Genomic DNA, 72,089 nt, shown 5'->3' on the forward strand with positions numbered 1-72,089 from the left:
TAATAAATATTTGTTGAAAGAATGGATGGATTGATGGATAAACGCATTCCCCTATTATGTGACATTTAGTTAAGGGTAAATATTTTCAAAGGAAACAACACTAAGTAATTAAGTGGCAGAGGACATGGGTCAAAGCAAAAGGAGTTGGGGAAAACTGCTAACTTGACTGTTAAACAAAATTTTTTGAGAATTCTGAATTCCATATTTTCCCTTTTCTTTTTTCCAAATGAGTAGGCTTTGGTTTGCCAAGAGTTTGTTCACAACTATTAACATCCCCATTTTACAGGCAAGGAAAACTAAGCCTTAGAGAGGTAAAATATCTTCCTAAGGTTACAGAGCCAGTATATAGCACAGTCGGGCTTCCAGTCTAGGCCTGTGAGCATGCTTAGCTTTGTTCCTTTACTACATCACCACAAGGGATAGTGGTCATGAGTTTGTACTTCAGGTAGAGCTATTTTAGAAGGAGAGAAACTTCAGTTACTGTAGCCCATTGGATTGGATTGGGCAGGCAGCCTTTATAGGACCCCCTCCCCACACACAAAATCTCATTCAGCAGGGGAAAAAAAAGAAACCCATTGAGACCATCACAAAAGCTAGTGGTATATATGCTCAGGGGAAGAGGTAAGGCAGAGATTTCAATAACCAGAGCCTGAAACTGGACATTTCTAGATGTCAGACTTGTTTGGCTTGGATGACTGGGTATTTGTACAGCAGAAATTGGTAAAAGAGCAGGTCTGGTGAATATTTGTTGACTCTGATTGCTTTTAGAAAACAGAGAAATTGGAAATGATTTAGAAATTGGTATAAAGGCAGAGAGGTACCATGTTTCCCGGAAAGGAAGGGAAATGAGTGGAAACCCTTTAAACTCTGACTACAGCTCTGCTTGACTAAGAATTGCATGGTGAAGTACAGACGATTTTTCCATTTTATGCACCCCTTTTGCTGCATTAATGCTAATATCAGTGGTTAGCAAAGCAAATGTAATAACTGCTCTCCCCAAAGGACCTTTGATTGCAGCTTCCACTCCTCAAGCCTGCAATCGAGCTGTTGGAAGAGAATTTTTCATATTCCTTTCTACCTCCTCACTAGCATTTTATCGACAGAGCCCCATTTTCCCAGTAGAGAAAAACAAGGCACAGAGTCAGGTTTGTACAACTGCCAATGGAGAACTGGGTGAGAAATTAAGATGAGGCTGAACAGGTATAGAAAAGGAAATTTCTCTCAGAAGCCCTTCTTGCCCCAAATGGTCCATCCCTGGTGGCTGCTTCTACCCCAGGATTTGGGGGTGGGACTAGTTTACTAGCACCAGGGGCTCCCAAACACTGAACCTATTATGGTATGTGCCCCCATACGCATTTACAATTTAAAAAACCAAAGCCATAAAGGAAGTGCAATGAAATCTAACACAGTACCACCCCCCATTGAAATATCAAATATCGAATTCTTTCTAAAAATAAATGTTGGTGCCCCTCCTATGTCAGTGCCCTGAGCAAAAGCGTAGGCGGTGGAATCCGTAAGTTAGCGGCAACTGATGGACACCCCATATTCATACACACTTGATGCCATGTTCTTTTGTCTCGGTTGGGGACCAACCCCCTCAAAACTAACAATCCCAGACAGGAAAGCATCTCCCACTTGCCCGAGGGATCCACAGGGCAGGAACAGTAAAAGTACTCTCAACTTTGGGGCTCCCACATTCTTGGTCCTGGAGAACAGAGCTGTGACATCACAAATCAGATCCGGAGTTATTCACGGCTGAGGTGATGCCTCCTCTAAGACAAGGGGGTCCCCAGGGGCGGAGGCCAGGCCTCCCCATCCTGTTCAGGGCTCCTAAGGCAGACACCACTTCCCGCCTAGACTGGGCCTCCTCCCAAAGGCGGCGATGATGTGTCCGCTAAAACTTGGGGGTTTTCGGGCTGGGATACAATCTTACCCTCAGATCTGAGCTCCCAGAGGCAGGTGCACTATCTGGCCCTCAAATACCAGCTTCTGGGGGACAGGCTCGCTTTTACGCACCCGACTGGGGCTTCTGGGGGCAAGGCCTCCCTTCCCTCTCAGCTTCGGGGCTCACCAGGGCTGAGATGGCGTCTCCCCTCAGACTCGGGGCTCCCCGGGATAGGGGCAGGGTCCTGCCCTCAGAGCCGGGGCTTCCCGGGACAGGAGCTGGATATCGGCCTCCCTCCGCGTGGGGGAAGGGGCTGTGGGATCAGCCGCCTCTCCTCCGGCGGGAGGGGGGCTCCCCTGAGGCCCTGCCCCTTTCGTGACAGGCCCGAGGTGTCCGGTGACCGAGACACTCTTCGCTGGGTGCAGGGTGCGGCTCAGGGCGTGGTCACCGGGGGCTACTTAGGGCCGCCGGCGCGGGGGCTGGCGCGGACGCCGGCTGCGAGGCTGCGGCGCCGAGCGCGGGCCATGGCGTGGATGCTGGACTGCCTTTTCGCGTCGGCCTTCGAGCCCCGCCCCCGCCGTGGTGAGTGGGGCCCGCCGAGTCGGGGGTCTGGGGTCCTCGGCCGGGGGCTGCCGGCGGCTGCCGCCCCGGCCGGGCGCCCTGGGGCTTGGATCGCCGCCCCTTCGCCTCCCTTCCCGAGGGCTTTTAGCTAATTGTTCCTGGCTCAAGGACTGCCCCGTCGAGGCCCCGCATAAATCACCGGCTTTGCCGGGAACAGCGAGCAATCGCGCTAATGGCTCGGCGGGACGCGGGTCGAGCGCGGGGGCGGAGTCGCTGGCTCAGCCGTCCTCGGGGACAGCTAGAGCGTCGGGGCCAGACACTTAGGACCAAGAGTCCCGAAACCTAAGGGCCATACAGGCCCCAGGATGAATGCCCCCGGCCTGGCAGCTCGGGCCCGGGAACCCTGAAGATGGATTGGGGGAGCGGGGATCCTTTTGCCTTGAAGCCTGTCCCCCATGTGCCAATCTCAACTACAGAATATCGACAGGGGCCCCTTAGGATCATCAAATTCAGCCCCTTTATTTAAGAGATGGTGACACTGAAGGCCAGAGATGGCAAAGGCCTGCCCAAGGTCACACAAGGAGTTGGCAGCCAATCTGTTTCTGCAGAGGCTCTGTCAACTGTCCACTGCTCCAAACTGCCCAATGGCAGAGGCCTGGGGTCTTTAGCCTGGGTCTTCCCATGGATACTTTGAGATCAATGCTGTTTTCCCTATCCCTGTGGAGTTGAGGGCATAGGTGTACAAAAGATCCCAGGGCTAGTGTGCTATGTGGGTGGTCTTTCCTGGGAACTGCTTCTATAAAGTACATTTTGGAAACTCATTTATTTTTTCTCCTCCTTAAGTTTCAGGAGACTTATATTTTCTGTTTGAGATTTCCCAGGACCCCCACTCACACTGTCCTTCACTCTCCCTTGGTAGGCCCCACCCCCTCTAGGCTGCCACCTGCCCCCACTGCCACCTGTTTTTCCATAGTCTCCACCTCCAAAATCTATATTGGTGAGAGTGCGTCATTGGTCACCAGCCATAGACCAAACCTGGGGTTGTCTCCTCTTTCCTCTGCCCCCTCACAGGGAGGGGAGGGGCCTAGGCAGTTTAATTCTGCAGAAACTGTTTTTAGTCCTTGCCAGCCAGAGCACCCTGCTGAGAACCATCCCAGAACTCTGACCTACTACTAGGGGGCTGCAGCATGCTTAGCAAGTTCAAGTGCAGTCTCTGGCAGGCCACACGTTCTCTGAGAAAGAAAGAAAGATCTGCATACACACGGAGAGTTTCATTTTTTGTTCTGTATATTTTTTTTTCTAGTTTATGTGATCCTGGTATATAGAAGACAAAAATAATTATAAGGGAGTTTTATAAGATGCCTTTTAAGGCCTTTCAGCTCAAACACCCTACCTTTGAAAAGGGGATGGAATGAACCATTCCACCCCTGCCTGGCTTGAAAGCTGTGACTCCAATGAGATCAAGAATATGAAGTCTCCTTTATGAATAACCCCATTGGGAAGAGGGTCAGTATCACACAAGTAGCCCATTCCCAACTAAAGACAGTCATTTCTATTAGAATTAGAAGGTTTTTCCTTAAGCTGAACCCAAATCTCTTTTTCTGGCTCTAGTGCTGACCTTCATGATCCTTCCAAGAGAACAGTGCCAACCCTCTCCGTTCCCCACCCCCACTCACCCCTATTTTCATCCAGGCCAAACCTCCCCAGTTCCTTCATCCATTTAACACGTGACACGGCTACAAGGCTCTTTACCCACATCTAGCTGCTCTTCTTTGAACGTGCTCCAAGTTGTGAATGCCCAATGACCTGGCCAAAAGAGGATTTCCAGCTGTGTCCCTGTAAATATAGTCCTGGATGGTTGACTCTCCCTCTGTTGGAAGACCAGGTTCGCACTCACGGTACACAGACACGTAGCCATAAACACACACACATGTACACATTCCCACCTACAATGTCACCAGTGCACACATACTTCACATGCATCACATACTTTTCACACACAATATAACATCACACATGCACATGCCACACACAAATCCCTTGTACATGCCACATAGTTCACACAAATTGCTAATTTATATTGGAAGTACTTTCTTCACCTGAAGAAAAAAGTAAACTCAAGCTCTTTTCAGAGTCTGTATTCTATAGTTGTTTGACATATATTTGCTACTGCATTTCCAATCTGGTGAGACCTGTCCCCCTACATATGTCAGTGGGGTACACCACTGCCTACACCAGTTCTATTACTTGTACAGAGCAGCTAATATATGTGAAGTACTACCCAGATGCTGGGTCCCAGCCTCAGTCCTTTACATATGTGATCTCACTTAAGTCATAGAACATCATTTTGAAATAAGTCATTGGTTTGGGGGTACAGTTTTTTGACCAGGTAAGAACTCACTCACATCAATGTAACTTTGTGGTAACTACTGATATTCTGTAGGGCTCCAGCTGCCCTTGGTGCCTCCTCTCAAATGCCTTCCAGAAATCCTCAGGAGTCACAGGGAGGGAGCAGCTGACTGATGATTGGGAAGACTAGGGGAAGCATTCTCAATGTTCCTTTACCCACCCAACCACCTCTTGCTTGGGACATTGTTGGTATGTCAGAGCAATCTTTTGAGGGTGGCAACGGGCAATCGATGACCATATGAAGACATCTGGGAGAAGCATCAATTAGGTATGGAAAGAATGGGGACCCAGAAAGGGCTTCTTTCCCAGGGAAAGGGACAGCACAATTGACCCACTTGAAATTCTGTCCCCAGTTCACTCCTGGCATTGGATTTAGCCTCAGACAATTGGACTTCTGTAAAGCAGCCAAAACTCTAAAGCTAAAGGGACCCTAGGGCCCACTTTACATACAAATTTGATCTTTTCTTGGGGATGGGACCCAATCGTTGCACTGAGACCAGGTCTGGTGGCACTGCACAGGATTACTTCCCAGAGCTGGGGCAAGTTTGCCAATGAGACACCCTGCTTCCCTGATCATGGCATTGGACTAGCACCCCCATCCACCAATTGCAAGACTTTCTGAAGTGCCTTTGAAAATCATTTGTTTGTCAAATGACATTTGTTTGTCAAAAGACATTTCTCCAAAGGAAAAAAAAGTGACACTCCAGAGCTTAGGTTCCTAGGTTAGGCCACACTTAACCCATCATAGTATAAAATGCAGCATCTGTGTGATGAAAACTGGCAGAAAATGATACTCTTGCAAGTGTATCTCAGGCTCCAGCAGTAGAGCTGACATTCATCAAGCTTAAATATCAAATGACAGAAAGCATATTGGGCATTGATGGAGCAGGATACCAGGTCCCTGAGGGTGATGATGGCAACAGTGAAAGCAACGTCATTCCTTTTTTCAACTTATCAACCAAGACAGCCTAAATGTCCAACTGTAGGGGAATGGTTAAATAAAATATATGACATCTCCACTTGTTAGACTAGTCTACACCCATAAAAATGCTGTTTATGACAAAGATGTAGCAACATGGAAAATGGTATGATTTATGTGTCAAATATGCATTTTTTAAAAGACTGGAAGAAAATTCAGCAACAAGGTCAAGTAAGAGACCCTATTAGGTTGATAGGATAATAGTTATTTTTTCTGTTTCCCAAAATTTTTATCGAGTTTGTGCTTAAATTACTCTTATATTTTAAAAAGAATTTTTTTTTGAGGAGCATAACTTCTTTATTTATATTTTTTACTTTACAATATTGTATTGGTTTTGCCATACATCAACATGAATTCGCCACGGGTGTACACGTGTTCCCCATCCTGAACCCCCCCCCTCTTCCCTCCCCATTCCATCCCTCTGGGTCATCCCAGTGCACCAGCCCCGAGCATCCTGTATCATGCATCGAACCTGGACTAAAGAGATTCTTAAAATGCTAGTTGAATGCAAATAGTCCATACAATAGTCCATATAATATAGTCCGTACAATAGTCCATATAATAATTATAATTATCTAGAATCCCACTATACGTAGTTTAAGGGATACTCTTCAAATTCTAGTTTAAATGTAATGACTAAATCAGGTCAGCCAAATGTGATCTTCCCAATGATCATGAAATGTCCCCTAATACTGGGTGGGAAAAGGCAGAATGGGCTTGAATTCCAGACCTGCTTTCACAGTCTTAAAATGAGCAAGTGTCTTAACCTCTCTTAAAGTAATGTAATAATGCCTACATTTTCAAGTTATAAATAATAATAATTATTTTTAATAACTTTTAGTAGTAGTTGTATTATTGTTATTGGCGATATCATTATTAAGTGCCTTCTATGGTTCAGGTATCAAAAGATGTGTTTTATTCCTTCTCCGAATATTTGCTGTGTACCAGTCATCTTACACAAATGATCCCATTTAACTTTTGTAACAACTCTTTGAAGTATTATCATCTTCACTGTAAAACAAAAACTCAGAGAGGTTTAGTAACTTGCTCACTGCCACACAATAGCTGAGCAAGGACCACAACCCCTTTTGGTCTGATTTCAAAGCCTGCATGAGATTAAAAGAAATAACATTTGCAAAGCTTCCATTACTATGCTGGTACAGAAGCAGACATTTACTAGGTGGTCAATACGATGATGATGTTTCCTTGCCCAGAGTCCAAATTCTGGTCTTTGATCTGCTTGATTACTTATAGATTGCTTTCTTTGAAAAGGTGCACATTTCAACTGGAAAGATGCAATGCAAACACCACCTGTGTTCTTATTGCTGGGGCTCTGAGTCACTAGGAAACGATTTCTGTTTCCTTCTGGCAGTATCATCTGTTCTCACATGTATCAGCAGAAGTAGGTAGATGGCGTGTTTGATGAGCCTTGGCAGCTACTGTCATGTCTCAGATACAGTTCTTGAAAAACCACACAGCTTCCTCGGGACAGGCACCTGCTACCCAGTAACTGGGAGGTCCCTGCACTCAGTGATGCTTATTAAATGGCCGGGGCCTCTCTCCTGATCCAGCAGTTCTCTGTATGGTGTAGCTGACCCCTGTTACCCCTCCCACTTTCCTCTTCAAAGCAGGGGCTACAGGACCTCCTCAGAAGCACACAGGGATAGGAAATAGAGAAAAGCTTAAATTCTTAAATCCTCAGAGGGACTCACTAATAGATTATCTCACATGGTGGAGTCTAGGGTCTGGGAGGGGGTAGTAGGGTCTGGGAGGGTAGGTAGCAGGATGAATACGAGAGGTAAAGAAGAGGGAGGAATTGAAGGCATCTTCCAGAGACTGAGAGCACCTGGAGCCTGGCCGCTCAGAGCTTTTCTGCCATAAATCTCAATACTCTGTAGCCTCTTTATCACTCCATGGGATTATATCCAGCCCCTCCCCTCAACTTCTTAACCTGCACTCCTACCTCCACCCCGACTCTACCCAAATGCAGCTTCAGCTTGTAGTGACTTGTTTTTGTCTCTAGAGGGAGGCAATAGCATCAGAGAGGAAAGGGCACCGATTGGGGTCTTCTCTTATACTTTACCAAAGGGTAGGTTTATTTTCCTTTGACTGCGAACAGTTAGAAAACAACTAATTGGAACAGTATTTTAGGTGTTGCAAAGTATATTTCAGAGAAACATCATCTCTCCCCTCATCTACTCCCCGCCCCCCGCAATGTTGGTGGCTGCTAGAAAAAGGGTGGCCTTGGGAGCCTCTCCTAATTTCTAGGTTAGAGTTCAGAAAACAAAAGAAAAAACATAACGGAAGTCGTGGGGGCAGTTTAGCCAGGGAATATTCACCCTGTCTTTCTCTGGGGTACAATGGCACACATTTAAGAGATGGGGTCAAGACTGGCTCTGATGTGAGGGCTGGGGAGTGCAGTCCATAGCTGGAATGGGAGGAAGTCTAGATGCTGAGCAGGTAGTTGGAAACTTTCCTATATGGAATATTACATCTGAAACCTTGGTCTCATTAACACTGCCAGGAGAAACTGCAGAGTGAGAATTGGACTTAGGGTCCAATTCTTCCGGGCTGCATTAGGCTGATCACAACATCACCCTAAAAGAAGAGGGGCTATTTCAAGAGTGTCAGACACACCAGTAATGAGGAAAATTGGCAGCTTAGTCAGTCAGCTTCAGTCCCTGAACACCCCAGTTAGGACACTTTGGGCTATGTGGGTGGCGGGCGACTTAAGCAAGAGAGGGAATTATCCTTTTCTTGAACATTTACTAGATGTGTTAGACATCTGGCTGACACTTTCCATATTTTACCTCCTTCAGTCATCTGAGCATGTCTAAGGCAGGTGTTAACATCTCCAAACTACAGATGAGAAAACTGAGGTTCAGAGAGATGAAGTAACCTTCCCAAGATCACACAGCAAGTAAGTGATGGAGCTGGGATACAAACTCAAAAGCTGTCTGAAGGTCCTTATCTTTAAAGGTTTTACTCACATTTTCTTGGGAAAACCAAGATCTTTCTTTTTTGATAAAATTCCCGTTTTGGTGCCTTGCCCGTATGGGTTGTTTTTAGGGTGAAAACAAGCAAATTTCTGTTTACATTTGGCAGTAATGGAGTTTGTTAAAGCATTTTTTCCACCTTTACAATTCCCTGTATAATCCTCCTGTTATGAACTCCAGAGAGAGAGAGACTTTTTTATAGTGGGGATTTTAAGCTCCAAGGGAAGTGTGTGTGCATGCGTACATGTGTGTGTGTGTGTGTGTGTGTGTGTGTGTCTACCCCATGGTGGTGGCAATGTTGACAAGGGTCCTGGTAGCCCCTCCTAACCCACCATTTATGTGGGTTATGCAGCCTAGAAGTGCATCTTTGGAGTTAGAGTCTTGGAGCTTTCGGCTTCTTCAAAGGTGAAGTTTGTCCCCCATTTCACAGGTAAGAGTACTGGACTGGAGTGAATCAGACAGTCTTCACGAATTCAGGTGGGACTCAGACAACAGAATTTACATAGGTGGTCCCGTGCTTGAGTGGTCTGTATGTAGAGGTGGGAGGCAGAAGCCTCGCAGGATGGCAGTGAGGAAGTGGAAGTGGACTTGCTATATTCAGAGGAGGGTGAGGAGGGATCAGACTGGCCCCCGCAGCAGCAGGAAAGTCACCTGCCTGAGACCAGATGCTGGAAGACACCAAAGTTTGCATGAACTTCCTGGACAGACTTCAGCAAGGGGCTTCAGCTAGTCTGTGCCCTGTGTGACTTTGACTTCTCTAGAACCACTTTCCCCACTGCACTTAAAAACAAAAACAAAACACAACACTTTCTGGCTACGTAGTAGTTTAGGCAATGCTTCTCTTGCCCACCCAGGATGAGGTGCTGACCCAGGCCCAGCTGGCGGGGAAGCTTTATGGATGTTACAGCTGCTTCTCGTCTGCACACCAGGCTCATTTGTGCCAGTTGAAAGGGCACAATAATAACAGTGGCAATTTAAATCGTGCTTCTTGCTTTCTGCTTTCCCCCCTGAAAAGTGGCAAAGTGACTCACCACTGTTGAATTGTCCCTCTCTATCCACCCCCTGACCTCTCTGCGACAGTCTAGGCTGGTTCCCTGGGGGGCTGAGCTGGAAATCAGTTCTTCCAGCAGCCCTTTAGCTGTGATGGAGCCAACCCCCCTCTCCCCCCAATAAATGTGTTCCAAAAAAAAAAAAAATGCGATGTATTGTTTTAATTTGAAATTCTCAGATGAGGCTGCTTGGAAGGCATCAGAGCAGCAGAAACCCCACTAGGTAGGCACAGTGCTCCCCCCAAACATGAATAATACAAAAGGGGGTTCATTCAAAAATCTACTGGGGGGCTCTGCTTGTTTTTCTGTGTGTAGTTTGATGTGGCGATGACTGGTCTGCTTGAAATTTACTACATATAAATTTCTGGTGGTAGTGCCATAAAAATGGGTCAGGGGGGAGCTGTGAAATCATTCACTTACTCCATCCTGACCCCTCACTTCCATTCCCATCCATGCTCAATTCCCCTGACCCTATGGCTAGAAAGTGCTCCTTCTCTGCTCTTTCTTTCAGCACCAGCCTAAGGAGAGCTCCCAGAACTGGAGTCTGTGAGCTGCTTATGAGCCTAGAGTAATTAAAGATTTTGAGGTGTCAACAAAGCAAGTATGGTGGAGAAGCTATCAGCTGTCTCAGAGACAAAGAAAATAATCATGCTGAGCACTCTTGGTGCTGTCAGTAAGCTCAAAAGAAAAATTTGTTGGGAAGTGATACTGTTTGATAGAGACCTCAGTGCCTAGCAGAAATGAGGGATTCTTGGTGAGGCTGCTTGGAAAAGAAGAAAGGTTTAGGGAGCTTGGCAAACCTGGATTCAAATACTACCTCTACCTCCCACTGGCTGTGTGACCCTGGAGAAGTTACTTAACTACTCAGAGTTTGATGTGTGATGTGCAAAAAAGTGATAAGTCATAGCTCTAATTACCTCATGAGGTCATTGTGAAGACTCCAGACAATGCACTAGCACAATCCCTGGTATACAATAAGTACTTAATAAATGGTAACATAATGATCATGATGACTATTATTATTTGTACCATATACCAGGCATTTACTATAGGAGCCCAAAGTTTAAAAGGAGAGACAAATAATTGCAGTTATGTATGATGATATCATGAGAAGTATGAAGAGAGCAACTATGATGGCTCAAAGGAAAGAGCCCTCAACTGGGAGGGAGGGCTACAGTAAAGCAGAGAAAGTTTTGTGACTCCTAAGTGAGTTCTTAAAAAATAAGTAGGAGTCTGTCACAAGGCCCAGGGGGAAAGGGATTCCAGGCAACCGTATGTGCCCACACAAAGCCAAAGAACTGTGAAACAGCCAGGCCTTGAGCAAATAGCTGGGCTTTGCTGGGCAGGAACTGGGATCTCCTGGGGGATGGGGGAGGGGATCAGTGACCAAGAATCTTTCCAGTTTATTCCCACCAGCCCCTGAACAGCGCCTTAGGCGCCCTACCTGGCCAGTCACGGGCGACGCCCTCCTCTTCTTTCCTCTAGGCAGTCAGGTAAGCTCACACCCAGCCCCCCGGGGGGCCTGGTGCACACAGCGTGGGGGTCGTCGGACCCAGACCCAGCAATTCCGGGCACGAGGCGACTCTGCCGAAGTCGCGGGCCCCTAGCTCCTTCTTCGTCCCAGTCCTGGAGCAAAGTCCCCCTCCACCCCCAATTAAAAAAAAAAAAAAAAACCACCAAGCACACAGTCACTTGGGCTCTTTAGACAACCCCATGCTCTCACACACTACACCTGTAAAACCACACGGCGACCCCCCTCCAAGACACACACACCGGGTTTTCAGCCCTCCACCCTAGCACAGACCTTGGCTGCATGCGTCCCCACCACACACAAGAGCACATCACACTCAAACACACACACACAGTGCAACCTGACACAAACCTTTGGACACACACGCCTTAAGTAAGCTCACATATAAAGACACCTTGCTCACGAACACACACTACACACCACAACAATCACCGTCTGTAAACCCATCTTGACCTAACACAGCTAAGGGTAAACACACACCAAACAAACATACACACAAGCTTCTACGGGCACACAAACATACACACACTGCATACACATATACACTACAGCACGACCACAGACCCCGGCAGAAGCATACATCGAACACACCCACATCCAGACCGCACCCACACAGTCACACTACAACCAGGCAGAAACGTACAACCTACAAACGTGCACACACAAACACATGCTCCACATCCGAGCTCAAACCAAATCCACTTCACACTCAGCACTCGAACTAAAGCATGCAACACACACCCCACACCCAGCCACACACGGAACTCACATACAGGCGAGCCGCACTTGCGCGCGCACACACACGCGTACATGCATACATACATACACATACAGCCCGCCCCCTCCTTCCCTCCGGGCGGAAGAGAAGGGGGCGAGGATGGGAGGAGGGGGAAGGAAGGAGGGGGGATGGGCGGCCGAGGCGCTGCAGGCACAGACGCTCTTTTCCCTTTGACCTGGGTGTTGTTCCCATTAACCCGCCTGCTCCCCATCCCCAAGCAAAGGGAGTGAGTGAGTTGGGTCCAGATGGGGTCCAGTCGGAACCCGGGAAAACTGGAGGGCCCGGGGAATCCGCCGGCTGGCGGAGGGCACGTGAGCTCCGCGGAGACCCTGATTCTGCGTTGGTCGACCCTGCCGGAGGCTCCTCCCCGCAGCAGCCCCCCTCCCAGATCCCATCGCTGCTTAGACCCCAGCTCCTCGCGACTGGGGGTGGAGGTGGGGGTGGGGATGGGGTCGAGGAAGGCGGGGGTGCTGCTTCCTCTCCCTCCAGGGAGAGTGAGCAACTGTTGGGGGTGGAAAGCTTTATTGGTTTCAAGAAGTAAGGAGTTTGGACCTGCAGACAAGCTTTTTGCGAAATTCGTTCTAATCTAGTTTGAAGACGTCTTTTAATAGAGACCTCACTATTTTGCAAAGCCACTAATTTTCACATAAAAGGCGATGGCTATTAGGAATCACCGACACCGCGTTGGACACATAGTAGGGCGTCTTTTGTCACCAAATTTGGCAGGGCTGTCTGCAGCCCAGCACCAGCGTCGACCCCTCTTGGGCAGGCGGTGAGCTTTTTTCTGGCACACAAGCCCTCCCAAGGACAGCCGCCTCGGCCCGGGAGCTACCGGCGGCAGGGGGCGGTAGAGTCGCCGAGGGTGCTTTGCCCTTCGGGCAGCATAGCCATCGCGGGAAACTGAGGTTCCCTCCCACTGTAGCGAACTACAAAGGTCACTCCAGAATGTTCCGCGGCCAGATAACCATCTGGCTCCTATCCTCCGCCTGCCTGCTTTCTGTAGAGACGGACCGCGGGTGTCGGCGAGGAGGAGGAAGAGGACTTCCGCCTGAGGCGGCGCATTGTGTAAAGCGCCTGGCGGTGCAAAGTGCACAAGCTTCAGAGTCTGTATCGGTTCGAATCCCCACTCTGCCACTTTGCAGTTGATTACCTGGCTTAGGCTACAGGCTGATTGTGAAATTTAAAGGAGGAAATACATGCAAAATGCTTATTCCAGTTAAGATCCTAAGGATGTCCATTCCCTCTCCCTCACCCTCACTAGAGATAAAGATTTGGGAGATTAGGGAAGAGGGGGATCAGAGGCTGGAGATACGGCCACCAGATAATGCCTCTAAGTCAGAGGCTGGACAGGGGTTCAATTAGCATTCAAGTACTTAAGCAACGTGCTTTGTTGAAGGGAAACACCCACAGCAGTGATTTTAGTGGTGTCATACACTAGGCACAAGACATTTCAATTCACCACCACTCTGCCCATCACCTCACCTCTCAAAGGAACTTCCTGATTCATTCCCACCCCACCCTGAATTCTTTTCCCCCTTTCCAAGTTGCCACATTATTTTATTTTTTTAACCGTAGTGAACACACACTGGATGCCAGGGACAACTTCTCTTAACTTACGCCTTGCCAGTGCCTAGCACAGTGCCAGCTACAGCACAGGCTGTATACATGTGGCAAATGAGGCCCTGGGTGGAATCCCTCGGAAACACCGAGACTTAAGGGTACACAGGATCCTTAAGGGTCTAGAGAGACGATTCCAATAGCAGCACCCCAGGCACTGTGGGGGTGGAGAGCAGTGGCTTTTAAATAGAGTGCTATTCCACTCCTCAAATCCCTCCAGCCCTCAGATTCTCCGGAAAGGGGGGTTGTCTCACTTGTGGCTGAGGCTTCTGCAGTCCATTAAGAAGAAAGCTTCTTTCCTGGAGGTCAGAGGCCCTGGCCAGCTGAAAGGTGAGTCACTGTCTCAGAGTTGGGCAGCAGAGGTGGCGCTAAAGTGGCGATGAATTAGTCCAAGATGGAAAAGGGATGTTACCTGAGTGATGATCAGGAGGGTAAAAGCAGAAAGGTGAACCCTTGAAGCTGGGACTCAGTGGTAGAATGTCTGTACATTAAGCATCCTCCAAGTCCAAGTGAAGTCTCTGAGTCGTGTCCAACTCTTTGTGACCCCATGGACTGTAGCCTCCTCCATCCATGGGATTTTCCAGGCAAGAGTACTGGAGTGGATTGCCATTTCCTTCTCCAGAGGATCTTCCTGACCCAGGGATTGAACCTGGGTCTTCTGCATTGTAGGCAGACGCTTTACTGTCTGAGCCACAAGGGAAGTCCAGCTCCTAACTGCCACACTTCCCTCCCCCTCCCCCCAGTCCGAAAGATGGCCAGGCAGCTTCTTAGAGGACAAAGTGGAGTGGAAAGCATCCTTTCTGGGGAATGTTTGGGAGACCTGGTTTCCAATTTTGACTCAGTTACCTGCTGTGTGACCTTGAGCAAGTCCTTTTCCTTCCTGTTCTCAACACCAGAAGGAAGTTAAGGGGGAAAGGGGCTCTGCTTGAGGCCCTGTGCTAAGTATCTTGCCGATGTTATTTCCACACACTCTTTTCTCCATAGTGCTCTAAGGTGAGCATTTATCCCATTTTGCAGTTGAGAAAACTAAGGCTGGGTGATACTCAATCATCTGCTTTCTAATATATCATGCCATCTTTATGTATTTATGTTACCAAGGCAATCACGGTAACTCAAGCCAATTATTTGTCAGCCCTCTGCCTGAATTGGCGTCTTATGCACTCAGGTTCAGATTATGTCTCCCAGCTGCCCCTAATGCCAAAGTGTGTTGCTTTACAGGCAGTTGGTTACCTGGGTGGGTTTCTCTTTTCATCTCCTATGACACCCACCTACCCCCAACTCGGATCTTTCCCTGGCGTATCAGCATGAGATCCCACAAGAGAAAGTAAGCATCACCCTCAAGTTGCACCCCAGTATCCGTCCCTTATCCTGAGGGTGGGGGATCTGGCTGCGGGATGCAGTAGTGAGGAAGGGGAGCAGAGCTGCCAGGGCCAGAAGGAGGGGCTGCAGAAAAAGACCAAGAGAAGAAAGAGGATGCCAAGGACAAATTGGACCAGCTCCAAACTGCCGCTCCCTCCCTTTCTCCCCCTCTCCTCATCTGGTGCTCTAGAATGTATAAAGGGGCAGCACCCAGCCCATTTTCAGCAGGAGAGGGAGAGATCCTCTCCTTCCAGGGAAAGGAAAACCACCCTGAGCAGTCAAATTACACTGCTGTGTTGGGTAAGATTGATTTAATTCCTGAGGGGGAAGGGGTAAGAAAGAGTAGCAGGGGAAGAGGGCGCCTTTTTGGTATTGCTGGTGCTGAGGTGGTACTTGAAAAGAGTGCCACCAAGGCTGCTTCGAGAGCCAGAAGCTCTCTTCCTTTGCTAGGGCTTAAAAGAGACTTGCCACTGGGTTTCTGGATCTCATTTCCAATCCAAATCCAAAAGCCACAACTCCGAGCCTTTGGGGAATAAGTTCATGTCTTCCAGAGCTGCCCCAGCACCTACAGATGTTTATCCTCTCCCCTCCCCTTCCTCCTCCTCTCCTTTGCCTATACTCTGCTCTGCCTCCTTCCCTCTTGCTGGGCTCATCCAGTCTCTGGCATTCTTGATTCTCTTCTCCTCTTTATTGTCCATCCAGTCCCTCTGTCAACAACACTCTCCATCCATTTGCTTCATCCAGGAGAGGAGAAAATTCAACTGGGAGGGGGTGTAATTGTGTATTTGAAATTCTCCCCATTTGAGATCTTGCCTTTATAACCCCATATTGCCCTTGTTGCGTCAGATGAGAATATTTAGTGCTTGTGAATAATACATTTTTGCTTGGCTGAATATGATTTGAATATATGTTTGTTGGACTGCAGATTAGAACAAGGCATTTTTGGAAGTAATATTAGAAGGTAAGATGGTTTGGGCAGGTGTGAATGGCCTTCTGACTGCACCAGATGCCAAGAAGATAGAAAGACAAAGACTCTGTGTGTGTTGAGAAGGGGATTACTTAAACCACTCTCATCCAGATGGGTGGAAGAATTCTGCTTGCTCTTGCTGTTTATTCATTTATTTTTCTTGCTGTTTATTGAACTCTGAACAAAATGATCTTTTTTGTCTCTGAGTTTGGAAGAGCAGAGGCTCTGGAGGAGATGGCAAACAAGGAGTCAGAAGAGTGAGGCAAGGAGGCTCTGGGGGTTGTTCTTGTGCAGTCCTTGTGTCCAAAGGGATACCACTTGCCCTTCAATGCCATAGAAGTCAGGGCAGAGGGGAAGTGGAAGTGATGAGGGGTAATAAGACGCGTTCTGAGCTGGGTTCCAGGAATTCTGGGCCTTCCTCTTAGCTCAGCCACCAAATAGCTCAACGGCCTTTGGTAAGTTTCTTAGCCATCTGAACCTCCACTTCTGCCTCAATGTCCCCTATAATGTGAGACAGTGTGCCACGGCCAGGGGAAGAGAAAGGGAGCCCTCAGAGGAAGGGACTCTTAGGCTGAATCTTGACAGGGAAATCAGCTTTGAATAACGTGAGAGATGATTGAGGGGAACGATGAGAAAGAGTGGGAGTAGCCCAGAGAATTTAGCCAACAGGTATGCGTAAGGCACTGAGTTGGCTGCTGCGTAGAAAATTGCTATGAATCAGCCCCTGCCCCACCGCGGGAGCTTCAGAGAGCGTGCGGGGGAAGCTGAGCCATAGAGCTGAGCTCTCCGCCGAGCCTGCAGCTTGTCCCAGGACGAGTCGTAGTCGCGCCGGAGGACTGACCAGCGGGTCACGCAGCCCTTTATTCCGTGGCCGGACCAGGAGAGTCGCCAAGAGGTAGTGCAGGGGCAGGGCTCCAGGGTCCTGAGTGCAGCCCACATGAGGGGCTGAGTGGGGGGTGAGGACACTCCAAGCGGAGCTCCGGACGTGCGGGAGGGAGAGGAAGCCTGCGGGTGCTGAACAAGGTGCCCACCGTTTCGCGTTCAGTGGCTCAAACGTTAAAAACGCAAGGAAGATTGCATTTTTCAAATTCTCGGCAGCGGCAAGCAGCGAGAGTGATTTTTGCGCGCGATGGGGCTTTGTTTAACTTTGCAGGTTCTGCGCGCTCTTGAGCCACTTAGGGGCGAGACGCGCGGGGCGCAATCCCGCCTGACCGCGCGCTGCAGCGACAACCTGTAGCCCGGGACATCCCTTCGAGGGGAGGGCGCAAGGTCATGGCCGGCCGGTTCCTTTCTCTCTCCCCGTCACCCGGTCTCCACCCCACCCCACCCCTCCATCCGCGGTCACCTAGCTCTGGGTCAGGGGCTGATTGCAGGACTGCGACTCCATTAGGGAGGGAAAGGGAGACCCGCTTCTATCCCCTCCCTACTCTGGTGCAAAAAAACCTGCAGAGGGGCAGGGGTTCTCTCTCCAGCTATGGACAACGCCAGCGTGACTATCTGTCCTGGAGGCGGCTGAGTCCTGTAGAAGAATCAAGGACATGGCAGACGTGAGGACTGTGTATCCACCGTGTTCTCTGATAAGCCAGATAATAATAAATAAATGGCACTGCTTGTGTTTGGGGCTTGGGGATGCTCACAGACTTGCCCAAGGCCACTCAGCTGCTTTGGTAACTAGGCAGACCGCCTGACTGCTGGTCTAAGGGTTTTTCTCACTGCATCATAGGCCAAGACAGTGGTCTAATTTTTGAAGGAGGATAGATACAGGCAGTCAGACAGACAGATATTTTTTAAAATACGATTATCTAAGTGTAGTTTTAAAATACCATTCCTATCATGAAAACTATCAGAAAAATATCTCCCACAGCCCCAGTTCCCTATGACAGCCACTCAGGATTTTGAAAAACAAAACTGCAGAAAATTGAATGCTTCTTGGGGGAGATACAAAGGAGGAGGGAAGCAGGTGGGGGTGGGGAACAAAGGTGGAAGAGAGAGAGTTCTCAGCACCTATTTGGAGAACAACTTTATTATAAGGTTTCCTTGACAGCTCTCTCTGTCCAGATGGTTTGAGGAATTGTCCCCATGTTCTTGCCTCTCTCGTGTCCACTGGTGGGAGCCCCAGCTGTGGTCTAGAGGGGCAAATGTTGGATGGTTCTCTCTTTAATTCAGAATCTCATTTTCCTCCTTCCTTCTGTTGTAGCAAATACACTGGGGAAGTCTATCCTGTGTGTGTGTGTGTGTGTGTGTGTGTGTGTAGATGCATTGTGAGAACACATGAGGATGTGTGTGTATGTATGGAGGTTTGTGAGAGGGAATGTGTGTGTCTGAAAGGGAATATGTCTTAAAGAAGGGGGCTTGGGGCCAGGGGAGTTGAGAAGATGGGAAAAATGAATCAGAGTTTACTGAATGCACACTAACAACCTACAGCTGAAAGAGTCTGGCCACTGCTGGTGGACCTGGAGAAATGGTCAATTCTTAATACTCCTTAAGGAATAAAGGGGAGGAAATGTATTTCAATAGGGCAGGGAAGGAAGGTGTTAGACCCATGGACTTTGCTTGATAGTCTTGCAGACTTTTGATTGTATGTGACCTGCAGCTAGGCTGTAAGATCCCAAAGGCAAGAACTGAGACTTTCCAGTCCAGATGGCTCCCCCTTTCCCCCCACCATCTCTAGCATGGATGGCTTACACACTGTGCTGAGGGAACAAAAGGTATGGACTGAATCCCTTTTGTGAGCCAGTTAACTTTCTTCTATGTTTCAGAGCCTAGACTGATTCCCAACCCCCACAGTTAGCTACCTTACATTTCTGATCACGCAAGACCCAGTGAAGAAACAGTTGAACTCATCCCCTGTGAAAGTGAGCTATCTGTTGACAGGGTATGGTACCCACTGGCACCCCACAATGGACGGTACAAGGGCATTCTTCAGGGGGGACACTGCTTCATCCCATAGAGCAGCACTTCTGTTCATCTTCCTTTCAAATTTGATTCACAGGTATTTGTGGGCGGTGCTGTTCCCTACCTTGGTTCAGCACTGACCCTTTGGAGGATTCTTGCATTTCATCCTGTCTTTTATTTAATCTTTACCACAGGCACACCTCATAGGTACCGTGATTTTTGTTTTGTAAGGTGATGGAACTGAGGCTCATAAAAGTTTGAAAATTAGCTCCGGGTCACTTGGTTGGTGAGTGTGCAAACTGACATGTGGTAAGGCTGGAATTTGAGCCTGAGTTCTAGCCCATATCGTAAGACCTTTTCAGGATTTCATGCTGTCAGTTTGGGGAGTGGGCTGAGGCAAGAGATGTGATGGGTGTAATACAAAGCACTTTTGATGCCTTTCTCTCTAGTAATTCTTTTGGTCTATCTTTCATAATAGTGTTTTTCAAAACCATATATCTCTATCATCATTTATCTCTATTTATCCTGTCTATCAATCACCTTCTTTCATTACCATTTCCCAATAATAGTGTGTATAAAGAAAGACCTCAAAATCTAGCCATCTCTTTAGGAAAGGAAATCTTCTTGACTCAGGTCATTCCAGTTCCAAGCAGCAAATGTTGGTGATGTAAACCAAGAAATGCCGTGTTTTGGTGGGGAGGGCAAGACCAGGTCTGGGGATAGGCTAGTTCCCAGATCATATCCCTCCATGGTATGTTAGTGCAACTTCAGGGAAGTTACAACCTCTCCAGAGTCCTAGTTTGTTGTTATCTGTAAAATGGGAAGCATAATACCAAACCTACCTCCTTCCCACGGTTTGTTGTGAGAATAAAATGGCATGATTCATTTACCCATGAGTCACGAATAGCAGTTTTAATTACAAGATGTTTATGTTCTCTCAAAACTGTCAGAATTTATAATCCTGTGATTCACCCAACAAACACATTGAACACCTACTGTGTGCTAGGGTCTGAAAATAACAGACACATGGAAAGCTTTTGAGAATGTGAAAAGCACAAGAAAAATTAGACATTAGAAAAAATTACCTCCTGTTGATGGAACATCAGATTTTCTTTTTTTACTTTTTCTACCACAACATAATAGAAGCAGCAACCAAAAGGGAAAAAAAGATAAAGGGTGACACAGCTTGTGATACTAGCAGTGTTATGCACTCTGACACATACTGCAGATAACAGGGAGAATATCTATATATAATACAACTATATCTTGTTGTATTTGATGTCGCATCACCTGGTCTACACTATTGTTTGGGATGTTTATAGCACGAAGATTGCCTTTCACCATCCTGAGCTTGAGTTCTTTAGTCAATAAAATTTTAAAAGGGCATCCCACGTTCTATACAATGACACCTGTCCTTATTTTACAAAGAGGTTGTATTTTGTGGTGGCTGTCTGCCTTTGGATATGACCTCCCTTATTTGATCGAATCAGGCTTTGATTATGTATTCATTCTTTTGATTTCATTATTTAGCTAATTATTTTGTAGCTATTAAGAACGAAGGTGGATGAGACAGTGGAAAGAGCCCTAGGTCTGAGAAGAACTGGGTTCTTGCCTAGATTTTGTGTCAGATTGCTGTGTGGCCTTGGGCAAACTCCTGTCTCTGACCCTCATTTTTTTGAACTATAGTATGAAAGCTTTGGACTAGGTGATGGCTAGAGTCCCTTCTACCTCTGATCCATTCTAATATTCTAATAAGTTCTGGAAACATTTTTTGATGCCAGAGCTTTTCTGAATGCAGTACTACCTTCAGTTTATGAGTGTCTGCTCTGGAGTGATGGGCTGACTCACGTATTGAATGCTGCCCCCGAATTAATTATCTTGGGGCAGTACACCGCATAGGGTAAAATGAGCCATTTTGTTCATCACGACTGCAGCCTTTGCTGAAATGGAGGTTATGGAATAACAACTTAAAGGCTAACTCATTAATGCTCAGGGACGAATGAGGTAATGTGCCAGCAGACCAAATTGGTGCCCGAATGTTTTCATCTAGAGACCTGTATCTCTCTCTCATGTTGTGATATATTAATGGGGATGTTTTTATTCATTGTTACTGCCTGTAGATATTTGAATACTGTAGATGCAATATCTTCTGGGTACTCAGCCTTGCACACTATCAGTTTCTCAAACTTCAAAGATCTCTTAGTGGCTAGAAGCAAAATTCTGATGGTGCCATAGAATGCCTAATTTATTAGGATTCTAACAACAGCATCAGAGCAGTCTTTTTTTTTTTTTTTTTCCTGAGGTGTTTACTAGTGAGCACTGTACCACCCTTAACTATTTGATGGGGACAATGGAGTAAATTAGTCCTCCAAATTGTGAAGGCTGTGGATTTATGCTTAGCTGAAACATTTCTGTCCTCACAATGTCGAAGCGGGGTGACCTTTCTGACGTTAATTTGTTTCTCCATCTGTGCCGTGCATTTCAGGAGGATGTGAGGAACAAGCTTGATGCCACTCGTGTGTTTCCTCTCTTCATATTACTGGAGAGTTGACTGGGTTCTATCTCTGCTCTTTGTTCAAACTCTGTCTCTCAGTATCTGCTAATATCCTAGCCCCTTTACTGATAGAAATGAAATTATATGTTCTTTTGCTAGTGACAATGTGAAATTAGATGGTTTAAAAGATAGATTAATTTTGAGACTTACAAGCATTTTACTAATCTGAATAGTAGCATTTGAAAATTTGACCTATGCAATTAGTTTTTCTAAATTTTATAAATTTTTTAAATACTTGACCCTGATGTCATTGGAGATTGAAGAAGAAAGATCTATTTGCAACAATCTCCCAAGATCTTTTTGCCTGTTTTAATTTAATTCAAATTTTGTAAAGATTGAACTAAGTAGGATGGATGCATTGATACACATGCTAATTTTATGCAATTACTTTTGAAAACTGATACTTTCTGGTAAAGTCAGGCCCTCAGTAAAGAACCTTGAATTTCAATGTGTTTATTAAAAACCAATGCTAAATATCACATATATATTATTCAATTCTTATACAATTGCTGAAATGGATACTTTACCATTTCCCCATTTTATAGAGGAAGCCACTGAGGTTCAGAGAATTCAACAAACTTTCCTAAGGTCACACAGCTAAGAAGTAATAAAGTCTGGCTTTGAACTCAGTTCTATTTAGCTCTGACCCCAGGGGCCTTTACAGATATTTTTCTAAGGATATTGTTTTTGCAAATGTGTTGAATTCTAGGCTGAAATTGAGAGGGCTAGCTTTCATCTTCCTTCTTCCTTTTTGATGTTATGGTCACTTCTGGCCAGTGCCAGAGCATGCTGAATGGGAAGGGGAAGACACTTTGGAGCAAGAGAGGTCTCTTGGCGCCTGGCTCTCTGTGAGGAGCCTCCTTTTGTGATCATCTTGTAAAGTCATATCCTAGGACAGATATTCAAATCTCAAGAATCTGTTATGTGCCTCTCATAGTGTTGAAGCCTAGTTACTGGTCCCTCCTCCCCAACCTGCCCATCTGCTTCTTGTCTGGGCACACTGACCTTCTTAATTCTACTTCTGTCTAATATCTACTGGTCCCCTGAGAGGGTTGAAGGCGTGCAAGACAGTGTCAATTTTGCTGGCAGAATTGCAGCATAAAGATTACTCTTAAGTTTAGCCCTGTATCTTTGAGCAGGAGGCAATGACAAACGGTTTATTCTGAGGGCTTTGATTTTCTTTGGAATTGTAAGCATCTAGGCTGACTCATCCCTCAAAGGCTTCTCTCTCTCTCTCTCTCTTGGCTGACATTGTTTTGAGGTTCTCTTATTTGTTCTCATCTTATTTGGGGAGAAGAAGAAGGATTGATTTTCATCCTGATTTTTGGGTAAAAGAACCAGCTATACTCTTTGGATGACCAGATCTTATAACCCTTGGCAAGAAGAAATAGCTGCAACTCCAAAACAGGTACCAAAATGTTTGAATTGGGTAAGGGGAAAAAAAGGAGTCATGTAAAAAAATTAAACCAGAGCTAGGCTGTGTATGTCAGAATGAAACCTTTGGCTAATTGATTTTGGACCTGTCTTTGTGAATCAGGAATTACTGGCTCTTAATTGGGTACTGTGGTTAGGTTCTCTGTGTGTGCCTTTGGTTAAGATGGTCATTTTGTGGATGCAGTTTGGTGGCTGGACTTAGGTGTTCACTTTGGGGCTAAAAGATATTGCTTTGCAGTTGAAGGAACTTTTATAAAGATGTATGCTAAGATTTTGCCTTATAGCTCAGTTCAAAAGGCATAAAAAATACTCCTCATCCTATCCGATACTGAACTTAATTATGAGGCAAGTGTTTATTTCTGACATGTGTGACTCTGGCCATTTAAGGAAAGTGGGCAAAAGGGAATTTTGGAAACAAAAGAAGTGAGGGATTTTGTTTTTGTTTTTGGATAGAGCTGTTTTATAAAGATTATTGGATGATAAACTTCTACCTATCCTTTCTCTGTCAATGCTACATTACCTGATCTTTGGAGTTTAAAGCACTCCCCCTCCCAATAATATATAGAATAGTATCATGAAACTCCATGGGCAAGGGGAGCTCAGAAAAGTTGCATGTGACCACTTCCCTTCTTGTCAAAAGGTTTAGTTCCCCATGTCCCAAATTATCTTCTCTGTTGGGAATAAGCATCACACACTCACCCAGACCATAAACTTCAGAGCTACCCTTCCTATTATAATAAAAGATTTCTCTAAGTCCTGTCAATTCTACCCATAAAATCCAGCCCCAATGACACTGACTTCTGTCAGCGTCTCTTGCCTCTTGGCTCATCTATCTACTTCAGGCTTTCTACCCAAACCAGGCTTTTCACTGCTCTGTGATTTTTCCAAGCTGCAGCTCTCTGTCACTTCCCACTTAAAAACCTGCAGTAGTTCTCTATTGCCTTCAAGAGAAAGTCCAGCTCCATAACATGGCATATAGGGTCATTCATGATCTCATTCCTGCCTACCCAGATTTATCTCCGTCCATCCCCTTTATACAGCTTTAAGAATATAACAACCTCTCTCCCATGTCCTTGCCTTTGCACAAGCTGTTCTCTCTTTCTGGATGCTCCCCCCTCCTTATCTCCAGGCAGACTTAGAGGATTCCTCCTTTCTGTTCTCACAGTAGTTTGTTTATATCTTGGGCGATTGACTTATCACAAGGTTTTGTAAATTGTTGCTAACCTGCCTATTTCCATCACTGTACTGTTAAACCCTTTATGAAAAGAGTATTATTATTTCGCTCATATTTGAATCTTTAGTGCCTGGCACAAAGTGGGCAATTAATAAAGCTTTCTTTTCTTTTAAATGCATGCATGGAAAAACAAATTAATAATAGAGGTGAAGATGTGCAGTTAGGATGCTGTGTGGGGTTCAGGGAGATCCCCACTTGGGGGGTCCTGTGCATTCTGGGAGCAGTATGAGATAGTGGGCACCATGGAGAAGGGGCATCTAAAACACATTTACCAACACACAAAGAAACTTCACTATACCAATCCTGTATAGAAAGTCTCATTAGAAGCAGACTGGAAATGATGTCTGTTTTGGTACAAACTTTTTTTTTTTTCAGGAAAAAATAACATAATCAAGTTGCACAATTTTTGTTAAATAGACAAAAGGCAACAGAATCCCACCACTTAATACAGATGCCATCAGTAATTGGGTGCATTTATTTCAGTCTTTTATTTTTATGCATGTTTTCCTTTACATAGTTGTAATCATAATTGATACAATTCTGTATTTTATATTTGTTGTTTAAAAATTCCTTGTAAACATCACTTTAATGATTGCATAATTTTCCATACAATGGCTATTCCGTAATGTATATAAACAATCTTGTTGCTGGGCTAGTTGTTTTTTTTTTTTTTTTTTTTTTACTGTTACGGTTCCTGTACACATGGTTTTTCCTTTCTATAGGAAGATTTCATTAGGATAGATTCCTAGAAGGGAAATCACTGGGTCAAAGGGCCTGGGGATGACTTTTGGCTTCAGATTCATGTGTCCAGTTTGCATTCTGGAAGAGCTGTACAAAATTTACAGGGCTCCTAACCTAGATGAATGTGCCCATTTCACCCAAACTGAACAGCATCAAGCATTATCATTAAAAAATAAAAATAAACTTAATCAGTGTTCTAAAAAATTAATGGAAGAATATTACCTTATTCTTAATTTTCATTGAAAAATTTTAAGTAAGTTTGGTGGTTGGGGTTTTTTAAAATCTTTTTTTCTTCTTTTTTGCCCAATTAGGTTTTTTCTTTTCTGGACTGTCGGTTCAGTGCTGTTTTTTTTTTTTTTTTTAAAGTTGGAGTTTTTTTTTTTTTTTTTTTTTAAAAAACAAGCAGCCAGAGGCAGCTCTGCTTGAGGGTTAAGCCGCCTCCCAGTTTTCCCTCCCTCTTTATCACCCTCCCCCCACCCCCCCAGAGTTCTCTCCACCAGGTCCAGAGACAATTGGATGATGCAGTCCTCATAATCATCCGACGATTGCAGAATGGGTGGCTGCATTCCTTTTCTGAAGACAGCAAGGACGCGGTACCCCAGAATCATGCCCCCTTTGCTGTTGTTGTCTGCCTTGATTTTTTTAGTGAACGTCCTGGGAGGAGCCCCAGGACACAACCCGAACCGCAGGGCCAAGATGATCTCAATACATAGCCTCTCCGAGCTGGAGCGTCTGAAGCTGCAAGAGGCTGCTTACCACGAACTCGTGGCCAGGCAGTTCCTCTCTGAATTCAAACCTGAAAGAGGTGAGCAGTACCCCGGTATGTGGCATCCTCGCCTTCGGGCCGAGTGGACCCTCCGGGCCGGGCGGAACGAATTGGGGGTTTGGGGGGTCGAGGGGTGGGAGGGACTCTCCTCTGGTCTCGGACCTGGCCGGTTCTCCAGGCTCCTGGATGACCGAGGGAGTGGGACTTGAGGGGTGTTTGGTCAACTGGGAAGAGGTAAAGATGAGTTGAGTTGGGTCGAAGCTTGGGGCTTGGGGGACAGTGAGACAGGCAGATATCAGAGACAGACAAGTGGACAGAGGACAGGTGAAGAGACAGACGGACCAAGTGCGGTGCCAGAACGAGTCGGGACGAGATGGAGGCGCAGAGAGACGCTCCGAAAGGACTGGGACAGAGACAGCGCGGTTGAGAGACGAAGAGTTGGAGGGAGATAGCGAGACCGAGAGAGAGACGCGCCAATCCCGGCGAGGAGCGGGAGGGCGGGTGGGGTGCGGGGAGCGGCGGCGGGAGGTGCGCTGGGAGCGCTGCCCACCACGCCTGGCTGCCGAGGAGCGAGCGGGACCCAGCGCAGGACGGGGGTCGAAGAGCATCGGGGTTTCCCCGGTCCGGACGCAGATTGGGCGGCTGAGGGGAGTGGGAGGGGGGTCGTGCGAACCCAAGGGGCGCCGCTGCAGTGATGAAAAGTGCAGGGGGCCGTGGGCTCGCCACGCGAGCGCGCGGCGGGCGCAGCCGAAAATAGGAGCCCAGCGAAGGGCGATGAGACCCGTGTGCAGCCGCCGCTGCGGGGGGTCGCAGTGTGGGGCCAGCGAGTGTCGCCGCTGCTCCCGCCGCAGCAGCGCTGGGAGCCGCTGGCCTCCAGGGAACGAGCGCGTCCGCAGTAACTTAGCGACCCCTACTCGCCCGGGCGCCACAGGCAGAGCCCCTCCCCTCGCCTGTTGCGCTGTCCCGCGGCCGCGCAGCCCTGGAATCTCAGGTTGAAGCGTCGTGTTGCGCTACTCCTGGTGCGTAACGAGATGCGCGCTGCGCACGCGGCGCCGTACAGGATCTGGTGTGGTGACATCCTTGGAGTCTCGGGAAGTAAACAGAATTGGTCCCGTTTTCAAATGGGGAAACTGAGGCTGAGTGAAAGCAAAACACTTCGGGAGGACAAGACAAAGCTGTTTGCCCCTCCCTTCCCCCTCAGTCCCTGTGGGTCAGTGCACTGCGATGTTTTAGTCACTTATCAAATCCTTTTTGTATGAGAGTGCCTGTATTTTCGTTTTTTCTCTTCCCATAGCTCTACCTACTGACCGTTCAAACACCTTCGAGAAGTGGTTTCTGATTCTGAGAGGACAAGAGAGGGGTGAGGGTCTCTCTTACTGTACTTTCCTTAGGAAAGAAACAGAATGCTGCACCCCTCCTGCATTCGAGAGCCTGGCTACTGGAGACAGGGTGGTGCCCACTGCCCCTGAGTCCCCCGTCCCCTCCCATCCCCCTACCCCTCCCTCCCCTCCGGCTTCCAGAAACCCCGCAGGGTATGGTTTCAGGAAATGGCGCACTAGTTGCTGGAGTGCTGAACAGTCCCATCAGATCTGATCCCCGGTGAATCTACCCCAGACAGACCGCCCAGAAGAAACTGCTCTCATTGCTTCAAGGTGGTCACCCCCTGGCAGGTCTTAAGGCAGGGACCCCGTCGGGGTAGTGGAGTGGAGTTGAGTCGTTCAGCCAGATCACCGTAGGGTCTCTTTGGCTCCCTCCCGGGGGAGGGGCGCTGCGAGTCTGGCGGGGTGGGGGTGGCTGGGGGTGGTTGCTTAGAGGAGGGCTACAGCCCCTGCAGTTCCTCCTGGTATAAGCGCTGTGGAGCGCTGACGTTTTTCATTCCTTCTCTCCCTGGCTCCCAAGCCGTATCCCTCAAGACCTTTGGCATTCGTCTGGAAGAGGTCCTGGTGAACGAGCTTACCCGCCGCAAGCAAGTTGAACTGAGAGCCACGATGCAGATGCAAGAAGCCGCGGGTCCCGCTACTAGCGGTCGTCGTCGGGGAAACGCGGTGCAAAGGATGTTTGGCCGCATCCGGCGCATTTTCAGTGGCCGAAGGGATGAGCCCTTCCTGCCCCGGGAGTTTACTCGCCGTGGGCGTAGAGTGAGTTCAACCTTCCAGGTTTCAGGCGGGGGCCCTTAGTGAAATGTCCGGGATGTGGGGCGGGAGGGTCAAGGCCTGTGTCCTCAGAGGGAAGGGGGTGCTGAACAGAACGCGTTGGAGGGGCGTAAGAACATGTCTCCCATTGCGAACGTGACGCAATCTTTAGGAAGGTCTGAGGTAACACCCCACCTCCCCCCACGGCTCCCCCATTTTCACAGAGTCTGGGTTTCTCCACAGGGCGCAGTCTCTGCGGACAGCCTGGCTGAACTGGAGGGTGGGGCCCTGCTACTGCAGACCCTGCAGCTTTCCAGGATTTCTTTTCCAATTGGCCAGCGACTTCTGGGATCCAAAAGGAAAATGAGCCTCAATCCGATTGCTAAGCAAATCCCCCATGTTGTTGAGGCTTGCTGCAGCTTCATAGAGAAACATGGTAAGGGGCCAAGAATGGAGGTGAAATCAAGGTGGAAGGCAATTAAAGAGACCCGTATTCTAGAGATGGGGAAGGGCAACAGGTCAAGGGAGGAAGGGCTTGCAACATTGCCCAGCCACCAGTTGGGGTTGGAATGCGGTGGAGGAGGAAAAGGGTAGTGCTGGGGGAGGGGTGAGCAGAGATACTGAGCTTCCCTTGGTCTTTTCTTTCAGGCTTAAGCACAGTGGGGATTTTCACCCTGGAATATTCTGAGAAGAGAGTGCGTAAGGTAATAAATCAACTATGTTCACACTTCTGTTCCTTCAGTGAGAAAAAGCAGGTGGGGTGGGGCTTCCCCATAGACTTGAAGAGACTGTCATGCCTGGTGAGGGGAGCATGGTCTTCTTTCTGTCCCCTCAGGCACACCATATAGCCAACTACCTCTACTGAGGACTGAGATTTATTGAAGGAGTGGCCAGGAGGAAGGCTGCGGTGGGCAGAGCCTTCACTGGCAGTATTCTCTTTTTCTAGCTCCGTGAAGAATTTGACCAAGGTCTGGATGTGGTACTGGATGACTCTCAGAATGTACATGATGTGGCTGCGCTCCTCAAGGAGTTTTTCCGGGACATGAAGGACTCGTTGCTGCCGGATGATCTGTACATGTCCTTCCTGCAGACAGCCAGTGAGCCTTCCGATCGCCCTTGCTGGGCAGGGAAAGGAAATAGCACAGGGGATGTGGGGTTCTGGGGACAGAGCTCAGGCTGCAGGACCCCAAGGCACTAAGGCAAAATGAATAGCAGAAGATGAAAATACCTCTCCAGATTCCACTACAAGTCTGTTCTTTGGAAATCTCTCTAGAGCTTCTTGAGGCCGTGTGTACCCTCTCAGGGCAAAGTAAAACCTAGATTCTGTAGAGGCGGGGGTCTTTTTTTTGGGGGGGTATCTTATTTTGATGGGAGCACTTCTGGGTTCTAGGGATCCTGAGCACAAATGCCAGGGGAATGAGCGAAGAAAAGATGCCTAGGTACCCTCCCCATAAGCCTTCAGCAATTTTCAACCAGAATCACACCTTTCTTTGTGTCAGGCTGCTGCCAAGGCCTGCCCCCTAAGCCAGCCCCTGATTTCCTCCCTCTAGCGCTGAAGCCACAGGATCAGCTTTCTGCCCTGCAATTGCTGGTTTACCTGATGCCACCTTGCCACAGTGACACCCTAGAACGTCTGCTGAAGGTCCTGCATAAGGTCGCTGAGAACTGCGAGGACTCCATTGGCATTGATGGACAGTTGGTAAAAAGCTCTGGGAAAGGGTAGTGAAGTTCATAGCAGGGGACATGTGTGGGAATATATAAGAAAGAGAGAGAGAGACAGAGGGAGAGGATAACAAGAACAAAAGTGACCTATTTGTGTAATTTCCATTACTGCTTCTGAGTTGATCACTTCCTGCTTTCCTTTTACCTAGGTTTCAGGCAATCGTATGACGTCCACCAATTTGGCTTTGGTGTTTGGATCTGCTCTCCTGAAGAAGGGGGCATCTGCCAAGAGGGAGTCCAGGAAAACCAGACTGGGGATTGACCACTATGTTGCCTCTGTCAGTGTGGTCCGTGCCATGATTGATAACTGGGATGTCCTCTTCCAGGTAGGTGGAAGCTTTGGACACACTCATTTCACAGCTCTCTCTCTCCTGTTCCCAAGACGAGGAAGAGTTCTATATCCCTGAGAGATAGCTGAAGCAGGCAGCCACAAATCTCCCAGTCTAAAAGCCCTTCCTACATTAGCTGTGCATGGTGCCTTCAGTTCTGGGTACCTGATAGAGAGGAGTATAGATTTTTAAAATGTTGTGTAATAACAGCTAACCTTCTTAATTTTGCTCTCAGGTGCCTCCCCATATTCAGAAGCAGGTTGCTAAGCGTGTGTGGAAATCCAGCCCTGAAGCCCTTGATTTTATCAGACGCAGGAATTTGAGGAAGATCCAGTGAGTGTTTTCTGGGTTTGTTCATGCTTAGCCTGAAGTAGGATCTCCTATGGGGGCTTCTGACCCCAGGTCGCCTTTATGTTAGTCAACCCAAGTATATCAACTGACTTGCTTTTTCAAATTCATTCCCCTTCAGGAGCGAACGGATAAAAATGGAAGAGGATGCTTTACTTTCTGACCCAGTGGAAACCTCTGCTGAAGCCCGGGCTGCTATCCTTGGTCAAAGCAAGCCCTTTGATGAAGGTCAGTTCCCTGCTGGCGGTCAGACCCTTGCTGAAGGTCAGGCCTTTGCTGCAGGTGAGTCCCTTGGTGAAGGTCAGGCCCTTCCTCAAGGCCAGGTCCTTGTTGAAGTTGAGCCCCTTGAAGAAGATGAGTCCTCTGAGGACGATATGTCAGTCAATGAAGAACTAGTATTTGAATATCTCAATCAAGGATTAGCCTTTGGTGAACTTCAAGGTCTTGAGATTCCAAATGACCTTGAGATCCAAGGCCCGCATCTCGAAGGCATTCCAGAGCTTGATGAAGAAGATGATGATGATGATGATGACGATGATAATGATGATGACAATGCCCTGAATTTTGATGGTCTTCCTCTCCTTGAGGACATTCTAGATGCGGATGATGAAATTCCAGGCTTCATGGAAATTGCAGACTTTGATGAAATACCATATTTTAATTTTGTTCCGGACCCTGGTGTAGTTCCAGATGTGCAAGAAGTCCCAAACGTTGGAGTAAACCCAAACCCTGGAGAAAACCCAAACCACGACCTTGATGAAGATTTTGAAGATTACCAAAACCCCAACCTCGCAGAAGTTCCAGATCCTGATGTTGTCCCAAACATTGAAGAAGCCTCAGATCCTGATGAAATTCCAGACAATGAAGAAGCCCCTGACACTGATGAAATTCCAGACCATGCCAATGACTCCGATAATGACGAAGACCCAGATTTTGGAGAAGACCCCAATCCTGAAGATGTTCTAGCCCTGGATGAAATCCCAAATGATGAAGCCTCAAATGCTGAAGAAGTTCCAGACCACCAAGAAGCCCCAGAAATCAACGGGATTTCAGACTCTGATGAAGACTTTGATTATGATGAAGTCCCAGGTATTCATGTGGTCCCAAGCCCTGAAGAAGCCTCTGGTGGTCATGTCCCAAGCCCTGAAGAAGCCCCTGGTGGGCATGAAATCCCAAATCATGAAGAAGCCCCAGAGATCAATGGACTCTCAGACTCTGAAGAAGACCCCAATCTTGAAGAGGTTCCAGCTCTTGATGGAGTCCCAAATGAGGAAGAAACCTCAGCTACTGAAGAAATTCCAGAAATCAGTGGAATTGCAGGCTCTGAAGAATACTCCAGTCCTGAAGAGGTCCCCACTCTCCATGTGGTAACAAGCCCCGAAGATGTCTTTGATGCTGATGAAATTCAAAGCCAGGAAGAATCCTCAGATGAAAGTGGAGTACTGAACCATGAAGAAACCTCAGATGTTGAAGAAATCTCTGGACGCGAAGAAGCCACTGATGTCCATGAAATCCAAGACTCCGAAGAAAATCATGATCTTGAAGGAGACTCGGTTCTCAGTATGGTTCCAGAGCCCAAGGACACTCAAATTTGCAACGAAATTCCAGTTTCTCAGAAAGACTTAGGCAACACTTTTGAAGAAGATGAAGTTAATGTGACTGCAGAGCTTGAAGATGTCTCCATTCTCAGTACAATTCCAGACCCTCAACCAGACCTAGCTGTCAATCTTGAAGAAATCATGAATGAGGAAACAGTCCCAGTGCCTAATACTGTTGACTCAAAAGAAGCTCAGCATCCAAAGACCGTCTGGTTCCGCCAAGAAGATGCAGATGTTACATTTCTTGTAGATAACACCTTCTTTAAGAACCAGTCTCAGCCTGGCCAAGTCATGGACTACATGTCCTTCTTGGAGTCACTGAAGAACAACGCCTGCTTTCGCCTCTCCATGAAGTTCTGTAAGCTTCCGGCTCCGGCTTTGTTACTCATTTGCTTAGTAAAATTAGTCAGGCTGGCTGTACGGTGGTGGTGGCTGTTAGGAGGCCGCCCGCTTCCCTGCTTCCCTGGTGGTATTTCCCATTTGCTCTGAGCATGGGGTATCTGTCTGACTCTTTTCTCTAACACAGCCTTGCCCTCTTACCCTCCGTCCCCCACAGCCAGCTTCCACAGTGGGCCTAGATATAGAGATATATGTTCTACTGTTAAGCTTCAGTTTTCTTACATGTTAAATGGGGATAATCATTTCTGCCCTAACTTCTTGCTTCATACTGTATTTGAAACTCAAAATTAGGACTTAGTCTCTTGGGTGCTGTGCAAAGTATGAAGTCTAGAAACATGAGTTAACATTGTTACTATTTTCCAGGTTCCTCTGAGGAGCCAGCTGTGCCTCCCGGCACTGCCCGTTCCCATGACGATGAGGAAGGAGCGGGTAACCCCCTCATTCTGGAGCAAGACCGCCCATTGCTCCGTGTGCCCCGGGAGAAGGAGGCCAAAACTGGCATCGGCTACTTCTTTCCTTAGATGTTTTTCCTTCCCTATGGTGCCGGACAGGGGAAAGGGTGGGGGTAGACCTGGGATGTCACAGGAAACATTAAGCAGTCTTGAAGGTAAAGGTCTGAGGGTAAGAAGGAGTTCTACCTGATGCTCGGGTCAGGCTGAGAATTCCAAACACACTGCCAGCCCCTTTCTTGGGGATGTTTGGTTCCTTATGCTGGTAAAAGCAGAGATGTTTCTGTGTCAGCTCAGTCACCCTGGTGCTACCTTGCCTCTCTCTTTTGCCCCTGATCCTGGCTTTCCCCTTACTACAGCTGTCCCTTTAATTGATGTGGCATTTGTGGTAAAATACCCGTCCCAGAGAAGCTCACAAATCTTGAGGTGCTTTCCCTCCCCCAAAGGAGATTGCATGCTTTTCCTGACTTTCCTGCCCTCCTCCTAAGAGCTCAATTGGAAAGGCCCTCAAGAGGCATGCTAGGATGTTAGGTCAACCTCCTGACAGCTAACTAACAATTAATGCTAGATCGTGTCACACCAACTCATAGCCGTGTCCCTGCAGTCACTCCACTGCCTCAGGATAAATTTTCCAAATTATTTAGGCCAGTGGTTCTTCAAACAGACACTCCCCAAATACTGAGAAACCCAACAAGCTTTTCTGGAGTCAAAAGTTAGAGGAAAAATTTGACTTTATTTCCTAGATCCATTTTACAGAGAGCTGGCAGGCATATCCTGTTATCAGCAAAATAGCTAGTTAGGTATGAACACATAGTTCCAAGTAGTAAAACTCACCTGATAACAAAAGTTCTAAATTATTGTCTCTGTACATCCTCTATGCGGGACAGTACAAATTTGCAGGACATGCTCCAGTAACACACAGATATGGGTTACATATGACATCCAAAAAATTATAGCTGTTATTGAGGGGTAACAATGGCTAAGGTCCATAGAATGAAGAATGTACTGTATTGAGGGATAGAAATTGTTCACACAATGGGTAACAACCACAGAGCTCGAAGATTTGTGATAGTTAAAACTTCTCTGGCATTTAATCCTTAATAAAAATCTGTATTGTAGCAGCAGCATATTCATGGCTTACTTGTTTGTTTTTTGTCTTCTTGTGAAATTTTCTTGGTGAGTTGGGAAGCTCTGGCTGGAGCTGAAGGGGAAAGCGAGGTGGGGAAGAGGAACAAAAGAGAAGAGGGTGATGTGAAATAAGGGGAGGGGTGACATGGGATAAAGGGATTAAGTCAGTGGAATAAAGGGGAAGGGGTGATGTGGAATAAGGGGATGGAGAAAAATGGAATAAAGGGGTTGAGGTATAATAAAGGGGGGATGAGGTGGCATATGGGGGGTGGGATAAGAAGAGTGGGTGATGAGGAGTAGAGGGGAGGGGGTGAGATGGGATAATGAGACCGAGTGAAATTGAATAAAGGGGATGAGGTGCAATAAAGGGGAGTGATGTGGAATAAAGGGAGGAGGTGGGATACAGGGGGGGTGATATGGCATAAAGGAGAGCAGGTGGTAAGTAAAGGGGAGAGGGTGACATGGGATAAAGGGAAGGAGAAACTGAATAAAGGGGGTGAAATGCAATAATGGGTTGAAGGAATAAAAGGGGGAGGTGGGTTACAGGGGGGTGATATGGCATAAAGGAGAGCAGGTGATGAGTAGAGGGGAGGGGTGACATGGGATAAAGGGATGGAGAAAAATGGAATAAAGGGGGTGAGGTATAATAAAGGGGATGAGGTGGCATATGGGGGGTGGGATAAGAAGAGTGGGTGATGAGGAGTAGAGGGGAGGGGGTGAGATGGGATAATGAGACCGAGTGAAATTGAATAAAGGGGATGAGGTGCAATAAAGGGGAGTGATGTGGAATAAAGGGAGGAGGTGGGATACGGGGGGGGGTGATATGGCATAAAGGAGAGCAGGTGGTAAGTAAAGGGGAGAGGGTGACATGGGATAAAGGGGAGGAGAAACTGAATAAAGGGGGTGAGATGCAATAATGGGTTGAAGGAATAAAAGGGGGAGGTGGGTTACAGGGGGGTGATATGGCATAAAGGAGAGCAGGTGATGAGTAGAGGGGAGGGGTGACATGGGATAAAGGGATGGAAAGAAACGGAATAAAGGGGGTGAGGTGCAATAAAGGGGGGAGATGGGATACAGGGGTGATATGGCATAAAGGAGAGCAGGTGATGAGTAGAGGAGAGGGGTGACATGGGATAAAGGGATGGAAAGAAACGGAATAAAGGGGGTGAGGTGCAATAAAGGGGGGTTGAAGGAATAAAAGGGGGAGGTGGGTTACAGGGGGGTGATATGGCATAAAGGAGAGCAGGTGATGAGTCGGGGAGAGGGGTGACATGGGATAAAGGGATGGAGAGAAATGGAATAAAGGGAATGAGGTGCAATAGAGGGGGTGAGATGGAATAAAGTGGGGGAAGTGGAATAAAGGGGGGAGGTGGGGTACAGAGGGGTGATGTAGGATAAAGAAGAGCAGGTGATAAGGAATAGAGGGAGGGGGTGACAAGGGATAAAAGGATGGAGAGAAACTGAGTAAAGAGGGGGAATAAAGGGGGTAAAGTGGAATAAAAGTGGTGAGGTGGAATAAAGAGGCAAGTGGGATACAGGGAGGTGATGTGGGATAAAGGAGAGCAGGTGATGAGAGGAAGTGGCGACATGGGATAAAGGGATGGAGAAAAATTGAATAAAGGGGGTGAGGTGCAATAGAAGGGGTGAGGTGGAATAAAGGGGAAAGTTGGATACAGGGGGATGATATGGTGTAAAGGAGAGCAGGTCATGAGGAATAGAGGGGAAGGGTGGTATGGGATAAAGGGATGGAGAGAAATAGAATAAAGGGGGTGAGGTGGGATAAAGGAGAGCAGGTGATAAGGGATAGAGGGCAGGGGGTGACATGGGATGAAGGGATGGAGAGAAACTGAATAAAGAGGGTGAGGTGGAATAAAGGGGGTAAAGCAGAATAAAAGTGGTGAGGTGGAATAAAGAGGCAAGTGGGATACAGGGAGTTGATGTGGGATAAAGGAGAGCAGGTGATGAGGAGTGGAGAGGAAGTGGTGATATGGGATAAAAGGATGGAGAGAAATTGAATAAAAGGGGCGAGGTGGAATAAACAAGGGAGAGGTGGGATAAAGGAAAGTGTTGGGGAATAAAGGGGAAGGGGTGATATGAAATAAGGGCATGGAAAGAAGTGGAATAAAGAGGTGAGGTGAAATAAAGTAGGGTGATGAAGAATGAAGAAGAGGGGTAGTGAAGAATAGAAGTGATGCAGAGAAGTGGAATAAGATGTGAGAAAGAATAAAAGGATGTGGTGTGTGATGAAGGAGACTAAAATGGAAGAAGGGATAAAGAAGTATGGGGAAAGAATAAAACTTAAGAGGAGGCACTCTAAAAGGTGGGGAAAAAAGGGGAACAAAGGGAGAGATCACTCATGTTCTCAACTAAGAAATTCCCCCTGGATTGTCAAAAATGCAAACCTAGAAACACCTGGAGACATATGATTCCCAAGGGCAAGAGAACATGCTTCTGTTTGACTGATGGAACGGCCACACTTTCTTGAAATCCTGAGTTCATGACATGTTTGGAAACTTCCCATGTCAAGGACAGGGTTCCAGAAATAAGAACGGTGTGTATTATTTATTTTTGAACACTTTGCTTTAGGATATTTCCTTCCGTAGAGTTTTACTGACAGCATAAATGTAATATTGGGTCCTTCCTATAATAAAGATCGTTTTATAATAACATAATGAAAGTTCACACATATTGAGTTCTTTGAAATATATTTAAAGCTTTACATGCATCATTTAAAAAAATATTCCCAGCAACTCTATTAGATACATGTTACTGTTATTCTCATTTTTCTTCTTGAGGAAAATGAGATACAGAGAGGTCAAATAACCTGCCCAAACTACACATCTGGTTAGTGGAAAACAACTGGTCTTCAAAATTTAACCACTGGATTATATTCAGTTTAGTTCAGTTCAGTTGCTCAGTCATGTCCGACTCTGCGACCCCATGGATTGCAGCATGCCAGGCTTCCCTGTCCATCACCAACTTCCAGAACTTATTCACACTCATGTCCATTGAGTTGGTGATGTCATCCAACCATCTCATCCTCTGTTGTTCCCTTTTCCTCCTGCCCTCAATCTTTTCCAGCATCAGGGTCTTTTCAAACGAGTTGTCAGTTCTTTGCATTAGGTGGCCAAAGTATTGGAGTGTCACCTTCAGCATCAGTCCTTCCAGTGAATATTCAGGACCGATTTCCTTTAGGATGGACCAGCTGGATCTCCTTTCAGTCCAAGGGACTTTCAAGAGACTTCTCCAACACCACAGTTCAAAAGCATCAATTCTTCGGGGCTCAGCTTTATTTATAGTCCAACTCTCATATCCATACATGACTACTGGACAAACCATAGCTTGACTAGACTGGCTTATTCTAAAATTTTAGGATTCTTCCTCTGATACAAAGATGCACTGAGATGTCTGCACTCAGTTTTCTTGGTTTGTATTTTTGCACTTTTAACAAGCAAGCTTCAGGTTCCTTCCTTATAGATCCTTTCTTCAGACAAGCCGTTGGACAATAACTGTGACATCTCAGGCAGACCCTAGCAGTTATATCAAGGACTCACAGATATTAAAGCCAGCAGAAAATACAGAGCTCATCCCTTCCAGGACTTCACAGGGCCAAAATAGTACCACGTGTCCTTGGAAGAGTTTACCTGTGCTTTTCCCACTCAACTTGAAGATCAACAAATGAACCAGATAGTGAGCAGTTGAGTAGATTGATTCAAAACCTTCCCTTCACTTCCTGGCCTTCCCTGACGCCAGGTTTTTTACTGATCTAATTGCTTCCCCTACAGTCCTCCCTAGTGCTGACTACCAACCAAGGAGTTGGGACTGAGAGTGGTGAGTAGATATGGGTATTATTCTCACTCTTCCCCATACTTAAAGGGCCAACTCAACAGGCTTCCTTGACACTTCAAGTCCTGTCCTCATTCTAGGTGACCTCAATATCTACACGGAAGGCCCATCCCACACAGCTTGGCCTTTCACCCTTTAATTTCTTAGCATTTCACCATCCTGCAGCCACTTGGCATCACTGGGCATGATTTCATTTCCAAAAGACTCAACTCTAGTATCCCGTTATGACTCAAATCTCTTAACAATAACTGGATCCCACATCATCTGCTATTTGGGCTTCTTGAGATGCCCAGTAACCCAAGAATTTTCTTTTCTCTTCCCTTCTTTCCTTATCCAGGCAGGATCTCAGGGCATATTAATTCAGAACTGACTGTATCTTCATCCCCTTGTCCTGGAAATACCACATCTGCACTATTTACTCTCAATCTTGGGTCCCTTTAAGCATCTGATTTCTCCAATCTCATAATGACCACCATGAGAGAAAGGTAGTAACCCTCCAAATATTGGTTCATCTAATAGAATTTCCAACCCCAACTGGGCCCTCAGGCCACTGAGCAATCGTCTTGCACATCCCAGGTTATGTCTGTCTCTAATTCTCCTCCCATTCATATTCCATTTTCTACATCATTCCCCTTAAACAGCAGTCTCTTTCAACTTAACTCATTCCAAATACATCCTCTTTTCTGCTTTATTATTGTTTATTTTCCTCTTCTTTTTCTAGTCTTTAGGTAGGAACTTAGATTATTGATTTTCTCTTTTCTAATGTAAATATTCAGTGCTTTAACAGTGTATCACGAGTTTTGAGGTGTTGTATTTTCATTTAGTTCAATATATTGTTAAAATTTCCTAAAGGTTAATTTACTTTTTGTTTTTTGTTTTCCTGCCATCTTTCTGTTATTGATTTGTAGTGCTGCCTGGCTCACTGTTATGGGTGGGCCTTTCATTTCATCCAGAAAAAGGACGAGCATATTTAGGCCACCTTCTCTTTCTACAACTGAGCTTGTGTTCAGGAAATGGCAGACCTAGGTCACCTTTTTCTGTTGCATAAGAGTTAATCAGGGCTTCCCAGGTGGCTCAGTGTAGAGAATCTGCCTGCCCTGGGTCAGGAAGATTCCCTGGAGAAGGGAATGGCAACATACTCCAGTATTCTTGCCTGGAGAATCCCATGAACAAAGGAGCCTGGCAGGCTACAGTCCATGGGGTTGCAAAGAGTCTGACACAACTGAGCGAGTGAACACACACACACACATACACTAGTTAATAAGATGTCTTTGTACTGTGCTGTTTCTCTTGTCCTAGGGTCCTAAACCTTCCTCTTCTATGTTTTAGATTCTCCTTTGGTTTTCTCTGAAGATATTTCCAGAGCTTAGAGTTGTACTTGGTAGGGAGGAGTTTGGGAGAAAGGGGGCTATGTGATCTTGCTCTGAGTAGAAGTCTGGTTATTCTTAAAACCTTTATTCAGATATTTCCAATGTATTCACAATTTCCAATCTATATTTTAGAGTGTACAATATTGTTAGGTATTCACAGAGTTGTGCAACCATTGTTGTAATCTAATTTAATAATATTTTTATCACCCCCAAAGTAACCACATACTAATTAGCAGTCATGCTCTATCTTCCCTATCCCCCAAGTATAGGCAGCCACCAAACTACTTTCTATCTTTACAGGCTTGACTATTCTGAACATTTCATATAAATGGAATCACACAGTTATGTAACCTTTTGTGACTGACTTCTTTCATAATATTTTCAAGATTCAGCCATGTCACAGCATGTATCAGAACTTCATTCTTTTTTAATGTCAAATAATATTCCATTATTATTATGAATGTGCCATATTTGATTCACAGTTACCTAAAACAATAATGTTGGAGCTTCCCACGTGGTCTAGTGGTAAAGAATCTGCCCGCCAATGCAGGGGATGCCAGAGACGCAGGTTTGATCCCTGGATCGGGAAGATCCCCTGGAGTTGTTGTTCAGTCACTAAGTCATGTCCAACTCTTTGTGACCCCATGAACTGCAGCATGCCAGGCTTCCCTGTCCTTCACTGTCTCCCGGAGTTTGCTCAAACTCATGTCCATCAAGTTGGTGATGCTATCCAACCATTTCGTCCTCTGTCGCCCCCTTCTCCTCCTGCCCTCAATCTTTTCCAGCATCAGGGTCTTTTCCAATGAGTCAACTCTTCGCCTCAGGTGGTCAAAGTATTGGCGTTTCAGCTTCAGTATCAGTCCTTCCAATGTATATTCAGGGTAGATTTCCTTTAGTATTGACTGGTTTGAACTCCTTGCAGTCCAAGGGACTCTCAAGAGTCTTCTCCAGCATCACAGTTTGAAAGCATCAATCCCCTGGAGTAAGTAATGGCAACCCACTCCAGTATTCTTGCCTGGAAAATTCCATGGATAGAGGAGCCTGGGACTTTTTCATATTTTCCCCATCCTTTGGTCAAGTATCTTCTGCTGATTTTTATCTGAGATTTTTGATTGAGTGTTGAAAGTTTTTCTCTATATTCTGGATAATTTTTTTTCCCGGTCTGTGACTTGTTTTTCATTCTCTTAATGGAATCTTCTGAAGAGCAGAAGTTTGTAATTTTAATGAAGCTCAGTTTACCATGTTAAAAATGTTTAGGATCTTATTTTTGGTGCCATTTCTAAGAAATCATTGCCTACTCCACACTCACTAAGCATTCTCTCAAAGTCTGCACCAGACAGAGGAGATAATTGGTCTAGGGTATAAAATTTAAGGAGTATCTCTCAAAGTTGTGCAAATCCCTGAGAGTGAGGACATCTTGAGTTTTGTACCCAAGTCCCTCATTTGCCTCGCTTTACTTCTGGTCCTGTTGTCTGCTGTTTTTTTCCTAGAAGTTTTGTGGTTTTATTTATCCAATAATCAGTTGAGAGCCAAAAGAATTGTTTCTTCTCTTATTGTTTTGAAATTCATGTACAAGTTTTTATGTGAAGATAAATTTTCATTTCTCTAAGATGCGTATGTAGGAGTGGAATTGCTGGGTGATATGATGACTCTACTTTTAAACATTTTTGGAAACTATCAGTTTTTTTAAGTGACTGTATCATTTTGTGTTCCTACCAGCAATGCATGAGATTTCCAATTTCTTTACATTTTTGTCAAAAATTTTTATTATCCTTATTATTGTGGTCCTTCTAGTGGTGTGAATGCTTTCTCACTGTGGTTTGATTTGCCCTTCTCTGAAGACTAGCAATGCCAATGAATGTAATATACTATATTAAGAAACTAAAACTTAAAAAAATTAGTTTTTCTATTTCTGTCTACAAATTTTTTGGAGTTGAATTTATACATAGTGTGAGGCATGGATTGAAGTTAATTTTTTCCTTCTACACATATATGCACATTTTCTAGTACCATTTATTGAACAGACTGTAATTTCTCCTTTTAATTGTCTTTATAACTTTATCAACAATTGGTTGATCATTTTATGTATATTTCTGTATTTTCTCTCTGTTTGATGGATCTACTTTTCTATTTTTATGTAAGTACTGTGTTTCTTGATTACTCTAGATTTATAATAAATCTTTAAATTGGGGCATGCCAGCTACCTATTTTTCCCTCAGTTTCAGTTCAGTTCAGTCACTCAGTCATGTCCAACTCTTTGCAACCCCATGAATTGCAGCATACCAGGCCTCCCTGTCCATCACCAATTCCCGGAGTTCACCCAAACTCATGTCCATCGAGTCGGTGATGCTATCCAGCCATCTCATTCTCTGTCGTCCCCTTCTGCTCCTGCCCCCAGTCACTCCCAGCATCAGAGTCTTTTCCAATGAGTCAACTCTTCGCATGAAGTGGCCAAAGTATTGGAGTTTCAACTTTAGCATCAGTCCTTCCGATGAACACCCAGGACTGATCTCCTTTAGAATGGACTGGTTGGATCTCCTTGAAATCCAAGAGACTCTCAAGAGTCTTCTCCAACACCACAGTTTAAAAGCATCAATTCTCCAGCACTCAGCTTTCTTCACAGTCCAACTTTCACATCCATACATGACCATTGGGGAAACCATAGCCTTGACTAGATGGACCTTTGTTGACAAAGTAATGTCTCTGCTTTTGAATTTGCTATCTAGGTTGGTCATAACTTTCCTTCCAAGGAGTAAGCGTCTTTTAATTTCATGGCTGCAATCACCATCTGCAGTGCTTTTGGAGCCCCCACAAATAAAGTCTGACATTGTTTCCCCATCTATTTCCCATGAAGTGATGGGACCAGATGCCATGATCTTCGTTTTCTGAATGTTGAGTTTTAAGCCAACTTTTTCACTCTCCTCTTTCACTTTCATCAAGAGGCTTTTTAGTTCCTCTTCACTTTCTGCCATAAGGGTGGTGTCATCTGCATATCTGAGGTTACTGATATTTCTCCCGGCAATCTTGATTCCAGCTTTGGCTTCTTCCAGCCCAGCGTTTCTCATGATGTACTCTGCATAGAAGTTAAATAAGCAGGGTGACAATATATGGCCTTGACATACTCCTTTTCCTATTTGGAACCAGTCTGTTGTTCCATGTCGAGTTCTAACTGTTGCTTCCTGACCTGCATATAGGTTTCTCAAGAGGCAGGTCAGGTGGTCTGGTATTCCCATCTCTTTCAGAATTGTCCACCGTTTATTGTGATGCACACAGTCAAAGGCTTTGGCATAGGGAATAAAGTAGAAATAGATGTTTTTCTGGAACTCTCTTGCTTTTTTGATGATCCAGCAGATGTTGGCAATTTGATCTCTCATTCCTCTACCTTTTCTAAAACCAGCTTGAACATCTGGAAGTTCACGGTTCACATATCGCTGAATCCTGGCTGGGAGAATTTTGAGCAATACTTTACTAGTGTGTGAGATGAGTGCAATTGTGCAGTATTTTGAGCATTCTGTGGCATTGCCTTTCTTTAGGATTGGAATGAAAACTGACCTTTTCCAGTCCTGTGGCCACTGCTGAGTTTTCCAAATTTGCTGGCATATTGAGTGCAGCACTTTCACAGCATCATCTTCCAGGATTTGAAATAGTTCAACTGGAATTCCATCACCTCCACTAGCTTTGTTAGTAGTGATGCTTTCTAAGGCCCACTTGACATCACATTCCAGGATGTCTGGCTCTAGGTGAGTGATCACATCATCATGATTATCTTGGTCGTGAACCTCCCTTGTACAGTTCTTCTGTGTATTCTTGCCACCTCTTCTTAATATCTTCTGCTTCTGTTAGGTCCATACCATTTCTGTCCTTTTTCGAGCCCATCTTTGCATGAAATGTTCCCTTGGTATCTCTAATTTTCTTGAAGAGATCTCTAGTCTTTCCCATTCTGTTGTTTTCCTCTATTTCTTTGCATTGATCGCTGAGGCAGGCTTTCTTATCTCTTCTTGCTATTCTTTGGAACTCTGCATTCAGATGCTTATATCTTTCCTTTGCTCCTTTGCTTTTCACTTCTCTTCTTTTCACAGCTATTTGTAAGGCCTCCCCAGACAGCCATTTTGCTTTTTTGCATTTCTTTTCCATGGGGATGGTCTTGATCCCTGTCTCCTGTACAATGTCACGAACCTCCGTCCATAGTTCATCAGGCACTCTATCAGATCTAGGCCCTTAAATCTATTTCTCACTTCCACTGTATAATCATAAGGGATTTGATTTAGGTCATACCTGAATGGTCTAGTGGTTTTCCCTACTTCCTTCGATTTAAGTCTGAATTTGGCAATAAGGAGTTCATGATCTGAGCCACAGTCAGCTCCTGGTCTTGTTTTTGCTGACTGTATAGAGCTTCTCCATCTTTGGCTGCAAAGAATATAATCAATCTGATTTTGGTGTTGACCATCTGGTAATGTCCATGTGTAGAGTCTTCTCTTGTGTTGTTGGAAGAGGGTGCTTGCTATGACCAGTGCATTCTCTTGGCAAAACTCTATTAGTCTTGGCCCTGCTTCATTCCATATTCCAAGGCCAAATTTGCCTGTTACTCCAGGTGTTTCTTGACTTCCTACTTTTGCATTCCAGTCCCCTAGAATGAAAAGGACATCTTTTTTGGGTGTTAGTTCTAAAAGGTTTGTAGGTCTTCATAGAACCGTTCAACTTCAGCTTCTTCAGCATTACTGGTTGGGGCATAGACTTGGATTACTGTGATATGAATGGTTTGCCTTGGAAATGAACAGAGATCATTCTGTCGTTTTTGAGATTGCATCCAAGTGCTGCATTTCGGACTCTTTTGTTGACCATGATGGCTACTCCATTTCTTCTAAGGGATTCCTGCCCACAGTAGTAGATATAATGGTCATCTGAGTTAAATTCACCCATTCCAGTCCATTTTAGTTCACTGATTCCTAGAATGTCGACGTTCATTCTTGACATCTTCTGTTTGACCACTTCCAATTTGCCTTGATTCATGGACCTGACATTCCAGATTCGTATGCAATATTGCTCTTTACAGCATCGGACCTTGCTTCTATCACCAGTCACATCCACAGCTGGGTATTGTTTTTGCTTTGGCCCCATCCCTTCATTCTTTCTGGAGTGATTTCTCCACTGATCTCCAGTAGCATATTGGGCATCTACCGACCTGGGGAGTTCCTCTTTGAGTATCCTATCATTTTGCCTTTTCATACTATTCATGGGGTTCTCAAAGCAAGAATACTGAAGTGGTTTGCCATTCCCTTCTCCAGTGGACCACATTCTGTCAGACCCCCAGTTTACTGAGGTATAATTGAATATAACATTGTGTAACTTTAAGGTATATAACATGATGATTTGATACATGCCTATTTCTCAAAATGAGAAAAATAAATGCCCCAATCAAAAAATGGGCCACAGAACTAAATAGACATTTCTCCAAAGAAGACATACAGATGGCTAACAAACATGAAAAGATGCTCAACATCACTCATTATCAAAGAAATGCAAATCAAAACCACAATGAGGTATCATTTCATGCCAGTCAGAATGACTGCGATCCAAAAGTCTACAAGCAATAAATGCTGGAGAGGATGTGGAGAAAAGGGAACCCTCTTACACTGTTGGTGGGAACGCAAACTAGTACAGCCACTATGGAGAACAGTGTGGAGATTCCTTAAAAAACTGGAAATAGAACTGCCATACGACCCAGCAATCCCACTGCTGGGCATACACACCAAGGAAACCAGAGTTGAAAGAGACACGTGTACCCCAGTGTTCATCGCAGCACTGTTTATAATAGCCAGGACATGGAAGTAACCTAGATGTCCATCAGCAGATGAATGGATAAGAAAGCTGTGGTACATATACACAATGGAATATTACTCAGCCATTAAAAAGAATACATTTGAATCAGTTCTAATGAGGTGGATGAAACTGGAGCCTGTTATACAGAGTGAAGTAAGCCAGAAAGAAAAACACCAATACAGTATACTAACGCATATATATAGAATTTAGAAAGATGATAACGATAACCCTGTATGCGAGACAGCAAAAGAGACACAGATATATAGAACAGTCTTTTGGACTCTGTGGGAGAGGGCAAGGGTGGGATGATTTGGGAGAATGGCATTGAAACATGTATAATATTATATAAGAAATGAATCGCCAGTCCAGGTTCAATGCAGGATACAGGAAGCTTGGGGCTAGTGCACTGGGATGACCCAGAGGGATGGTATGGGGAGGGATGTGGGTGGGGGGTTCAGGATTGGGAACACGTGTACACCCATGGTGGATTCATGTTGATGTATGGCAAAACCAATACAATATTGTAAAGTAATTAGCCTCTAATTAAAATAAATAAATTTAAATTAAAAAAAAATGTTTACCAGAACAAGGTTAGTTAACACATAGTTTACCTCACATAATTACCATTTTGTTGTAAGGGTGATGATGGTGAGAACATTAGAGTTCTTTACTCTCCTAGCAACTTAAACTACAGTTACCATGCTGCACTTATATTCCTGGAAATTATTCATCTTACAAATACCCTTTGACCAATACCTCCCTATTTCCCACCTCTCAGGCAACCCAGCCACCATTCTACTCTTTCTATGAGTTTGATGTTTCTAGAGTCTACTTATAAAGTGAAGTTGTACAGTGTGTATTTCTCTGTCTGACCTATTTCACTTAGCATGATGCCTTGAAGGTGCATCATTTGTTGTTGCAAATGACAGAAGTCCCTTTTTTTTTTAATAGCTTAATTATATATCTATGCCTGTATCTTCTTGTCTATAGATAGATATAGGTGTAGATGTAGATACAGATCTCACATTTCCTTTATTGATTTATCCACTGATGGGCACTTACATTGTATCCATGTATTGGCTATTATGAATAATGCTGTAATAAACATGGGCGTGCAGATATCTCTTTGATACCCTGTTTTCATTTCCTTCGGATATGTACCCAAGTGGATTTCTGGGTCATATGGTAATTTTAATTTTATTAGAAATCTCCATTCTGTTTTCCGTAGTGGCTATACCAACTTATATTTCTTCCAGGAATGTGCAATGTTCCTTACTGTCCACATCTTTGCCTTCATTTGTTATCATTTATCTTTTTGATAACAGCCATTCTAAAAGGTATAGGAGGTAATACCTCACTGTGGTTTTGATTTGCATTTTCCTGGTGATTAGTGACATTGAGCACCTTTTAATGTATGTGTTGACCATTTGTATGTCAATGGTCATTTTTCTTTGGAAAAAATGTCTTTTCAAGTCCTCAGCTCATTTTTAAATAGGACTATTTGTTTTGGTAATTCAGTTGTGAAAGTGAAACTCATGTCTGACTCTTCGTGACCCCATGGACTACACAGTCTATGGCATTCCCCAGGCCAGAATACTGGAATGGGTAGCCTTTCCCTTCGCCAGGGGAACTTCCCGACCCAGGAATTGAACTGGGGTCTCCTGCATTGCAGGAGGATTCTTTATCATCTGAGCTATCTGGGAACCCTCAGTTGTATGAGTCTCATATATTTTGAATATTAACCCCTTATCAGACATATGGTTCACAAATGTTTTTTCTTATTCACTAGCTTATCTTTTCATTCTGCTGATTGTTTCTATTGCTATACAAAAGCTTTTTAGTTTGATTCAGTCCAACTTGCTTACTTTTGCTGTATCCAAATTTGTGAACCATCCACATTTGTGAACTCTATGTCTGATAAGGGGTTAATATTTAAAATATATGAGACTCATACAACTGAGGATTCCCAGATAGCTCAGTTGGTAAAGAATCCTCCTGCAATGCAGGAGACCCCAGTTCAATTCCTGGGTTGGGAAGATCCCCTGGCGAAGGGAAAGGCTACCCATTCCAGTATTCTGGCCTGGGGAATTCCATAGACTGCATGGAAAAGTTGGATACAACTTTTGTTGTATCCAAAAAAGTGTTGCCAAAACCAGTGTTGAGATTTCCCCCATGTTTTCTTCTAGTAGTTTCATATGTTGGGATTTTACATTTGTTTTTAATTCATTTTCAGTAAGTTTTTGTGAGTGCCATAAGATAGGCCTCCAATTTCATTCTTTCACTTGTGCTTATCCAGTTTTCTCAATGTTATTTATTGAAGAGACTATCCTTTTCCCCTTGAGTACACTTGACCCTTGAACAACATGGGTTTGAACTCTGTGGGTCCACTAACTCGTGAAATTTTTCAATAAATTCATACTACAGTGCAACCTGAGGTTGGTTTAATTTTATATAGATTTTTGACTGCATGGGGGTTGATGCCTCTAAACCCCACATTGTTCTAGAGTCAATTGTATTTTTGGCTTTCTCATCAAATATTAGTTGACCATACATGCAAGGGCTTATTTTGGGCTCTCTGCTCTATTTTGTTGGCCTACACATTTATTTTTATGCCACTACTATGCTGTTTTGATTACCACAGCTTTGTGATACAGTGTGAAATCAAGAAATATGATGCTCTCAGCTTTGTTCTTTTTCTTTTTTTCAGAATTGTTTCAGCTATTTGGGGTCTCTTGTGGTTCCACACAAACTTGGGGATTGTTTTTTTCTATTCTTGTGAAAAATGTCTTTGGAATTTTGATAAGAATTGCTCTGAATTTATAGATGGTTTTAGGTAGTATGGACATTTTAGCAATGTTAATTCTTGCAATTCATAAACACAGGATACCTTTCCATTTGTTTGTGTCTTCAATTTCTTTTATCCAAGTCTTGTAGTTTTCAGTGTACAGATCTTTCACTTCCTTGATTAAGTTTATTCCTAAATATTTCATTGTTTTTGATGCTGCTGCGAATGAGATTGCTTTCTTAATTTCTTTTTCCATTATTTTATTGTTAGCACATAGAAACACAACTGATTTCCATATGGTGATTTTATATCCTACAACTTTACTAAATTTGCTGATTAGTTCCAACTGTTTTTTTGGTGCAGTCTTTAGGATTTTTATTTGTAAGATAATATCATCTGCAAATAAAGACAATTTTACATCTCTTTTTTCCAGTTTGGATGCCTTTTATTTCTTGATCTTTCCTGATTGCTCTAGCTGGGACTTCCAGTACTATGTTGAATAAGAATGTTGAGAGTGGACACCTTGGTCTTCTTCCTGATCTTAGCGAGAAAGTTTTCAAACTTTTACCGTTGAGTATATTACCTGTGAATTTGTCATATATGACAAATTTTTTATGTTGAGATATTTTCTTTCTATACCCAACTTGTTGAGAATTTTTATCATGAAGGATGTTAAATTTTGTCAAACACTTTTTCTACATAAACACTTTTTCTATATGGTTTTTGTCTTTCATAAAATTGGCATAAAGCTGGAGAATTGTCAAGCTCTTTGAATTTGTTTCCCATCTTTCTGGGATCACTATCCTTTGTTGTATGGTTTCCAGTGTCTTGAGGAATGATTCTTTCATATATTTTGACAGTTTCTTAAGTTTTTCAGGTGGAATGGTATATTTGGTCTCTGTTATTCCTTCCTGTTCAAAAAAAATTATGTGTTAATTTCACACTAGGGAGTTTCTAGATACCTTTCCATTGCTGCTGCTAAGTCGCTTCAGTCATGTCCGACTCTGCAACCCCATAGACGGCAGCCCACCAGGCTCCCCCATCCCTGGGATTCCCCAGGCAAGAACACTGGAGTGGGTTGCCATTGCCTTCTCCACCTTTCCATTACTTATTTATAATTTAAATATACATGATCATAGAACATCCTTTATTTGACTCAATTTCCTTAAATTTGTTGAAGTTTGTTTTATGATCCAGAATTATGTTAAATCTTGGAAAATGTATGTGCATATGAACCCAATATTTATTCTACTGTTGGGTGATGTATTTTCTATATATCAACTAAGATAAGTTGATTAATAATTATCACTCAAGTCATTTATATACATATTTATATCCCTGCACTTGATCTATTAATTACTGAGAAGGAGTGTTGAAATCTCCTGTTACAAATGTGGATTTTTTTTTTCTATGTAAGTTCTATATTTGCTTCCTCTATTTTAAAGCTCTGTTGTTAGATGGATACACATTTAGAATTGTTGTTCACTTGGTGAATTGACCCCTTCATAATTATGTAATGGCACTTTTTATTCATGTTAATGTTGCTTGTTTTGAAGTTTACATGTCTGATATTAATATATCCATTCTAGATTTCTTTCCTTTCCTTAATTTTTGAAAACAGTTTTATGAATGTATATAAATGGCTGAGTCACATTGCTGTGCACCTGAAGCAGTGACAACGTTGTTAATTGACTATACTCCAAAATAAAATAAAAAGTTAAAAGAAACAGCTTTATGGAGATATGTTTCAGATGCCATAAAACATACCCATTTTAAGTCATTAAGTGCATGCATTTAATGGTTTACTAGTTCCATAAAATTGTGAGACCAACTCCACTACCTAATTTTAGAACATTTAATTCCCCAGAAAAGAAATGCCATACATATTTGTGGTCATTCCCCACTTCTCCTTAGCCCCTAGCCCAAGAGGCAATCACTAATCTAAATTCTGTATTTATAAATCTACCTATTGTAGACATTTTCTGTAAAGAAAATATTCTGTGGCCTTTTGTCACTAGATTCTTTTACTTCACACAAAATGTTTTCAAGATTGACTCATGTTGTCTTATATGTAAGTACTAGATTCATTTTTTACTCACAAGAAACATTCTATATTATGGACATACTTAATTTTATTTATCCCTTCATTAGCTAGCTGGTGGGCATTTGGATTATTTCCACTTTTGACTGCTATGAATAGTGAACTATGAACATGTTTCTACAAGTTTTTTCATGGACATGTTTTTTTGGGTAGATACTTAGGAAGGGCTTCCTTGGTGGCTCAGACGGTAAAGAATCTGTCTGCAATGCAGGAGACCTGGCTTCAGTCCCTGGGTCAGGAAGATCCCCTGGAGAAGGGAATGACTGCTGCTGCTGCTGCTAAGTCACTTCAGTCGTGTCCGACTCTGTGCGACCCCATAGAAGGCAGCCCACCAGGCTCCCCCGTCCCTGGGATTCTCCAGGCAAGAACACTGGAGTGGGTTGCCATTTCCTTCTCCAGTGCATGAAAGTGAAAAGTGAAAGTGAAGTCGCTCAGTCGTGTCCGACTCTTAGCGACCTCATGGACTGCAGCCTACCAGGCTCCTCCGTCCATCTGATTTTCCAGGCAAGAGTACTGGAGTGGGGTGACATTGCCTTCTCCAAGGGAATGACTACCCATTCCAGTATTCTTGCCTTGAGAATCCTCATGGACAGAGGAGCCTGGTGGGCTGTAGTCCATGGGGTTGCAAAAAATTGGACATGACTGACCGACTAACACTTCACTTCAGATACTTAGAGGAATTTTTGGGTCAAATAGAAACTCTATGCTTAATATTAATACTTTGAGGAAATGTCACAGTATTTCCCAAGGTAGCTGCATCATTTTCTCATCCCATAAACAATGTATGAGGTTTCCAGTTTCTTTAGATCTTTGCCAATGTTTGCTATTCTTGATCTTTTTTTTTTATTATAACCATCTTGGTTGGTGTAAAATGATATCTCACTGTGCTTTTGACTTACACTTTCTTAATGATTTATGATACTGAGTATCTTTTTGTGTGTTTAATTGCCATTTGTGTATTTTCTTTAAATAAATATATATTTAACATTTTTAAATATTATTTTGTGTTTTAAATATTGGGATTTAAGTACTGTTTATAAATACTGGAAATGTCTTCTGTCAAAAATATAATTTTAAGCATTTTCTCCCGTCCTGTGAGCTGTCTTTTCATTTCTTTGATTATATACTTCACAGTACAAAAGTTTTAAATTTTGTTGAACTCTAATTTATGTTTTATCTTTTGTCATTTGTGCTTCAGTTTCATACTAAAGAAGCCATATGCTAACAAAATCATGAAGATTTATTCCTACATTTTTTTCTTCTAAGAGTTTTATAGTTTTAACTCTTATGTTTATGTATATGATATGTTTTGAGTTAGTATTTGTGGAAGATGTGAGGTAGAGGTCTAACTTCATTCTTTTGCATGTAGATATTTGGTTATCTGAACTGCTACTGCTACGTAGCTTCAGTCGTGTCCGACTCTGTGGGACCCCACAGATGGCAGCCCATTAGGCTCCTCTGTCCCTGGGATTCTCCAGACAAGAACACTGGAGTGGGTTGCCATTTCCTTCTCCAGTGCATGAAAGTGAAAAGTGAAAGTGAAGTCGCTCAGTCGTGTCCGACTCTTAGCGACCCCATGGACTGCAGCCTACCAAGCTCCTCTGTCCATGGGATTTTCTAGGCAAGAGTACTGGAGTGGGGTGTCATTGACTTCTCCGGGTTATCGGAACAGCATTCATTAAAGAAAATATTCTATGCTTATTATCTTTGTTTCTGTTGTTGATAGTATTCTTTTATAATACTTTTTATTTCTATAAGGTTGGTAGACATATTCCCGCTCTCATTCTTTACTTTAGTAATTTGAGTCTTCTTTTTTTCTTGGTCATTCTAGCTATTTGTTGATTTTGTTGATCTTTACAAAGAACCAACTTTGGGTGGTTTTAGTTTTCTCCATTGTTTTTCTATTTAAAATTTCTGCTCTAATCCTTATTTTTTCCCTTCTTTCTATTTACTTTGGATTTATTTTACCTTTCTTTTCCCAGTGTCTGAAGGTTGAAGGCAGGCGTGTTTATTTGAGATTCTTCATCTTTTATATTGTATATTATACAGTTCTTAATTTCCTGCTAAGTACTGCTTTCACTGTATTTTTATGTTTTTGCTTAATCAACAGACTTTGTGTGCTTTTTTTTTTACAGTTTAAGTTTACAAGAAAAAGTGAGGAGAAGTACATAGATTCCACATATTCTTCAATGTCCCCAACTTCCCCTGTATTTAATATCTTGCATTACAGTGCTATATTTGTTACCATCGATAAGCCAACATTAATACATTATTATTAAAGTCCATGGTTTACTCTTTGTGTTGTACATTACAAGCATTTTGACAAATGCATAATGATGTACATTCCTCTTTACAGTATCATACAAAATAATGGTTTTATTGCCCCAAATATCTTGTTATAATGCTCTGATTACTTATCTCTTCCTCCCTCCCCCAGAATTCCTGTCAAGCACTGATCTTTTTACTGGTTCCATAGTTTTGCCTTTCAAAATGTCATATACATAGTTTGAATTGTACAGTGCATATGTAGCCTTTTAAGATTAGCTTCTTTCACTTAGTAATGTGCATTTAAGGTTCCCCTATATCAGAGTTTAGAATCTAAGCACAGATATGACTGTGGAGATTGATTTGTGCTCTACGGCCTGCTGCTCACTTCAAGAACCATGGAGGATTTCTCTGTTTCAGAGCTTGAATGACAGTTGTTTGGTTCTCTGATTAGTTCTCTTAGGTCTCCAATCCTGCCTCCCCTCTGGTTTTCTGTGCTTCAGGAGATGCGACTTTATACTGATGCCTTGCCTCCACCCACTGTGCCTCTCACCCGCCCTCTGTCTTCAAAGGACTACTTTAGCTGCTACTTTGTATTAGTTGAAGATTTAGATTTTTGTGGGGAGATGTCTGTCAAGTACCCTGACCCACTGTTGGCTTTTACCAGTCTCTGGTTTATACTTACAGAAGACCTGCAGTGATTCATAATAGTTTTTCTCAGTTTTTATGCACAACACAACTTGATGAGGGATATCTCTGTCAGCTTTAATTGGATCACCAGATTTTAGTGTATTACTCCCATGTATGTAGTGAAGGCTTTGGGAAGTAGTTGCTGGTGCTGCTGCTGCTGCTGCTAAGTCGCTTCAGTAGTGTCCGACTCTGTGCGAGCCCATAGACGGCAGCCCACGAGGCCTCCCCTACCCCGCCGTCCCTGGGATTCTCCAGGCAAGAACACTGGAGTGGGTTGCCATTTCCTTCTCCAATGCATGAAAGTGAAAAGTGAAAGTGAAGTCGCTCAGTCGTGTCTGATTCTTCACGACCCCATGGACTGCAGCCCACCAGGCTCCTCTGTCCATGGGATTTGCCAGGCAAGAGTACTTGAGTGGGGTGCCATTGCCTTCTCTGGGGAAGTAGTTAGGGGGTGAGTAAAAATTAGCTAATTGAATGAGATTCCTTGGGAATCTAATATGTCATCCCAGTCAACATGGGACATTTAATGCTTCTTTAAGAAGTTTGGCATATCTCTCCCTACCATTATCCATGGTATTCTTCTAGGGATAAAATTATCATGAGTCTCTCAAGAATGGCTTATTATTTCTGGAAAAATAGTTTTCTTTTTTTTTTTCCAACATTTTACTCCTCAAATCTCTGATGGTATTACAAAAAACACTATACTTTTGCATGTTATCTGGCTTGTTTTTGTTCATAGAATGGGGGTGATGATCTTTTGTGATTTTCTACATTCTAATCCAAAAAGTAGGATCTGCTGAGTGTCCTGTCCTGAAAGAATGTCAGATTTTGTCAATCGCTTTTCTGCATTAGTTGAGATGGTATGTTCTTCTTCCTTCATTCTATTAATGTGTTGTATTACACTGACTGTTTTTAATATGTTGAACTACTTAGCTAGGATGACCAAGAAAAAAAAAAGAAAGAAGACTCAAATTACTAAAGTGAACAATGAGAGAGGGAATATATCTCCCAACTTTATAGAAATAGAAAGGATTATAAAGGAATATGATGAATGACAAATTAAGTAAAGAAGATAAAAGAAACAAATGCCTAGAAAGACACAAATTATTAAAAATGACTGAAGAAGAAATAGAAAACATGTGTAGAAAAGTAGAGAGTTTGAATTAGTCATCAATAATTTGTCATAAATAAAAGCCCAAGACTGAATGGCTTCATTGGCAACTACCATAAAGTTTCTTTAGAATAAAAAGAGTATTTTTAAAGAATTAGCACCAATCCTTGTCAAATTCTTCTTAAAAATAGGATATAATCACTTCTTTCCAATTACTACTATGAGACGAATATTACATTGATATTAAAATCATAAAAACACAACATAAGAGACTACAAGCCAATGTAATTTATGATATATGCACTAATACCAGATTCTTAACAAGACATCAGCAAAGTGAATTCAGAAACATATAAAGAAAAGAGTATGCAACATGACTAAGTTGAATGCATACTAAAAATGTGAATTTGGTTCAGATTCCAAAAGTAAATAAATGTAATATAGCATATTTATAGAATAAAAGACAAAAACCCCAGATATTTCAATAGACAAAAAAGCATTTGATACCAAAATTAGAGAAAGACAATGTAAGAAAATAAAGCCTCAGACCAATATAAATATGGATCAAAATACTGTCATACTGAATCCAGTAACATATAAGGAGGATTATACATCATGACCTGGTGGCATTTATTCCAGAAATTCTAGGTTTGTTTAACATATGAAAATTAATCAAATACAGCATAGTGACTGAATAAAGTCAAATACAGCATAGTGACTGAATAATGGATAAAACCACATGACTATCTATGTCAATAATCCCTGAAAAAGTATTTGACAAAATTAGACACATGTTCATAAGGAAAACACTCAACAAATCATTAATAGAAGGAAAGTTCCTCAATATGATAAAGGACTCTATTAAAATCCAAGATTGCCTTAGGACCTAAGGACTTTTCATAGATATGTATTTTCCCTGGTTCTCTGTGATAAACTTCTAGTTGGTCTACCTTTATTGTTAATTGTTAATGTATAATGAAGCTACCAGTTTTCTCCTAATTGGCCACCAGTAAAATTGAAGTTGTTTTCAATAATGCCTTTGGACTTGAACTTGCTCATGCTTCTTTAAAAATAAAATTAGTCCCTTTAGTCTTATCTGTGGAGCTTTTTCGGAGAAGGCAATGGCACCCCACTGCAGTACTCTTGCCTGGAAAACCCCATGGACGGAGGAGCTTGGTAGGCTGCAGTCCATGGGGTCGCTAAGAGTCGGACACAACTGAGCGACTTCACTTTCACTTTTCACTTTCCTGCATTGGAGAAGGAAATGGCAACCCACTCCAGTGTTCTTGTCTGGAGAATCCCAGGGACGGGGGAGCCTGGTGGGCTGCCGTCTGTGGGGTCGCACAGAGTCGGACACGACTGAATCGACTTAGCAGCAGCAGCAGCAGTGGAGCTTTTTGTTCTCATGTCTGCTTTTTTCCTGGGAAGAATTTATATGCCAATGCAAAGGAGCAAGGGGTAGAGATAGAAGCATGCTTTTCCTAGCTGTTGGAGCAGAGCCCTGGGCATGAAGCTTAACTCTTTTAAAAGTCTATAACCTCTGCCATTTTAGACAGTTGGATCAGGTGTGTTCAGGATACAACACACTCTGCCTACTATGCTTATGAGAGTTTCCATCCTATGAGTAGGGACTGGGTGGGAAAAGGAAGACTGGTCCACTGTGATTGTCTGGAATATTATCTCTGCAATATGAAGCTTAAGATTATAAGTGATACTGGTAGCCAACTCCTCCCAGTATAAAACTGTGGTCCTAGTCTGGGAGCTAAGTGGAGAGGAAACCCATCTATTTGATTGCAGATGCTTGGAGTAGAATTTTTATCACATCGAGCTGGTAGTAGTGGGGATATAAACATATCAAGGCTGCCGTGCCACAGACTCTCACTTTTCTTGCCAAGGTTTAGATGTTCCTCCATTTGCTTTGGGCCCTTAGAACATTTCCAGAGGCTTTAAAGGTTTTTGTACAATAGCTTTCTGTAGGTAAATGAGGATAGGATCTACTGTGCTCCTCAAACTACCATTCTGGAAGTCTACCCAAAGGTGTTTTTTTTTTTTTTCCCATATGGTTATTTACTTCACTCAGAACTATTTATTAAACACACCATCTTTTCTTCAGAGTACTGCAGTTTCTTCTTCTCATAGATCAGATCATCATATATGTATGTGTCTGATTCTGGATTTCATATTTTGTTCCAAGAATTAGTTTGTCTAACCTTTTGGCAATACTACAGCCTCTTGATTACTGTCTTTTTATCATAGGTATTCTTCTCTGGTAACTATTTCTTCCTATCTTTTACAAAACCTTAGTTATTTTTGGCCCTTCACATTTCCTTATGAATTTCAGGATCACCTTGTAAATTTTCCAAAAACATACTGGGATATTCATTGTGATTGTGTTGAATCCATATATTAATTAGGGGAGAATTTATATCCTAACAATAGTCTTCTGAGCTGTAATGTATCCATTTACTTATGTCTTTAAATGTTTTCTCAAAATATGATTTTAATATTCAACATAAAATTCTTTTACACTTTCATATCTATATCTAGGCATTTGACTTCTTATATAATTTTAAGCAATGTCTTTTTCAGTCAAAGTTTCATCAGAGAAATATAACCAGTTTAAATATATATATATATGTATTTATATAAATTTATATATTTGTATATAATAATTTATATAAATTTATATAAATTTATATATTTGTATATAATTATATAAATTTATTATTTATTTATTTATTAATATATGTTATATAATTTATTATATAAATTTATATATTTGTATATAATAAATAAATATATATATTTATATATTTGTATATAATATATATATAATATATATATAAATTTATAAATTTATATAATTATATAAATTATATAAATATAAATACATATATATATATGTATTTAAAGAGAGAGAATGTGGGGGCAAGTCTGAAATCTACTGGGAAGGCTGAACAGGCAGACTGGAACTCTTCAGCATCAGCTAAAGTTGCAACCACAGGCAGATTATATTCAGATAAATCTCAGTTCTGCTCTTAGGGTCTTTCAACAAACTCAATCAGAACCACCTGTGTTTAGGACAATCTTTTACTTCAAGTCAACTGATTATCATATCTACAAAATACATTCAGAGTGGCGTATATATTTGTATTTGAATATCTGGAGACTAGAACCTAGCGAAGTGGACACAGAACTGTATCACAGTGCCATTAAATTTCCTTTTCAATTTTTATATTGTATTTAATATTTATTGATAATATATTTATATTATTTGCAACATAATATACTCATATGGAATATATTGATATACTTATTTTATGTTACATGTATACACTTTTAAATTTATATTGTAATGGAAGATTTATTTTTAATGGTGGAGACATTATAAACAAGCAAATCAGATAGTAATAAATGCCACGAAGAAAATTAAAGCAGGAGATGGGTAAACACATCTGTCTAAGGAACTTGAGGTGGCCGAAGTAAGTTTAGAAGAAAAATGGTGGTGAGTGGCGTGAAAATAGGATCGAATAGGATGGCCAGGATGCACCCCTCCCAGCTAGCAGACGTTGTGGGGGCGCCGTGTGCAGTAAAGGAATGGTACAGGAAGATGGCTCGGATGGAGAGTCCAGGTTGTTCAGATGATAAAATTTCCTTTACAATTTAAATATCTGTTGCTGAAATTAAAAAAGTGGATTTTCATATCCTGGCTTGCTAAATTCACTTAATTCTAAGAGTTTGTTCATAAATTCCTTGAGTTCATTAAGTATCCAATCTTGTGTGTAAGTAATGAAAATTTTATTTCAACCTTTCTAATCCTTATGCCTTTAATTTCCTTTTCTTGTTTTATTGTACTCATTTGGACCTGCAGTTCAAATTTGATTAAAAGTGATAATAGAAGTGATCCTGGGTGTTTTGTTTCTACTAGTCATGGTAAAATATTTTACCATTGAATGTAATGTTTGCTGAAATCTTTTTTGAATGTATTTTCTTAGAATGAGCAAGTTGCCTTTTATTCCTATTTTGCTATAAATGTTTATTATGAACAGGTTTTAAGTTTGTCAAATACCAATTCTGCTTTCTGCTTTCTTCTTCTATTAATATGGTCATGATTTTTCTCTTTTTAACTTTGATACTGTGATGAATTACACTGGATGATTTTTGAGTGATAAACCACCCTTGGATACCAAGAATGAAGATCACCTGATTGTGATATATTCTATTGTTTTATTTATTGCTAGATCTGAAATGTTAAATGTTTAGTAAGGGGTTTTTTTAACATCTATATTCATGATAGAGATTTGTCTGTAATTTTTCTCTCTTTCAAAGTCCTGGTCAGATTTTGGAATCAAAGTTTTGCTGGTTTCCTAAAAAGAGTTGGGATGTCTTTATTCTTATGTGGGTATGCACATAAATTTTGTAAAGTTAATGCTATTTCTTTCTTAAATGCTGGATCTGGGATTTTTGTTATGGGAAAGTTTTAAGTAATGAAGTAAGTTTCTTTATAGATATTGGACTATTAAAATTGTCTATGCATTATTTTTTCTGCTTTGGTAAATTATGTTTTCAAGCAATTGCTTTTTCTCTCTAAATTTTAAATTTAATTGCATATATTTGTTCATAATAACCCCATTAGTTTTTAAATATCTTTAGGATCTCTTGCAATATGCCTCTTTTCCTTATATTAGTAATTTCTGTTTTCTTTTTTTCTTAACCAATCTTCTTAGACATTTATCAGTTTTATTCAGCTTTTCAAAGAACACAATTTTGCTTCTTTTGTTTTTTAAAGCTCAATTATTTATAACCTGATCTTTATTTTCTTCCTTATAAGGTTAAACTTTATTGTTATTTTTCTAATTTTTGTAAGTTTAAAATATGATTTTCAGTGTTTCCTTGATTCTAATATGAGAATATATATACACACACACACATATTCCACTAATTTCTATTAAAGCTATATGCCAAAAATTTTTACATATTCATTGTATTTATTCTATTTCATCTTGAAATATTTTATACTTTTACTTGTGATTTCACCTTAGATCCATTGATTATTTAATAAGGTATTATATAATATATTCTATTTATTGTTTTGTTGTTGGTTTCTAAGCTACTTTCACTGATGTCAAGAAGATGCTTCAAATGATTTCCATCTTTATAAACGTGTTGAGGCTTTCTATGTTCTGAAATTTTATTAAATGCTCCCTATACCCATTAAAAGAAAATAAATTCTGCCATTTTTGGTTGGTGTTGTTCTATGTATAACAAAAAGGTCGTGTTTCATTATGTTGATCACACTTTCTTTGTCTTTACTCATTTGTATGTGTGTGCTCAATTACTCAGTCGTGTCCGACTCTTTGCAACCCCATAGACGGTAACCCATCAGGCTCCACTGTCCTTGGAATTTTCTAGGCAAGAATACTGGAGTGGGTTGCCATTTCCTACTCCAGGGGATCTTCCTGACCTAGGGATCGAACCCACATCTCTTGTGTCCCCTACATTGGCAAGTGGATTCTTTACCACTGAGCCACCTGGGTATGTGTGTTAATGTTTCATCCATTTTTTTATGTAGTGTTTTTGCCAAGGCTGCTTGTCCTCCGCACTAGGAAGTAGAAGTCCTTTCATTCCTTTTTTTCAAACACCACATACACATTGTAAACTCTTAAATATATTTCCAGCTAGACTTTTCGTCTGAATCCAAGTTCACATATCTAAATGTGTAATGAGTATCTTTACATCTCTCTGATACTTCACATTCATGTTAAAATTGAAATCATCTTCCACCTCAAACTTACCCCACCAATCTTCCCATCTTACTGAAAGAAGTACTATCAGTTAAATTTTTCATGTAGAAAAAAATAAGAGCATTAAGTTTAAACTCCATTCTCGATGTCCATAGCACATGCAGAAAGTCAATAAGTTCTACATTTTTGACATCTCTCTGATCTATCTCCTCTCCATATCCACAGATACTCCTCCATTATCTCCTGTTTGAACTCTTTCAGAAACTTTTAGTTGGCTTTCTTGCCCTTAGGAAGAGCCTTATTCTCTCTTATTTGCTCTCCATATAATTGCCAGGGTTATCCTTATAAATCATAAATATAATTTATTACTTCTCTACTTAAAATCCTTAAATAGCTTATTACCTGCAAGGTACAATTTAGACATCTAAGTCTTTGTGATAATGCTCTTTTTTCCCAGAACATTATTCTTGTATTCTATCTCGTGATTTTGTCCACTTGGAAAACATCTTTTCTATTTTGCAAGAATGAGTTTGTCAATTTCTTTGCCCATCCTCAACTAGGATGGCATAATTCCACCACTGTTCCATTACTAAGTCCAATCCAGCCTTCTATCACAAAACTTCTAAAACTTCATCTCATTTAATTTTACAAATCTGTGACACACATCTACCCCAAGACTCTAAACAATTCAATAGCAAGACTTTTGACTGGTTCATCTTTGTGTAATTCAGTACTGAACTTGACGGTTATTGGACACACAGTAAATGTCAGTTAATTGAGTAAATAGAAATGTAAAGAACTGCATGTGATTTGCTGTATTTTCACCGATTTAGTGTGAAAAATTTTGTGTTCATTTTAATCCATTAATCTGATTATCTCCTATATTTGATCAGAAACAATGTTATTCTGTGAATAGCTCTGTTTTGTCTGTGAAGCCCTAACTGCTGTAGGCTATGTCTGGTATTTCAGTTAATCAGTTAAGCTACCATAGAAATAAACAAGAGGATAAATGACTTAGACAGAATCTTTAATGTGACATCTCTCATGAGAATGGGTTCATTTTACCATGTAGCAGAGCACAGAGAATAATAACAGTCATGTAGGTGATCCTGAGAATAACTGCCTTTAGAATTCCCACAGGTTAAACTCATCATCTCCCCACAACCCTCTCTCCTTTTCCACTCTCCATCACAGTGAGTAGAATCATCATTCATATGGTTGCAAAATCATACCTGTTATGGTCAGTTTTTCACTTACTCCTTTGTTTCACCCTACATTCGTCAATCCATTACTAAGTTCTATGGATCTTACCTCTAAAATAGTTCCCACATCTGTCAATTTCCTTTCCTTTTCACTGCCACCACCCTCATCCAAGACACCACCATTTTACAGCATTTGTAATTCCTTGTGCATGCGTGCTAAGTCACTTCAGTAGTGTCTGACTCTTTGTGACCCTATGGACCATAACCCACTATGCTCCTCTGTCCATGGGATTCTCCAGGCACAAATACTGGAGTGGGTTGCCATGCCCTCCTCCAGGAGATCTTCCTGACCCAGGGATCAAACCCATATTTCTTACGTCTCCTGCATTAGGTGGGGTCTTTACCACTAATGCCACAGGGAAAGCCCATGTAACTCCTTACCATAATATTTCTTGTGTTATTCTTCTCTGTCACCAATAGGCTGTAAACTTCCTGAGAACAGTGTATATTTCTGATACTTGAAAGTGGGTGCTAATAGTGTATTATTTACTCCAAAGTTCTGGAGAAGGGAATAGCAATCCACTCCAGAATTCTTGCCTGAAGAATCCCATGGACAGAGGAGCCTGGTGGGCTATGTTTGTGGGATCGCAGAGTCGGATAGGACTGAGCGACTAACACTACTACTACCCCAAAGTGTTCTATTTGCATTTTAACAATAGCCTTCCAGGAATGATGCTTTAGGACAAGGTTTCCCAAATGATAATATGTAAAACACTAGTCAAGTATTCTGGGTTAAATAACTGGGGAAGCTGCAAACTTTATCTTCTTCTTGTATATAGTATCCGTTTACTATATTAAAGATTTTGAAACATACTGTAATAAAGCATACAGATTAATTGTATATAGCCCAGTATTTCCCACACTTACTGAACCAGAGAACTGACTGTTCATGGCATATCCTTTAAAGTCTTCCTGAATGGTGTTTTTTGGGCACAGTGTATAAAATTACTCATAAATGATCAACTTTGAACTCTGTCCAATGTAGGACACTTATAAAGAGCAAGCAGGGCTTGGGTTAGCCCTGAAATTCTCTTGAAAGCTGAGGGTGTCTTCCAAATGACCTCAACAACTTCTTAACACATTATGGAATCCAAGGATCAACTCCTTGGTCTAACTTTTGGTCTTTCCAGTGTTGTTTCATCCCTGATTATTTGAGTACCCTTGCTGACTTTACACAACAAGGCTTCTGTTGAGAATACCAGGTGATCCATTCTGTTTCTTCTTCCCATAAAAACGTTTTTGTTTTTTTTTTTAAATTGTCAGTCCCACTGTAGCTCATTAGTTCTGTTTGATTATTTTTCCCTGGGTAGAATGAGAAACTTCATTTATTTATTTTTATTAAATTAATTTTAAAATTTTAATTGGAGGCTAATTACTTTACAATATTGTGGTGGTTTTGCCATACATCAACATGAATCAGCCATGGGTGCACATGTGTCCCCCCATCCTGAACCCCCCTTTCACCTCCCTCCCTGCTCCATTCCTCTGGGTTGTCCCAGAGCACCAGCTTTGAGTGCCTTGCTTCATGCATTTAACTTGCACTGGTTATCTGTTTTACATATGCTAATATACATGTTTCAATGCTATTCTCTCAAATCATCCCACCCTCACCTTCTCCCACAGAGTCCAAAAGTCTGTTCTTTACATCTGTGTCTCTTTTGCTATCTTGCATATAGGGTCAACGTTACTATCTTTCTAAATTCCATATATATGCATTAAGATACTGTATTGGTGTTTCTCTATCTGACTTACTTTACTCTGTATAATAGGCTCCATTTTCATCCACCTCATTTGAACTGACTCAAATGCATTCTTTTTAATAGCTGAGAAATATTCCATTGTGCATATGTACCACAACTTCCTTATCCATTTGTCTGCTGATGAACACGTAGGTTGCTTCCACGCCCTGGCTATTGTAAACAGTGCTGCAATGAACACTGGGGTACATGTGTCTCGTTCAGTTCTGGTTTGCTCCATGTGCATGCCCAGTGGTGGGATTGCTGGGTCATACGGCAGTTCTATTTCCAGTTTTTTAAGGAATCTCCACACTGTTCTCCATAGTGGCTATACTAGTTTGCCTTCCCACCAACAGTGTAAGGGGGTTCCCTTTTCTCCACACCCTCTCAGCATTTATTGTTTGCAGGCTTTTTGATGGCAGCCATTCTGACCAGCATGAGGTGGTACCTCACTGTGGTTTTGATTTGCATTTCTCTGATAATGAGTGATGTTGAGCATTTTTACATGTGTTTGTTAGCCGTCTGTACGGCTTCTTTGGAGAAATGTCTGTTTAGTTCTTTGGCCCACTTTTTGATTGGGTCATTTATTTTTCTGGTATTGAGCTGCCTGAGCTGCTTGTATATTTTGGAGATTAATCCTTTGTCAATTGTTTCATTCGCTATTATTTTCTCCCAGAATGAGAAACTTTTTGAGTTGCACTACTCAGCCACCTTCCTTCAAATTTGGCATTAATAATATTTGGGGGAAAACATTCCCAATCATCATAAGAGGACTCTGGTTCTCTTGTGTGGGCATTTTTGTATGTGAAACAGAGACAGAGAGAGAAAGAAAGCAAAAGAGACAGAAAGGTGGAGATATTCATTCTTATACACCTCTTCTTCAGTGTCTGTGAAAACCAGAACTACTCAATAGCTTGGGAGCTTCCCTGGCCCGTGGAAAGCCCTCGGAGACTTTGTCACTCACGTCACCCTACCACTGACCCAAGGCCATGCATATCTTGTCTCACCGTCTTCCAATCCTCAATCTCATTATTCCCACATCTGCTAAGAAGACAACTGGCATCACATTTGTCATCACAGTGGAAGTCTCCTGGCAGAGAATTATCACCTTTCTGTTATTCTCTCCTCCCAAGAAAGGGTGTCCCTCTCCTTTATAAGACAAATTCCTACTCTGAAAATCTCTTCTCTCCAAGACTTGCTGCTGTATTTTCCACCTACTTATGTATTGATTCACAAATAGTTATTAAACTATTCCTATGCTCCAGTCTGGAGAAGGCGATGGCACCCCACTCCAGTACTCTTGCCTGGAAAATCCCATGGACGGAGGAGCCTGGTAGGCTGCAGTCCATGGGGTCGCCAAGAGTCGGACATGACTGAGTGACTTCACTTTCACTTTTCACTTTCATGCATTGGAGAAGGAAATGGCAACCGACTCCAGTGTTCTTGCCTGGAGAATCCCAGGGACGAGGGAGCCTGGTGGGCTGCCGTCTATGGGGTCACACAGAGTCGGACACGACTGAAGTGACTTAGCTTCAGTCACTGTCCAAGCTACTAGGATTTGCAATTGAGAATGAAAGAGTAACTATTCCTGGCCTCATGAAGCTCACTCATTTCCATTCTTGAATGTCTTCCTCTGCACTCTCTTTCCTTCCCCTCAGCCCTCAAAACCAGCCACGAGTGTCATGAGTTTCATAGAGAAAAGCAGTTGTCCTTTCAATGGCCATCTGATTCCTGTCACACACCGCCCCTACTCTTTTCTGCACAGTTTGTAAAATGACCTTTCTAAAGCACAGATATGATTCCCCACTACCTACACACTGAAGCTCAATTTACTAAGAAATTTATAATTTCTTAGTAAAGCATACAAGACCTTTCACAATATGGCTCTAGTTTGGTATCTTGATCTAACTTCCTCCAACTCCTCACTACAAACCCTGTGCTCAAAGCTGGGACTAGAGTGAGGTGTCTAAGATAGGAACGTAAGAGTGAATGCCTCCTTAAATTTTTGTATCCTGGGTACTTCACTCAGCTTATCTGAGTCCCAACCCTGCTTATCTTGATGGGCTTGAACCCACCCACACTTGATGGGCTCTGAGCCCCCAAACACACAATATGACTTTACATCTCTGTGCTTTTGCAACGTTTGCTTTGTTTTCACCATCCCCTCCTCTCTTATAATTAAAGGCAACTTTAAAATGTTTTAGTTATGTTTAAGTCACACCTTACTAGAGTAGAAGCCCCGAGAGAGCAGGCATCATGTCTATGTTGCTCACTGTTGTATTTCTAGCAATTAGGAAAAGGAAGGGTAAAATGAATCTACTTCAAAAGCCACTTCATCCATGGAATCCTCTGTGACACTTCTGTCCCTCTGCAAATTCAATCTCTACTCCTTTTGTGCTCACACAAGGCTTCAAGAATATAATTTGGTTGTAGCTTTATCACACTGTAAGATATTTACATTGAGTATCTCTCTTTGACTATATACCTATTTAAATAAATGTTTTTGTGTTAGGACAGCTTAGATTCACAGAGTCATTGCAAAGGTAGCACAGAGTTTTGGTCTACTGAACAGCCAGTTTCTCCTATTATTAACATCTTACAATAGTATGGCACATTTTTCACAATTAGTGATCCAATTTTGATACATAATTATTAAAGTTCCTACTTTGTTCGTATTTCCTCTGTTTTTCACTGATGTCTCCTTTCTGTTCCATGATATTTCACCCAGGATACCACATTATGTTCAGATGCCACATCTCTTTAGGCTCCTCTGGCTTGTGATAACTTTTCAGACTTCCCTTGTTTTTGATGACAATATTAAGGGTTACTGGTCATGCATTTTGTGTGATGGATTTCATAATTTTCTTATTTTTTTCATAACTAGACTAGAGTGACATATATTTGGATGGAATACCTCAGAGATAAAGTGCCGTTCTCATCACATCCTATCAAAGGTATAATATCAATATACGTTAACCTTGATTATCTGGTTTGAAGTAATGTTTCCCAAGTTCTCCTCTGCAAAGTTAGCCCTTTCCCCTCTCTTTCCATACTGTCTCTTTTGGAACAAAGTCACTATGCCCAGCCCACACTTAAGGACTGGGAAGTTGTGCTTTACCTCCTTAAGGGTGAAGCATCTGTGTAAGTTATTTGGAAATATTTTGCACCTGAGATTTGCCTATTATTCTTGTTTATTTAGTAATTTACGTCAGCATTTATTTATATCAAAAGTTTTATGCTTTTAGTTTACAAACTTATACTATTTTGCTGCTTGCATTGTTCTAGCCTAGATCATTGAGAGGTATTTCAGTTGGCTCCTGTATGCTTTTCACATTATCTCATTTTATTTTTTTTAGCATTTTTTTATTTCTGGCATTACAAGATACTCCAAAATGATCTTGTATAATTCTTGTGCCAATGTTAGGAGCAGCAATTTCTTCAAGAAGCCCTGGTTTGAAAAGCTATGTCCACACAAAAACATGCAGGAATGGTAATCTATTTTATGATTCCATTTAATTTACCCAGCAAAAATCATATGGATCTTGTCAAGTGAGGATGAGCTAATATAAAATTAACAAGAAATAGCCCTTACTCATGCTTCTCTACCAGATATGTTATTCATACTCTAATGAATCATTTAAATATATCCTCTGACATTTGATATGTGACTTTTTTTGATAAAACTAAAGGATTTGTTTCAATATTCATCAGAAAGAAGGATGAAAAGTTATTCACATTCACCTGGATAGACAGCAGCCTACATTAATAATAGTCTTAATTAAGGTCTAGTTGAACTCTTCAGCTCTTTGTAAGAATATTCTCAAGAGAATTTGATAGTCTGGAAAGTCTATAGGATCTCATGCTAGTCCACTAATATTGATAATCAATTTACTTGGCTCTGATAAAAAGGAAATGGCAAATATTCTGGATTCATGACTCCAGAGGGTGGTAGATAAATCTCATAAGGACACAGGGACTTGTTGAATTCAAAGGGACACATTGGTGAATTTTTAAAGGATCAAGTTATCTGGGCCACATAGGCATGCATCTTCCTTGAAAAGGACATGTTATTGTACCTTGCATCTCTTACTACTGAGAAAGTACTACAGCACTTGGTAGGTCTTTTTGGATTTTGGAGATTACATGTACTGTAATTGGGAATACTGGCCTGACCCATCCAGGTGATGGCTTTGACATGTTAATTGGTGCTAAAGGCAAAAAGAGGCATCGAGGAAGTTCTGCCTATAGTAAGGGGGGCACTGTCTCTTGGGATAAACGACCTAGCAGATCGCATGGTGTCAGAGATGTCTGTGGTAGATTAAGATGCTAGGTAGAATCTTTGGTGAACCTGAACAGTGAAGGTGAAGCACAAATCCCTAGGATTCTGAAGTAAGTCCACTCTGTCTGCCACAGAAATATATACTATTCAGAAAGAAGCTGCATACATGCCATTCGGTTCTGATAGAGAATGAATGAGTGTCTGTCCATGGGACATTAATCGACTATGCAGCCCTCATGAACTGGATTCTGTCAGACCTACCAGGGCATAAGACTGGGCCATCACAGGAGCAATCCATAGTATGGTAGAAGTAATGTATTTGGAATTACATCTATGTCCAGGGAGCATGAGTAAGTCACAGAACCAGTGCCTCAGTTCTTATTGTTATAATAAGACCTCTCTTTCAGATCACATTTATGGCCTCATGAGGCATTCTCTATACCTGGTTGACAGAGGAAGAAAATGCATGGGTTTGGTTCCTGTGTTGATGTGAACCAAAAATAAATGGCAGCTGTACTACAGCCCCACTCATAGGCAACTCTGAAATACAGTAGTAAGGAGACATGCTTCTGGTCCACAGAGCTGATCAATCATCCTCTTTGGGTGAAGACATAATAAGCATATGTATGGACTTCTGAGCAGTGGCCAATAGTTTGACTGGTTGGCCAAGTTGTTGGAAGAAGTAGGACTGGAAGGTCAAGGTAAAAGGGGAGGCATGAGGATGGAACGAAAGTTGTGCACACAGTGTGAGGATCTTTGTCTCACATCAATGCCCATGAGAGGACATCCACTGAAAAAGAAGAAACACTAAGTAAGTCAACAGGATGCCTTGTTCAGTAGATATCAGCCAGCCTCTCTGTTTGGCATACCAGCACTTGCACAGTGCACCTATGAATGGAGTAATCATGATATCAGAGATAGAAACTATATATTGGACCAACAACATGGGTGCTCTCTTGCCAAGACTTATTAGCTACAACCATTTGGTATCTGGAGTATCTTTTTGATCTTTCAGTACCAGAGGCCAATGATAAAACCTCAGTTTGGTACTTTAACTTGAAGAGACAAACCAGACATTTGGTGGCAAGTTGATTACTTCCTGCCCTGTAAGGAGCAATGATTTATTTTACCTATGACTTACTTGTACTCTGAGTAAGGAGTTCCCTTTCCTGCCTGCAGTGCATCAGCCAACTCTACCATCTGAGTTTCCAAAGAAGTCTGATTTACCAACATAAATTCCTGAATAATATTACCTTGCATTAATGAATTCACTTCATTCCAAAGGGGGAATGACAATGGGTGTGTCACTATTGTAATCCACTAGTTCTATCATATGCCACATTACCCAGAAGCTGCCAGCCTAAAAGGGTACTGCCACAGTCACTTGAAGGATCAGATAAAATAACATCTTAAATACGATGTCTATGATTTGGGTACTCTGTTCTTTAATGAAGCAGTCTATGTCTTGAATGAATCATCATTATATGGTGCTTTATGTCCAACAGGTAGACTACATATATATGGGGGGAAATGGTGGAAGGAACAGCCCCACTCACCATCATTCCTAATGACTCACTTGGAAACTTTAAGTTCTGTCATTGTAGATTGCCTGGTTTCTAGAAGGTAAATGCATCTCCCAGGGGACACTGTATCATTCCTAATAAGCCTAAATATATGGCTGCCACCTGGTAATTTGGGGGTTCTCATGCCAATAGAACAGCAGGCAAAGAAAGAGATTACTATATTGGAAAAGGTAACTTGACCATCATGAGTAGGTGGAATTGCTACTCCGACATCCATTTGTTGACTGTGAGTGGACAATGGACCTGAAAAGAAGGGGCTGGAGCACAGAGAGGCCAGTCATTTTCCTGCTATGTCCAGCGTCCCAGAGATCCTGAGCTCCTCAGGACTGATTCTACCTACACAGCAATAAGCTTAGAATGTGCCAGGAATGGAGGTTATTCCCAAGGTGACCTCCAGAAAGCATCTACAGAAAGCACCACCGTGGAGGGAGGTGGGGGGGGGGTTCAGGAAGGAGGGGACCTATGTATGCCTATGGCTGATTCATGTTGATGTATGGTAGAAACCATCACAATATTATAATTATCCTCCAATTGCAATAAATAAATTAAAAAAAAAAAATCCCCAACCATTACAAGGCCTGCAGATTGGCTCCACTCTCAGGGGAGGAAATGTGTTCGTTAACTATGGGCCAAGAGGGAATATGGCAATTGGGCTTTGAATGTCAGGAAATAGTGTACAGAGCTTGCTCAAAAGTCAAATTGAAGAAATTGTTCAGTGCTGACTGAAATGGCGTCTTCTGAAGCTTGTGAGAATTTGACTTCATCATCCAGAGGAGGTATCAAGTTGATATATTCGAGTTTTCCTTTTTCTGTATTCTATTACTCGGCACTTAGTATTCCTCACATTATTCCATATTTGTTCAATGTTCCTTATTTGCTGAGTACCTGCTGTGTGCCAGGCTCTGTGTGGTTCAAGTAGTTGTGGGATTGGGGAAGTGAGATTGGGGGCCAAGATAAGACACAATGTTGAGTTAGCTATGGCACCTTTCTTTGAGGAGCTTGAGATCCAGCAAGGCAAACAGAACTTTGATCAATAGCAGTGTAAATGTACTAGAGCAGAAGTCCAAACAGTGTCATGGGACTCCAAAGGAATAAGAAGCTGTTCAGCTGCCTGGAGATCAGGGATCGCATCACAGAGGAAAGTACATTTGAACAAAGGTTTGATTTTTTAAAAATTTATTTTAAATTGGTTTAAAACAAATTAAAAACTTTACTTTTAATTGCTTCACAGTGTTGTGTTGGTTTCTGCTATACAACAACGTGAATCAGCTGTAAGTACATATATCCCCTTCCTTTTGAGCCTCCCACCTGCCTCACCCACCATCCCAGCCCTCTAGGTCCTCACACAAATCCATACTGAGTTCTCTGAGCCAAGGCTTGATTGACAAATAAGAGCTTAACGTTGAGAAGAGGAAAAAGGTCATTCTTGGCTGAGATAACAGAGTATGCAAGCACATCATAATCAGAAATATGGCTGAATTCTGTGCAATGTAAATGAGGCTTTGTGGGAATCGGATCCATTACAAAACTGTGCAGGCTGTTCTCTGCGTAAGAGTGCGTGGCCCAAGAGGTCATAAACGCGCTGATCCCCAGCTTATATTCTGCTTCTCAACTAAAGGATTCTGATAAGAAGCTGCGTGAAAGTGAAAGTCACTCAGTCGTGTCCTACTCTTTGTGATCCCATGGACTATACAGTCCATGGAATTCTCCAAGCCAGAATACTGGAGTAGGTAGCCTTTCCCTTCTCCAGGGGATCTTCCCAATCCAGGGATTGAACTCAGGTCTCCCACATTGCATGCAGATTCTTTACCAGCTGAGCCATAAGGGAAGCCTAAGAATACTGGAGTGGGTAGCCTATCCCTTCTCCAGCAGATCTTCCCCACTCAGGTTTTGAACCAGGGTCTCCTGCACTGCAGGTGGATTCTTTACCACATGTGAAAGGGATTTTATTCTATAAGTTTTTAACATCAGTGGACCCAGTCCTTCCATTATTTCTCTTCTGTATTAAAGCTTCATCTCAGAGTTCAGTTCAGTTCAGTTCAGTCACTCAGTTGTGTTTGACTCTTTGTGACCCCATGGACTGCAGCATGCAAGGCTTCCCTGTCCACCACCAACTCCTGAAGCTTGCTCAAACTCATGTCCATTGACTTGGTGATAACATCCAACCATCTCATCCTCTGTCGTCCCCTTCTGCTCCTGCCTTCAAACTTTCCCAGCATCAAGGTCTTTTCAAATGAGTCAGTTCTTTACATCAGGTGGCCAAAGTATTGGCATTTCACCTTCAGTATCAGTCCTTCCAATGAATATTCAGGACTGATTTCCTTTAGGATGGACTGGTTGGATCTCCTTGCAGTCCAAGGGACTCTCAAGAGTCTTCTCCAATACCACATTTCAAAAGCTTCAATTCTTCAGTGCTCAGCTTTCGTTATAGTCCAAATCTCACATCCATACATGACTACTGAAAAATCAAAGCTTTGACTAGACGGACCTTTGTTGGCAAAGTAATGTTTCTGCTTTTTAATACTCTGTCTAGGTTGGTCATAGCTTTTCTTCCAAGGAGCAAGTGTCTTTTAATTTCTTGGCTACAGTCACCATCTGCATTGATTTTGGAGCCCCTTAAAATGAAATCTGTCACTGTTTCCCCATCTATTTGCCATGAAGTGATGGCATCGGATGCCATGATCTTAGTTTTCTGAATGTTGAGTTTTAAGCCAACTTTTTCACTCTCCTCTTTCACTTTCATCAAGAGGCTCTTTAGTTCTTCATTCTCTGCCATAAGGGTGGTGTCAACTACGTATCTGATGTTATTGATATTTCTCCTGACAATCTTGATTCCCACTTGTGCTTCATCCAGCCTGGCATTTCACATGATGTACTCCTCATATAAGTTAAATAAGCAAGGTGACAATACACAGCCTTGACGTATTCCTTTCCCTATTTGGAACCAGTTCTGTTGTTCCATCTCAGGGTACTATGATGAATGACTCCTCCAAGATATTCTCAGACTCAAACCAGATGTCAGTGGTGGCATTTTCTTATGAATCCTTGCCAAGATCTAGGATTCATGGCCTTTTTTTTTTTTTTTTCTTGAAGCCCTGACACATTCTGGGAAAGGACGATCTGGAGATGTTCTCTTTGGGAGGCTCCTTGTAGCTTTGCTTCCCTGGTGGCTCAGACAGTAAAGAATCTACCTGCAATGTGGGAGACCTGGGTTCAATCCCTGGATTGGGAAAATCCCCTGGAGAAGGAAATTGGTACTCACTCCAGTATTCTTGCCTGGAGAATTCCATGGACAGAGGAGCCTGGCAAGCTACAGTCCATGGAATTCCAAAGAGTTGGACACAACTGTATGACTAACACTTTTCACACTTGTGGCTTTAGTGAGCAGGGAAGTGCAGAATGAGAAGAGGCAGTCTGTAGCCAACACACACACAAAAAATAATGCCATCCACAATCCGTAAGTCTTTCCCTCGTGGCTCAGCGGTAAAGAATCTGCCTGCAATGCAGGAGACGCAGGTTCTATCTCTGGGTGGGGAAGATTCTTTGGAGAAGGAAATTGGTACTCACTCCAGTATTCTTGCCTGGGAAATCCCATGGACAGAGGAGCCTGGTGGGCTACAGTCCATGGTGTTGCAAG

At 42.8% G+C, this 72,089-nt stretch overlaps 1 protein-coding gene across 6 annotated transcripts; it reads left to right on the forward strand.

Moving 5' to 3' along the window:
* Window positions 1-2,382: 2,382 nt before the first annotated feature.
* ARHGAP36 (Rho GTPase activating protein 36) lies at window positions 2,383-33,861 on the forward strand. Of its 6 annotated transcripts, none has more exons than XM_070785359.1 (12): window positions 2,383-2,467; window positions 25,636-25,794; window positions 27,050-27,115; window positions 27,655-27,893; window positions 28,131-28,323; window positions 28,536-28,591; window positions 28,834-28,984; window positions 29,438-29,586; window positions 29,759-29,935; window positions 30,174-30,271; window positions 30,408-32,242; window positions 32,647-33,861. In XM_070785359.1, exons 1-12 carry the CDS (start codon window positions 2,410-2,412, stop codon window positions 32,802-32,804), a joined length of 3,339 nt encoding a protein of 1,112 aa, XP_070641460.1. In that variant the 5' UTR covers window positions 2,383-2,409; the 3' UTR covers window positions 32,805-33,861. The 6 variants fall into 6 exon arrangements, with proteins under 6 accessions (XP_070641460.1, XP_070641464.1, XP_070641461.1 ...); XM_070785363.1 differs by having other exon boundaries at window positions 30,408-30,514; XM_070785360.1 differs by lacking the exon at window positions 2,383-2,467 and adding an exon at window positions 16,910-17,026.
* The last annotated feature ends 38,228 nt before the right edge of the window (window positions 33,862-72,089 follow it).

This window comes from Bos indicus, chromosome X (genome assembly GCF_029378745.1).
Source record: "Bos indicus isolate NIAB-ARS_2022 breed Sahiwal x Tharparkar chromosome X, NIAB-ARS_B.indTharparkar_mat_pri_1.0, whole genome shotgun sequence".
Lineage (NCBI taxonomy): Eukaryota > Metazoa > Chordata > Mammalia > Artiodactyla > Bovidae > Bos > Bos indicus.

Coding starts and splice junctions, on each gene's coding strand:
- ARHGAP36 (XM_070785358.1), top strand. CDS start 25,542: ATGGGTGGCTGCATTCCTTTTCTGAAGACAGCAAGGACGCGGTACCCC. Junction 27,894..28,130: donor TTACTCGCCGTGGGCGTAGA/GTGAGTTCAACC, acceptor GTTTCTCCACAG/GGCGCAGTCTCTGCGGACAG. Junction 28,324..28,535: donor CAGCTTCATAGAGAAACATG/GTAAGGGGCCAA, acceptor CTTTTCTTTCAG/GCTTAAGCACAGTGGGGATT.